This window comes from Pollicipes pollicipes, unplaced genomic scaffold, assembly GCF_011947565.3.
Source record: "Pollicipes pollicipes isolate AB1234 unplaced genomic scaffold, Ppol_2.1 Scaffold_5724;HRSCAF=6776_pilon_pilon_pilon, whole genome shotgun sequence".
In the NCBI taxonomy this organism is placed as follows: domain Eukaryota; kingdom Metazoa; phylum Arthropoda; class Thecostraca; order Pollicipedomorpha; family Pollicipedidae; genus Pollicipes; species Pollicipes pollicipes.
The window spans coordinates 9,546,306-9,609,231 of NW_023596746.1; the positions used below are offsets into that span (position 1 = coordinate 9,546,306).

A 62,926-nucleotide genomic window follows, 5' to 3' on the forward strand; every position below is an offset into this window, starting at 1 on the left:
CAAGGCGGGCTTCAGGCTGTAACGCAGCATGCGCGACAGGCATGCCGAAACGGCTGATGTTGTCCGCTGATCATTGTCGGACGATTACCGCTGTCAGTTTTGTCGCGTGGTGTCAGTCCTCAGGTCTTCGTAACTGTTTCATTGAATGTTCACTTCATGGTGGAGGTCGGCATGTCTCAAAGGTTCTTCCGAACATAGCGCCTAGGAGAATCGCCATGTTTTGGGTTGCTAATATTCGACCTTTTGTTTGTCTTAACTCCCTGATAACACGTTGGGCAGAATTTTCCAGAGAGCGCACCTTGTTGCAGCCTATATAACTTGGAAAATCGCTGAAAAATGCCAAAACACTCAGACAGAACATAAAACTAGAGAGAAGTTCACAAGGCAGGAATTGTGCAATTAAATTGTGCAAGATACAGGCAGACGGAATGCTCCCATAAACGTGGTACGAACGCGGAGATCTTAAGTTTGATGAGCTCGCTCAATTGCACTCAACAGAAGGTGGCCTCGCAGCGTGCACTTGTTTCTTTTGTCTGTGGAGCACTTATTAGACACCTTTTTTTATAGATCTGATATTTAATGCACTGCACGCACATACGTAGACCCCAGAGGGCTGGAGGACCAAATTCACCTGTGGAGGGGGATGCCAACTTGATTTGGGGGGGGGGGAAGCAAAAGCCTAGTTGAAAGAACACAAATCAACACCCGTGCTCGTAACTATCGGTATACTTTCAAGTGGAAAGGGCTGCTCAAGACAGCAAAGCTACCTTGGTGGGCTGCATAGATGATGCATTCATTACGTATACGCGAATTACTTCCGCTGCAAAAGTTTATACACGACATTAACCCTACACGACATGGCGCATGCTTCCTAAGCTTATACAACCATTACTTACACACGGCATTACTTCTGCTGTAAATACTTATGTGCGACATTAGTGCTGCAGCAAACACTTGTGATCAGGTCTCCACCGTAGAACTAATGACTGGTTTATGTTTTCCGTCGTGCATCTTGTCGTGTAGGACTTATGCCGTGCATGAGTTTTTACAGCAGAAGTAATATCGCGTATGAATGAGGACTGTGTAAGTCTTTGTTGCATAAGTAATGACGAGTATAATTTTTTGCATTACACGCCTTGTCATGTAGCACCTATGCCATGTTAAGTCCGTGCAGTCGAAGTAAGTACTGCCATGTCGATGTCGGAGGACATTTTGCCGAGGCACCAATGCCGTGACAGTTATTCATGGTTTTCTTGCATTTTTATTCGTAGGTTTTGAGTGTTTTCTTTCTATAGGGTAATAAACTGCACCGAATGATATTCAACGTGGCTATTTTTGTTCAAAACCTGATGCAAATGTGGAGCACTCCCCTTAAGGAAATTCAAGATTACCTCTGTGACGTCAGCACTGCTACAGTTGAGTTAAAGCATAACTCTGTCACGTGCTCAAAACTACCCGGATGGAAATTACTATAGTTTGAAGCATTTGGTGACTCAGCTTGCGCGTACAAGACGCAAACGTTCCGACATGTGTTTTCCACAGGCTCACGCTGCCAGTGTTGGCGAGTACAGGCCAATGCTAAGCTTTGAGTGTCGCCTGACTGGGATGATCTGTTGTAATTTTGCTTCCATTTGGGCGGTTTTGTCACAAAATAGTTCGTTAAAGTGCCTCACTCTTGTTGCCGATCACATCCGATAAATCACAACTTTATCACCCCTGGGCTTGACTTGGCACATGTTATGCCTGTTTTCTATTTTAAATACTCCATATGTATTCTGAAGCTTTCCTTGCGCTCGACGCACTTGGAGCGTCACGTCACGTCATGTCTTGAATGACGTGACGTCGTGACGTCACGAGATGGCGCCAAGATCACGAGATGGCGTTGTGTCCAAGGCGTATGCATCTTTCTCCTTAATAGCTTTTGCGTCTGTTTCTAGATGACCATTTAGTCCTCGTATTTTTGTCTCAATGAATACCAGTTAACGCACATTACTCAATCGATATTTCATGAAGCTCCAGTATGGCATCTTTGTCGTTCCACAGTTGGTGCCGATATTTCGAAGTCTACCTTGCAACTCAGGCCGACGTCGGTCTGTGGTCTAGCAGGCTTTCAATACGCTGAAACATGTCACATTATATCATATGTAATCATAATAGGTATGCAACATGAGCGCCGTCCTAAGCCTCACAAACGAACCAATACAAATCACCCCGCACACAGCACCGCTGTTCGCCGCCCCATATTGCGCTCGGCCTAATCTGGGTGACAGACAGTACTCGTTGATAGCAGCGTATCAGTCTGCACTGAAGCAGGCTCACGATAAGGCACGGTGGCCGACAATATCGCGCCAGAGAGCACGCGGCCCCGCCGCCCTTCGCCGCCGCCGCGTCCGGGGCGGGTCCAACCGCCCCACCTGCCGCCTGGTGGCGCTCAGTCGAAGCTGCCGCAGATGGGGCCGAACCGGACCTGCTCGTAGGCTGTGCAGATGGCGTCGCGGAGCCGGTACGTCTCGGCGGCGTTAATGGTCTCGGCCACCACCTTAACCTCGACACTGTAAATGTCGTTGCGGATCCAGGCGCGCTCGTGCAGCATGTCCTTGATGCTGACTCCGAGCTTGGCGAGGAGGCGCGTCAGCTCGGCGATGCCGCCGGGGCGGTCGCTGACGGTGACGGTGAACTTGCAGAGGCGACCCTCTGCGGCGAGGCCGCGCTCCAGGCAGCGGCCCAGGATGGTGGTGTCGATGTTGCCGCCGCACAGCGGCACGACCACGCGCCGGCCGCGCAATTCTGGCAGCGCGCCCGAGAGGATGGCGGCCAGGCCGCACGCGCCGGCGCCCTCCACCACCGCTTTCTCCACCTCGACCAAGCGCAGGATGCTGATGGCGATCTGCTCCTCGGACACGCGCACCATCTTGTCGATGAGCGGCGCCGCCGTGGCGTAGGCGTTGACGCCGACCGTGGGCACAGCCAGCCCGTCGGCCAGCGTCGACTGGCACTTGGTGTGGACAGGTCGGCCGTGCTCCAGCGCCGCTGAGAAGGTGGCGCATTTTTCCGACTCGACGCCCACCACCAGGATCTTGGGGTTGAGCGACTTGACAGCCATGGCGACGCCGGCGATCAGGCCCCCGCCGCCGACCGGCACCACGATGGCGTCCACGTCCTTCACCTGCTCCATCACCTCCAAGCCCATGGTGCCCTGCCCGGCCAGGATGTTGGGGTGGTCGTAGCCGTTGATGTAGAGCAGGTCGGTCTCCTTGGCCATCGTCATTGCGATCTCCTTGGACTGGGCGAGGTCATCGCCGCACACGATGACGTTGGCGCCGTAGTCGCGGCACGACTGCACCTTCATGATTGGCGCGATGATCTGCAGCGGAACACAAGGCCCTCTGACAACCTCGTCATGGTCAGCAGGCGACGACGGCCCAGCCAGCGACATGGCAACCAGACAGTTGGACAGATGAGGACGGACAATCAGAGGGTTAGTTACGTGGTGACGGGAGCGACGTCGGTCACCCACACGACTCCTAAAAACTCTGCCGTAAGTCTGATACCTCCAGGACAAGCATGTATACCTGAGCGGGTTAGATGCTGACCTAGGTTATTCTGGAAAGAACTTGAGGTAAGTTCATTTCTGCGTCGTGTGCCGTGCTACGCAAAAGTGAAAACCAAGATTCATCACAAGCTAGTGAGACCTTGAAATAGCGTGCACACATACCTGCCACCCGCTTTTTATTAACAAATTAAACTACTGCCTACCTCACAAATTAAGCTTTTACCTACTACCTTACAAGTGCACTTGCAATGCTTTTCTGAATTAAAAACGTGCGTACTTATAAACAGATGGATATCACAAAACAACTAACATGGCGTGATGCATTCTAAATGATGCAGCAACGGCCTTCAGCATCGAGTCAGCTCCACTAGCGTCTGCAGTTGCCGCCTGAGACGTTGGAGCACAGGCGGACGCGCTTACCGTCTGTTGTCGCCGCCTGAGACGGCGGAGCATAGGCGGACGCGCTTGCCGTCTGCTGTCGCCGCCTGAGACGGCGGGGCATAGGCGGACGCGCTTACCGTCTGTTGTCGCCGCCTGAGACGGCGGGGCATAGGCGGACGCGCTTACCGTCTGTTGTCGCCGCCTGAGACGGCGGGGCATAGGCGGACGCGCTCACCGGCATGACAACGGTGACCGCGACGCCCAGCTCCCGGCCGTGGTAGCAGAGCGCCAGCGCGTGGTTGCCGGCCGAGGCGGCGATGACGCCCCGCTTCCGCTGCTCCTCCGTCAGCATCATGAGCGTGTAGCGTGCGCCGCGCTCCTTGAAACTGCCAGTGTACTGCATGTAGTCCTTCTTGAAGAACAGCTGCATGTTGCACTCCTCGGAGATGTGCGAGCGCGTGCACGGCGTGACCATGATGCCCGACTTGATCTTGTAGGCGGCTTCGCAGATGTCCTGGAAGTGGACCACGCGCGGCTGCGCCGGGTCGCACCAACGATCGAACATCACGTCTTCGCTTACGCGCATGCTGGGCACGCGGCGGCGCAGCAGCTCGGGCGAGCTGTCCGAGCCGGACACGTACGGCGCGTCGGACACGGGCAGCTGCAGCTGCGCCATCTCGGCCGTGGCCACGAAGAACTGGTCGGCGGCCGGCTCCGAAGTCGCCGGGGTCGCCGCGGTGGCCGATGTCACGGCCGCGGTCTCGGCCTCGGCCATCGGGTGTCACTTGGGTCGCCGGCCGGGCTGGCGGTCTGGAGTGCCGCACTGGCGCGCCGGACGAGGACGGAACGCTGGCGCCGGAGCGTGGCAGACCCTGCGGCGGCGCGGCGGCCACCGACGTCCACCCGTCCTGCTCGGCAGCTCGCCCAGTGTCACAGCGGCCGTCAGACGCAGCTATTCGGGCCTGCCGCCGCCAGAGCACGCCGTCGACTGCTGGCACGGGCGTGCGCTCTTCGGAACTCGATCCCTGACGCAACGGCGCTCCTCCTGTCGCGCCGCCGCCAGATAGCGCTGTCCTCGACTGAAGAGCATCTGGCGTGTACTGGTGCACACCAGCTCCGCCTCCGACCGTGGTCCCAACCGCGTACCCCCCCCCCCCCCCCCCCTGCGTCGGCGAGCGCAGACGTGGGTGTGCGCCAGACCGCTGCTCTTCGCCCCTGAGCCCTTACAGACGTTCGATCCCGGGGTGCAGTCGTAATTTGGCACATGGCCGGGGACGCATCCTGGCCTGACCTGACCACGCCTGACTGGGGGACACATCTGGAGCAGGGCGGAGTGCGGTTTGTGCTCCATGGTCCTGTGCTTGCACTGAACCGATTTTCTTCTTCGCTCACTATTTGTTTTCGTAAGTCTTCAGTCTGGCTTCGTGTAGCTCCCTGAACTTTGTCATGTGTCGGCGAGTCAGTTGGCCGGCTCCGATGGCGCTGTCACTGAAGGCGCAGCTGTCACCGCGTCCCGCGGCCGGGGCGGCTACCCGTTCACTTTTGCAGGCTTCCCGGAGGCAATCGTTCACCGGAGGTGTCGTGGTGGCCCGCCGCACGTGGGTGGAGCTCCCTTCACTTCAGGGGGACCCAAGTTCCGACAGTGTCCGTGTGACCCGCCGCACGTGGCTGGAGCTGCCTTCACTTCAGGGGCGCCCAAGCCCCGACAGCGACACTCAACTTTAACGAGGGACGTTTGGGTGCTGCATGACAATCCCCTGCATCCCTGCAAATCCCCCTCAGCCCCTGCATCCCGCGGCTGCTCTGCTGGTTGCCTCACTACCGAGTAGCGTGACATGCGGTGATCGTCGGCCGGCTTTTCTAAACAGAGGCGGTCTTGGATTAGAGCCAGATCGCCCGACGCTGTTTAGGGCGCTGCCAGTTCCAAGGCGACATCCGCCATCGCATCACGTGCGTCAGGGGTCACGTGACGAACGATCCGCCGCAACCTTGAACTGTGGCCACAGTGATCGGGCACCACGTGACGTGCCACCCATCAGTTCTGCCACGGGGGGACAGACGCGGATGGCAAAGACTAAACGACTTACTGCGCCGCAGAATGGTGCTGTGGCCGACTCTACATGAGCAGAATCGACTTCAACTAAAAATGACTGAGGCCGAATAATTATCGGAATCAAGCTTACTTTTCATTAGTTTTCCAATGTTCTTTGAATCAACGGTTGGTTCGATCAAATCAACAGAGGTGATCCGGAATCCTTTATTACTAGAGGGCAATGATGACTTGAGAGCAGTCAAATCAACGCTATTCAAACCTATTGGAACGCCCTGTGGTTTTTCTGATAAATCCGGCCGTGAAAGGTCACATGGTGCGGCCGCCTGGATGTTCCGGAGATGTCCACATTTTCAGTTCCTGTTAGGTGAGCGAAATCACATGTCTGCAAAGCGGCTGCGTGATGCCGTCATTCACAGCTGAAGCACAGCAAACGAACAATATACCATGCAAACTTTCCAGCTGTAACTTAAAACATCCTGAATAGCGTGATATTTCCAATAAATACGATTCAACATCAGCCGTGGTCATGCAGTAAGCTAAAGAAATGTTGAATCATCAATTGGTAAGGCATGTGAGTTAGAGACCAGTTGGTAAAACATCTGGACATGATTTCCTCAAGTTCGAGGCTCGCTTTCCTGACATGGCTCACATTTTCAGCGCCTGATAGATGCACAATGTTATCTGCGTGCAAAGCGGCCTCATAATTGGGTCCTTCGCGGCTTAAGTGTAGAAAAACACCACACGGCTACGTAACGCGATCCTTCGCAACTTGAGTGCAGAAAACACAACATGTGTGCACCATGCGGTCCTTCGCAGCTGAGGATAGAAAACCACACGGTTGCGCGATGCGGTAGTTAACTGCAGGAGGATGAAGAAAAAACAAAACGTCACTTGAACTTCCAGGCTGTAAATTCAAACGTTCATAAAAAGAACACCGCTTGTGTGATAATTGTTAACAGCTAGTAAGTAGCAAGGTCATATGAACGCTGATAATAGAAGACAACCCTCCGAAACTGACCGTGCCCTATGCAAACAGTTCAATAAGAGTTAAACGTTAGAAGGCTTCAACAATACGATAATTATTTGTCACGCCCGCCGCCTTTCCTGTGGCGCACGACGGCGGCCGCGGTGCTCGTCTTTGGAGCGCACGAGCTGCTTGAACCGAAGCAGACATTGGGCGCATGGAGACCTGACTTGCGTTTAATCTCAGAGCAGCAGTCGGACTGCCGCAGTGAGCTCACAACGCGGCCCTTCTCAGGGCTCTGTATGCTCCGCGAATATAGGATTAGAACCGGTCTGCTCTGCCCAGAAAGTTCTGTAGCTTGTGTCGCTCTAACACCGCTCACGTTGAGCCGTTTTGAGAGCTCTAGCATTGTTTGTCTAGCCTGGGTGAGCTTGCTGGGAGCTTTGTCGGATCCGTCTTTTTCTCTGCGATCACGATTGGGGCCGCCAGTGAATTTGGCCTTGGAAGACGAATACCTGCCTCCTCTCTCCGGGGTGCCATGGTGTGGTGTGACGGAATTCCTTAGACTCTTAACGAGAGCCGACAAAGAGGCTTAAAACCTAACGCGCCCTTTATGCGTAGATTTGTAAGACTTCCATGTGTATTGGATTCATGTAGTGTGTGCGTAAATAGTTTCATGTTCTTGCATTATTTATTATTAGTGGAAATTTATATGTATTGGCATAAAATAATGATATGGATAAGCCATGCTGCAATGCTGTTTATCAGCCCACGGTCGTCAGTCATTCAAACTTATTTTTCTTATTTTGAGGGCCATCGCTGCTTTTGAATGAAAGCAACAAGAATCGAACCCGTCCTGGTCCTGAATCTGGTCAAAGACAAATGATTTACATCAGGCTCGGTACATGCAAATTTTGGGTTACCCGTGATTTGATCATAAATCTGAAACGCACCAGGTGCAGGTCTGCTTCCCCAGGCATCATGCTCTTTAAGTTCATGTTTCGTCCCAGTAGACCGCAGTTTATGTGGACCTTTCATTTGTTTGGTGCTACGGCTTGTGTCCTACACGCTGACAATCATGAATTACTCCTGGAAGCATGTGACGTGTTTGAACGGAATACTGATGCTCGATTAGTGCATAACTTGGGATATATCAGTTTGAATCTTATCGTAACAATAGGAAACCATCATTTTACCAGGAGGGACTGGCTAAGCGACGTAGTCAAGGAAGCGTTGCTGCAGCTGTCAAAACTCAATACAAATTAGCCAATGCTCGCTTGATAATGTCCTTTAACCAGTATCTTAAGGCGTATTGAAGTTTGACTGTTGTCAGTATAAGAATAAGAAGCTCATAATGCCGCAAAAACCAGGAGCCCAAGGCCTTCCTTGTTTACGGGAAGCATAACGAAGCATACGCTTTCTTTCATAACGGACATGTTGTTTAGGCTTTGCTCACAATGTCCCTTGTCATAGCTGACGACTTGTTTTACTGAACGGGTGATATTACGCAAAACAGACGGATGCTCATTCTGATTCATCTTTGATTTCATCTGATTTAAGCAGGGTGTACTGCGCATTGTTCTTAACTGATTTTCCAAGGCTCGTTGTATCGACTTGAAACATCAGTTCGTAATCTTTATTTTAATGGTACATTTAACTCTGAAGGCAATTAGAATGCTTTCAAATTTGCCAATCAATTTTACACGCTATCCTGTCATCGTGTCTTGACAATGTGATGTCACATCATCCTACAAACAATTCATTATTAATTGATTGACTGCATCCATCCCTTTAGTTGCATCTATTTACTATATTTTTTGGTACATTGTATTGGTCATGTATGCATGCAAGAAATTCGGTTGGCGCCTGGCCAGCCGCCACGAGACTGGAAGCCGTCGGAGTTTAAACACATGAGCGTGTGCTGGTTGTGTTGCACGCGGTGACGCCGCTGGACTTCGGACTAGGAGGGGGTGTGTCGCCGGTGACGCGACTCAAGGCTACGTCTGGACCCGGACTGTGTAAACAGTGCGCCCCAATGGGCTCACAGCAAAGCAAACGCAGCAGGCTCCGCCTTTGCGACGGGTTCGCAGATTCCAGCCCTGCATGAAAGCCAGAGGCCGATCATCTGAAACATCTGCAACCTTTGCATTGAGTTTAATGGGGCCACCTCTCGCCCCAAAATTGGCGCGGGTGGTCATTTGAACCTTCTAACAGCGGTCTAAGAGGACTAAGACCTCTAAGAAACCAAAGGAAGCTAGAGCCACGAAGAAGCTGAGTACTTTTTAAGTCTCCCGCCGTTATCACGCTGTTATTTTTAGAACACAGGATGCCACGACAATGTCAAAAACGGCGTTGAGTAGCTTCTGGAAACATTTATCAGATGCACACTATTAGACATCGACAGGTATGACCTGCGATATATTACGTTACGTCAAAGGGGCCAAGGCTTTTGTTGCATTGGCTGAGCTGGCTTCATCAGTTGCTAAACAAGCCACATTGATGTAAAAAAACGGCTGAAGAAAGGCCCTCAAAGGCAACTGAAATGGGCACTAGTGATGTAGTGGTTAAGCTGTGCGTCGGGGAAACCGGACGTGCGTAGTCCAATCACCTTCGATCTCCGCCCTTCCTGCCAGTATGAGAAGCGGACGGTATGGTATAGGCTCAACAGCTGAGTGCATCACAAAGCCCCAGTGACGTATTGATTTTCATTGAACGTGCTCGCATTTGCGTCCTGACTGCTAGTGAATTTCAAGTGCAGTCCATTCCCAAAGTACGAAAACTAGGGGCGAGCTGCTGCGCATGGTAGCTCTCGCAAAGTTTGCATCTCAGCCCCTGTATGCCAGAAAGAAGATACGCAAACCACGGAGCCTGTTCACATTAATCCGCTGTCAGCTGCGTCACGACCCATGATGAAGTCGTCAAACAAAGTGATTTTATTCATTCACTTGTGCCCTGATCCCTCTGTTTGTTACACCTGTAACTGCCTGATTACATCATCGAGTGTGTTAATGGATGTTTGTTTTGTGACAGTCAAATGATGCCTCATACTTAGCTAGGCGCTTCAACGGTAAAAACTGGGTCGAAAAAGTCTCGTTGGGTTGGGCTGTCATGACTTGAGTCGGGGCTTGCCTCTGCGTTTAAAGACCTGTGTGTCCTTTGGCAAGCAATATTGGTGTTAATGCCTTCGATTGAAGGGCTTGTTCCACATTTGTGTAGTGTTTCGAGCCAAAATAGACGTTTTGAAGATAGATCGGTGCAGTTCTTAGCCCTGCCCTTCTTAAGACCAAAAACCGTCTGGTTTCTGAGCTACAAGCCCTCCCTAAAAGAGAAAAAAAATGAGATAGGAAAGCACACCCCTGTATCCCAGGCAAATGGCTCCCGTTGGAAGCGGAGATTGCTGTCTACCAGTCACATCTAGTAACCATTATCAGTCGATGCCTCAGCACCCGGCCAACACCGACTGCTCGTGCGTGCTGCTGTTCCGCGTGCCGGCGTTGGGGCAGGGTTGGCCGGGCGCCAGGAGCCGATCGCTCCGGCGCCAGGCAGACAGCGCGCCGGTGGCCTCGGCTAAAGCCGCCGCTGCGTGCCCAGAGCGGCTTCGGTAGCTGATGGAACCGGCTTCCGTCCCGTGGCAGATATTCGGTCGGCATTCACTCCCGACAGCATGCAAACATTTGATGGGAGGAGAGGGGCCCTCCCCTTATTACTCACACACATCCATGCATTTACATAAGCGCATATCGGGAACAAGCCGTGCCTGGGCGTGCTCTCGAGCGCTGGCATCTACAGGCATACGCGTTCGCTTTGCGTCTTTTATAGCTTTTCATAACATCACAGCTTGGTGCTGCGATGTTAGTTAAGGACGAATAAGTGGTACTTTATGTGCGACAAAGTATCATTTTACGTGGGGCAAAGTGCGGCTTCATCCAGTCGCTGTAGATGGTTCGACTCTTGTGGCAGCGGGTTGGTTCCGTGTCCTGACCTTAATTTGACGTTCCAGGTCAGCATTTTGGTCAACAATGCCGGCATGGTCATCGGAAATCGCCTGCTGGAGATTCCAGACAAGCTGATCGAGAAGACGTTTGAGGTCAACACGCTCGCTCACTTCTGGGTATGTACGTGATGTCCCACTGACGGTCCCACGTAATCCCACTGACGGTCCCACCTAGTCCCACTGGCAGTCTCATTTAGTCCCACTGACGGTCCCACTTAGTCCCACTGACGGCCTTACTTAGTCCCACTGGCAGTCACACTTAGTCCCACTGACGATCCCACTTAGTCCCACTGACGGTCCCACTTAGTCCCACTGACAATCACCGGCCACGAAACTGCTCTGTTGCGTGAGGCCAGCTTGGCCAGTACTGAGCTGTCTCGTGTCGCCCCAGCCGAGATTGTGCCGTTTTGAAGCAGCTGAGATTACTGTCTCTTATCAGCCGAGCAGAGACGCTGCTATGGCGTGTTGAAGCAGCCGGGCCTCTGGAGCCCCGTGCTAGCTCGGCGTGGGTTCCGATGTGTAGTGTAACACTAGTGCTGAAGCAGCCGGGCCTCTGCAGCCCGTGCTAGCCCGGCCTGGGTTCCCATATGCGTAGTGCTACACTAGTGCTGAAGCAGCCGGGCCTCTGCCGTCCCGCGCTAGCTCGGCTTGGGTTCCGATATGTAGTGTTACACTAGTGCTGAAGCAGCCGGGCCTCTGCAGCCCTGTGCTAGCTCGGCCTGGGTTCCCATATATGTAGTGCTACACTAGTGCTGAAGCAGCCGGGCCTCTGCAGCCCCGTGTTAGCTTAGCCTAGACTCCAACATGTGGTGTTACACTAGCTGAGACTGCTGCTGATATGTGCTGGACCAGCTAGGCAGCGACTTTGTGTTCGCCGTGCCGTGTTCGACCATGTCGTGTTGTCCTGTTGAATACTTGCTTCTTGTGTATGAGGTCGCTGATCATAAAACCAAGAATCTGGCGGGACTCGGCCGTGCCGGGTCAAATCAGCCTTGCTCTGCTATGTCGCATGAGACAAGCTGAGCCGGGCTGTTTGACGTTTGCCCAGCGTCCCTCTGCGGCGTCACGTTTAGACCAGCCGGCGCTGAGCGGTGTGGCGTCGGGCCAGCGAGGACTGCGGTGTCGGGTTAGCCCAGAGGGATTCTGCTGTGTTGTATCGCCCCAGCTCGGCCGTGCCGTGTTAGATGAGCGAGGACTGCTGGGTTGTGGTAACCAAGCGGCACGGCTGCGTTGGGTTTGGCTAACGGGGCTGTGCTGGGTCAAATGAGACCAGTTGGAATCTGCCGTGTAGTCGTGTTCCAGGTGAGACCCTGCTGTCGCGTGCGGGTCCGGCCGGGACTCAGCGGGGTGATGCTAGTCCAACCGGCATCGGGCTTAATTATGCCTTTTTTCACATCAGCTCGCTGATTTTCGTTCATGTGCGCCAGATAAAATGAGCAGCGTGCCTGAAGCATCTTCCTTTTGTGCGTCCATAGGACACTCGTAGGTTTCTGCATTTTTCACGTTAACGCACGTGTTCGTTTTTACAGAGAAACGAACGAACTAATGTCGGACAAATTTAATCCCCGTAAGATATTTTGGACACGCAGCCCAGCCGGCAATGAACGGCCTGGTGTTTGCACTGCAGTATTCCCGCGGTCCCCAGCCGGCGCGGCCGGCCTAGAGACCACCGGTGCCGTTCCCCCCCCCCTCGCTCCCCCACGGCATGGCGCTGTGTGGACGTAACGCCGACGCGCCGGACCGTCACGTTGCGTCACTTTCGTTAGCTTTCCGCCAGCGCCGTCCGTCGGACTGGCGAAAGTGGCGATGACTTGGCAGTTTCGGCGGCGAGGAGCGCTGCCAGACACCGGGGCACACTCGGAACGAGTCGGGGAACATTCCGATGATCTCGCCATTCCGTGCGTGGGACGGGGTGGGGTGCGGGTGGGGAGGGACGCTTGCTGACCCGGTATTGGCAGGGGTCACTTAGGGTGGACAGGGCAAATTATATCATTTGTTTGCTTACATGTATACTATTTTGTTGTCTTTCGGCTCGTCCAAACCGTTCTCGGCACAGCAAGATGCCAATGAGGACTGAAAAGGAACGATACGTTGTCGAAAAGGTACGTTCCCAGCACGTGCTGGGGATGTTTATGTGTTAATACCTTCATCAGAGTTTTTTTTCAAAAGAATGCTAGGCCGATGTCAATCCCTGTTCCCCGTTTTACGACAAGAGTGAACAGAAAGCGTTGCACCGGCCGACTCGATGACGTAATCCTACCGGTCGCCGGACGGCCCGCCAGCGCTCGGTGACGTCACATAGCCTGAGGCGCGTTTCAATGCCGCCGTGCCTTTGAATGGGTATTTCTGAAATCAGTAAAACCTTGACAACTAATAACTTGCATTTCAAACACACACGCACGCATGCACACCCGTATGCTCGCCCGTCCGCACGCACGCACGCACGCACGCACGCACGCACGCACACACGCACGCACGCACGCACGCACGCACGCACGCACGCACGCGCACACACAAATTTATATATATATATATATATATATATATATATATAAGTAAGAGACGGTAAAAACTTGGTGGCAAGGACAAGAGTAGCTATCATTTGTGTAATTTGTCAGCGTTTCGGTCATCACGTCGTAGCAGTCATCGTCATCGAGTTATCGTTCTTCATTGTTGCAGCAATTTTCGCGACCTTAGGATTTTAGAACCACGTCTTAGCCACCAAAAGAAGTCACCGTTAAATACCACGGGGTCTGTATATCTTCTGCGAATTACGAAGTTGCTTTTTTCATGCGAAGTGTAAAAGATCTTTCGTCGCGTGATGGTGTAGTTTCCAAGCTGTCCTGTTTGTCCTTTGAGAAATTGTGCTTAGTTGCGGTAACTATGACCGTTGTCATGCCTCGCGCGGTCTGTCAAATGCACTCGTATTTTATGATAACTTTCTGCTATTGTGTCATGATAATGGTGCACAATGTATCGAAACGATGTCTTAGGCGGGCATTTATATATATATATATATATATATATATATATATATATATATATATATATATATATATATATCATGTATCATATTATATCGGCTGACGTCTTGCACATTATAGGATTCATTATCATTTTACACGATTTCCATATGACTGAAAAAAGGCTAGCGGTTGTTTTTTGTGTTGAAAGCAAAAGAACCCGTAGATCAACCATGGGTTGCCCTTTTTATTTCGAGACATAAGAATCCCGTCGCCCCGCCGCTGATCCCCGGCGTGGGGACCACCGCCCGCTGCTGGTCCCCGGCGTGTGGACGACCGCCCGCTGCTGATCCCCGGCGTGTGGACGACCGCCCGCTGCTGATCCCTGGCGTGCGGACCACCGCCTGCTGCTGATCCCCGGCGTGCGGACCACCGCTCGCTGCTGACCCCCGGCGCGGCGCCCACCGGCCACAAGCCGCGCGGCGCGAGCGCCCGTCACAAGCGGCGCCCACCGAGCACGAGCGACCTGCCTCAGACGCAGGCCGACTGACGCCGGCGCCCTCTTGTGCAGACTTGCAAGGCGTTCCTGCCGGACATGATCGCCTCCAAGAAGGGCCACGTGGTGAACATCGCTAGCCTGGCTGGCATGCAGGGCATGAGCCGCCTCACCGACTACTGCGCCTCCAAGTTCGCCGCCGTCGGCTTCCACGAGTCGCTCACCGTTGAGCTGAAGGTGATCTCCCCGCCCCCTGTGGAATGAACTGGCTTCACAACGCTGCGGTAAAAGCCCAACTGCGCATGGTGATCTCCCCGCCCCCTGTGGAATGAACTGGCTTGACAACGCTGCGGCAAAAGCCCAACTGCGCATGGGGAGTGGGGCGTCCCCATGCATCCATAGTAGGCGAAGTGTTACATTTTCACAGGGTTAGACAGATGAATCTAAGGCCAAATTATGCAGTGATGCTTAGCACCTGCACTAGGACTCTGGACGTCGCTACTCGCGGGCAAAGCTTCGTCGAACAACTTGTAGAGCTATTTGAAATTTAGATATTCTTCAGAGCATTAAGATGCGTGCAAACTTGTACCGCATCCGTGGGGCTTACACTAGACCACAATGGTACCGTATGCTTCCTTGTTACCACGATTCCAGAATAACTGAATGTGCAAAGCGCAGAAACCGCGCCACTCCAGTTTTTCTCCATGCGTCATGAACTGTCTTCTGTATTTGACAGAGGCGCTACACCCACAGATGCATTCTAACATTTTAAGTGATTCGAAATCGGTATCCACTCTTAAAGCAAATGGGCACATGCGTCCCTTTATTCGTCGCCTCGCAGTGCGATGACTGCCGGCGGCGCACAGGTCGTCTGGATCAGACCGGGGAGGTCCTTTATCGTCAGTTGTGTTCAGCGGCGGGTCTGTGTCAATGCATGCATGCTTTATTTAAAGCTTTCCAATAGCTGAAGATGCTATCTGGATGACTGCTTGTGTAGCGTTGCAGCCAGTGTTGTTGTGCCGTATTTGGAAGCCAACGTAATTGTGTTGCTCGATTCACGTGCTCTTTCACGGCGGGCCTTTGCGCAACCTACGGCCGTCAAACGTCTTCGGTGTATCTGTTTATGACCTCTGCTTCTGTGGAATCACTGCGAGTTTGTAAAGGACTCACTGTTATCAGAAACAATCGAAATGAATCCTGTCAGGTACACGGGGACGGTGAGATTACACTGTCTCTGTGTAACCCGGCCAAGCACACTTAAACCCCTGAGAGATTGGGCAGCTTATTATTAATCCCGTATCACGTGCCGTGGTGTAACTGAGCATCAGCAACACGGCAGCAGCTGATAAAACGGTATCAACGTGAAGTGTGCGCCGCGGACGCTGAGATACCGGACTCGCTGTCTCTTGCTTTGCATTACAACAGACAGCTCCCAAATGAGTCCCTGTTCGTCCGAGGGGAAACATGGTTCTTTCTTAAGTCTTCGTTGTCGGTGTGTTCCTTCCTGTTGCTTCAGTGGCATCGCCCAATGCATTTCAGGTGGGAGGCCACGACGATGTGCATACCACTGTCATCTGCCCGTTCTTCATCAACACGGGAATGTTTGATGGCGCCAAGTCAACGTAAGTGTGTGCCAGGGACTGAAGATCTCGCACAGCCCGCCACTGAGGCTGGAGATGTTACACAGCCCGCCACTGAGGCTGGGGATATCAGACAGCCTGTCACTGAGACTGAAGATGTCACACAGCCCGCCACTAAGACTAGGGATGTTACACAGCCCGCCACTGAGACTGGGAATGTCACGCAGCCCGCCACTGAGACTGAAGATATTACACAGCCCGGTGTAGGGACTGGGGATGTCACACAGCCCGGTGTAAGGGACTGGAGATGTCACACAGAAATTCTATTGATAAAAAATAAAGAATTGCTCTATCGCGCCCTTGGTGTCCGCAGTGATGATCACTGTGTCGCTCTTGTCTCATAGTGTTTAGATGGTGATTGCTGTCTCGTTCTTGTCTAGTGGTCAGATGGTAATCGTTGTGTCGTTCTCCTCTGGTGTACGATTATCACTTATTAGTGGGATTCCGGTTATGATCGTTTGGCGTCTGAATGCACTCCTGCTCCCTTCTGGCCGGTGATCACTGCTGCTCCCTCCCGGAGAATGGCTGATAATTACTGCTCGTCCCTCCGGTGGATAGCCGATGATCAATAGCCGATGATCCAGAATGGCTGATGATCACTGTTGCTCTCGCAGAGAATGGCTGATGATCACTGCCCCTCCGGAGAATGGCTGATGATCACTGCTGCTCTCCCAGAGAATGGCTGATGATCACTGCTGCTCCCTTCCGGAGAATGGCTGATAATCACTGCTGCTCCCTTCCGGAGAATGGCTGATGATCACGGCTGCTCTCCCGGAGAATGGCCGATGATCAATGCTGCTCCCCCGGGGAATGGCTGATAACCACTGCTGCTCCATTCCGGAGAATGGCTGATGATCACTGCTGCTCCCGCAGAGAATGGCTGGTGATCACTGCCCCTGCGGAGAATATCCAATGATCACTGCTGCTCCCTTCCGGAAAATGCCTGATGGTCACTGCTGCTCTCCCAGAGAATGGCTGATGAATACTGCCCCCCCCCCCCCCCCGGAGAATGGCTGATAATCACTACCGCTCCCTCCCGGAGAATGGCTGATGATCACTGCTGCTCCCTCCGGAGAATTGCCGATGATCACTACAACTCCCGTATGATGCACAATTGGGGACGGTCGCTGCTCACGCCCTGGCAGATGGCGCTTTCTCACTTCCGGGGGGCATGCGAGTGATGATATCCTGACTTCATGACCAGGTGAGCGGGCAGTCGTCCCCCTTCCCTCCAACCCTTTGCGACACGTAACAACACTCCTACGACGGCGCAGGAAAAAAACCGAGGTAACCATCCGTCAACTCGACAGAGGTGCCGCCGCCACTGGCCTTGACAGCGGCGGCTATTCCGCTTCAGTGTGATCCCGTTCCTGGAGCCGGAGTATGTGGCGGATCAGATCGAGACTGCCATCTTGCTGAACAAGGAGCACGTCATCATCCCGGGCTACCTGACGCCGCTGTTCTTCTTCAAGCTGTGAGTGTGCGCTGACCGGCGCGCCGCCGCCGCCGGCCCCACCGCCGCTCATTTCCATGCCGTTCATGGCCGGTTCGCAAATGTTAGCGGGACAGACATGCCTGTGGGCTGACCAAACCCCCGGGGTTAGCAGGACAGACATGCCTGTTGGCCGACCAAACCCCGAGGTTAGCAGGACAGACATGCCTGTTGGCTGACCAAACCCCCGGGGTTAGCAGGACAGACATGCCTGTTGGCTGACCAAACCCCTGGGGTTAGCAGGACAGACATGCCTGTTGGCTGACCAAACCCCCGGGGTTAGCAGGACAGACATGCCTGTTGGCTGACCAAACCCCCGGGGTGTACCAGGAAAAAGGTACGCACTTGGTGCATACGCGATCCCTTGTCCGGGCTGTGACGATTATGTTGTGCTGTTTTACGATTTGCTGCGAACGCCAACGCCAGGAACGGCCATACTCAATCTTCTTAGCACCCCCACGCCGGAGTATAGGGATGCGCTCACACTGAACGAGGCTGGGGGTGCACCCCAAATGTCAGGGGTGTACGAACAACCAGTGCACCCGCCTGGCCGCGAGCCTGTGTACAAAGGTGGAGGTGCACTAACTCGAGATATAAAGTTGACGCTGAAGTCAATCGTGCAGTTTTTTTGTGGGGGTGAACGGTTACATTACACTGACATTCATGGCGCTCTGGGCTCAGCACATGTTTATATATATATATATATATATATATATATATATATATATATATATATATGTATGTATGTTTACTGTGGCTTGTATTCTGCCTTCTTATCTCTTCTGACCAGTATGACAATGTCAGTACACAACTAGCCAGAGGGACCGGTATGGTGGGGGCTTGTGCCACTAGCCAGCGCCAGAACAACCTATTCACATTCGTGTCCGGTGGGAGCAACACTATCTTTCGAGACAAGCTCGTGATACTTCGATGGTGGGCTCTTAGGGTATAGAGCCCTCTTCACGTAAGCTGGATCTAAAGAGATCGGTACAAATTATGTGAAATAGATCATACGTTAGAAGCTGCCTGGTGCTCAGCTTGTGTTGTGCCACATGTGCGCAGCTATGCCCCCGTTTCAAGCTGGCAATGAAAATCAAGTTCATATGGATAACCTATTGCGACAGGTGGCAACTGGCCGAAACAGGAGCATAAGTGGAGAGAGGCTGTAGTGTTGTGACGCTGCATGCCACTTAAAAACGATCAGCTTGAAATTATATTGTTTTCTGAAACGCGGTTGAGCCTTTTTTTAACCAGCACTACCTGGTACGAATTGTGATCACTGAGCTTGGAGTCGATTATTTGGTGCCTGCAAAATGTCGGGCTAGATTTCTGTGAATAAGTATACAAACCGGAAGCATTACAACCGCAACGCTCGCAAAACTGATTGGTTTCCGAGCATTATTTGCCCCATGATAGCAGTTTATTAGTGCGCAGGATTATTGCACGCTGAGCGATATCTCGCGCATTTTTGTTTCAAAGTTGCGGGATTCGGCAGGATATTGTTTTATTTGCAACCTCAGTTGTGCGAACTCCTGTATGTAGATATTGGGAAGGGTAAACAGCAAACTGAAGAGCCTCTGTGAATGCTAGTGTCTCCGTGGTGTATACGAAGACGTCGTCACTGTCGCATGATCCCGGTCAGCATATTGATCGGACGGCAGCGGCTCGAGTGACCGGGGTCGGTGGAGGAGTAGAACAGAGTCCCGTGTGCGGCAGTCAGCTGCGTCAGCTTGGCGTTTAAGCAGTCGGTTTCCGACAACTGGAAAGCCCGAGGCCTGTCTGACCCTCTTGGTGCTGTAACCGCCCTCTGCCCGGCACCGAATTACTGCCATAACTGCCAAACACGTTTCCGGGAACTACTCGTCTTAAGCTTAACGCGCGATAGATTGCTCGGAGCCCACACATCAGATGTGTGCAGTTTCGTGACCTTAGGCCGCATCGGCAATGCAGAAATAAACACCACTAGGAGTACAAATGCCTCAATCTTCTGTCAAATATCACAGAATGAACTCCGGGGTCGATCGGGTCAAATCCGGCTTCATAAGATGGAGGTGGACTAGCGCACCCTGCAGATGCAGATTCTCGATCTCAGATCGAGCTATCGCCGATTTACGCTCTTCAATCAATGCCAGTGTATGTCAAATGCGAAGACTGCTGCCAAACATTATGCCGGGAACTGCGAGGCCGATCGAGCAAAATCTTGTGTCACTAGCAAGGGAACGGCACTGATCAGCGCGCCATGTATGCATACATGGCGTGCTGATCAGTCCGTGTATGTATACATGTCCCTAGATCAAGCCTTCCCAGGGTATACACCGCGCAATCGCATCGCTTATTAAACACGGAAATCTATTTTCAAAAACCATGAAAGCAACTGCTGTACCGATTGAGCTGAATGTTGGATGTTGCTAATGATGCATACCAGCGCATTCTGCAGTGGAATGACATGACTTGATCTGAAGATCGTGACATTGCAGTAACATGGTGTGCTGTTAGGCTCGTCCCATCTGATGCCAGTTTAGTGTGGCGCCGGTCTTGCCTACTGCTAGTCTAGTTCTGTCCAGCGCTAATATGCTGCTCTGTCCGAGGCTGTCGGCGCAGTATTTCGTAAGATGGTGTCTGACAACAGAGTGGTGAGCATAGCTTTCTTATAGGCAATTGCGGTTGGATTGACACGGCGTAAGGTCATACAGTTTGATGTACATAGTGTTAAAATGTCCAAACATCCGTTTTATTCTTAGGCGAAGCCAGAGGGCTCCATCATGTATATCCGAACAGCCGTAGTTGGGTGTCAAGACTTGCGGATAACCGAGTGAGTACGTACGGTACACAGCTAAAACAATGGATTAAAGGAAGTGTTTCACTCTTGTTTGGGTTTTAAACTGGAACAGCCATCTTGATCATGCGGTGCAATTCACAGCCCTGCCCTGCTTATGACCTCTCTAGTTTCTGAGCTACACGCGGGCAAAGATGTGCTGACTTTTTTGGGAGACTATTTCAAGGTTACCCAGGCATCCATGATGCCATAATAACGCCATTCAAATCCTTGCCCTCCCATAAGCTATGCGGCGATCAAGGTCAACATAAATATCACTGTCGAGTGGTTCAAATATGGCGTTAGTGAGCACGATTTCCAAGATAACGGCGGATTGGCTGTCAATCAGTGATGTGCTAGGTACCATGACGTATTTAAACAATGACGTATTGAGGAGCATATTTACTCAAAAGGGAAATGTTTTGTCTAGACCAGTACTTTCTGCTTAAAAGTGTACTTATACTTATAAGTGAGTTTATTTTATCATTCTGATGCTTGCTTCAATGTCTTCAAATGCGAAATATTCCTTAAGATGCACCAGGGCAAACCCACATCGATAGCCCAATGATATGCAAGGTATTGTACATTTTAGCGTCAGTGGGGCCTGGGATCAAGTCTTATTTCCGTCAGGCTGTCCGCAGTGGTTGGGTACTATTAATAAGATTGGCACTCGCTGGTAAAAAATAAGCCCCTCCCGTCGGGAATCGTGGCACTAACGCCCGTCACAAATTCAGGCTGTGTCCTGACCTTATGGGTGATTAGCTCAGTTTGATCAAGGCAATGGTTAAAGAGAATGCTCCACACTTCCAGTAAGCATTAGATATGATTAAATAGGCTCGCTTTTTGCTATTGGTGTATTTCAAGTGTAAAAGACCGCTCTAAGCAATACAATTTCTCGATTTAATTAATATGCTCTTTATTACATAATTGTTTGATTGCGTTAAGGAACATTCGGTTATTGCGCGAATCTTACGATTTTGGATATCAGGTCCTATTCCCGTAATAACTGGGAAGACTGATAACTTCTTGTATTACGTAGCGCAAAACGTAATTCGTGTTAGACTCTTGCATAGCTTGTACAGCATTGCTTGATAGCCGATTGACACCCATAATGTCTGGAAATCGTCCTCACGAGCATTATATATGAACTGCTCGACAATTATATTATTTTTGGCCTTGAACACGGCATGGTCAGTGTGGTCGCAGGATTTTGATGATATTTCTATGGCGTCATAAATGCTTGAATGACCTTGAAATAATGCGCACGAAATAGTCTGCACAACTTCGCGGACATGTAGCCCAGAAACCGGAGGGTTGTAGGTCGCAAGAAGGACAAGGCTGTGAACTGCACCGAACGATCTTCAAAATGGCCATTTCAGCTCAACACCCGACACAAATGAGGAACACCCCATTCAGTAAGATCCTGTTTGGCGGTGTGCCGCTGCAGCAGGTAGGTGTGGCTGTGCTGAGCGTGACCCGAGGCGGTCGCGCTGGCGCTGGGCCGGCCGTGTCAGACCGGCTGTCGACTGGCGCGCGTGTGACGGACGCCGTCGCTGCGCCAGGCTCTTGCCCAGTAACGCCTACTGGTGGCTCGGCCGCAGCTTTAGAGTTGAGCGCAGCATGGACGCCTTTACCGGTCGCCAGAAGACAGCTTAGTGCGGTCCACAGTAAGAGTGCATGCGGCCGGCTAGTGTGTGCTGGCAGAATCGCTCGTGCCGTCTGCCTCTCGTGCTCAGTCGCGACCCAGCACCCTGCTGAACTAACTGTGAGGTGCGCTTCCAGGGCAGGCTTTTGTTTGGCCTCAGGGTGTGTGTGGAGGACAGTGTTGGCTAGTTTTTGTTAGACCGAGCTGATGAAACCAGCGGGACAGTGTGGCGAGAGGCTGCTCCAGCTGCCCACTCACCGTCCTCTGCATGTGTTTGTGAGCACGCGCGTGCCTGTGTTGAAGTATGCATGCCGGACAAAACATGGGGTCTCTGTGAACCGCTCAAAGGCGGGTATATCCATGCCGTCCGAGTGCACCCTGCATCGCCGCCAGAGGTTGCATCCGTCCCGTCGGCTTTCAATGTACGTCTGTCCAGGCGACTGTGCATCCTGCCAGCAGCACGCAGTGGTCTGGTCTGGCCATGCCGTGGTCTGCCGCTGGTTTGATTACGTCGCACTCTTTCGCTGGTCTGGTCATGCTGGGGTCTGCCGCTGGTCTGGTCATGCCGGGGTCTGCGGCGTGTTCGGTCATGCCGGAGTCTGCCGCGTGTCCGGTCATGCCATGGTCTGCTGCTGGTTTGTTCAAGCCGTGGTCTGTCGCTGGTCTGGTCATGCCGGGGCCTGTCGATGGTCCTCGATGGTCCTTGCGGATGGGGCCTGTCAACTAGTCTGCGTAGGTCCGGTCGGAATGGAGCCTGTTGGCGCAGAACACGTGAAGCTCACCCCCGTCTACATCCGGCCCGCGCTGCCTGCGTCCAAGAGTATGACGTTGCTGGTGATTTCGACAGACGCATGCGTGTCTCTTTATGCATTGGTCGATATCATTGGTGGTAATAACACATTTTGTTGCACATATGAAATAAGCTGACCTGTTGTCACGAGCTTGCTCGTGATCAAGGTCTTTGCTGCGACGACTGCATAGCTTTATATAAATGCGCTTAGCCAGCAATATGATCAGCTTGTATATGTTAACATGAACAGTCACAAAACAAAACACAATATGTGCTTCAAACAGTATTCGCTAAACGAAACAGATTATCAGAACCGTTGAGGCACGCCATGGACGCTCACCTTTTTCACTAGCCTTCATGAGACGGCAGTACCAGCAGTGTAGTGACCTGTCGACCGAGCCGCACGTAGACCCGCACTGGTGTGGTCAGCACTGTCGTGACTCGCGTACCGTCGTGTCGACAGGGTACTGGGCTACAACACCCTGTTCGAGATCGCCTACGCCCTGAAGCTGACGGACGTCATGGAGGGCTTCCAGGGGCGCAAGTGGTCCCCACCGGTCCCGCTCATGAATGGCGCCGGCAGCAGGACGTCTCACAACGGTTCGGCCAGCCCTCCGCCGTCCGAGCACAAGTAGTGCGGCGACCGTGCCTGCAGACCGTGCTGCCACAGTCCCCGGCGGTGACCGTGCTGCCACAGTCCCCGGCGGTGACCGTGCTGCCACAGTCCCCGGCGGTGACCGTGCTGCCGCAGTCCCCGGCGGTGACCGAGCCGCCACAGTCCCCGGCGGTGACCGTGCTGCTACAGTCTCCGGCGGTGACCGTGCCGCCACAGTCCCTGACGGTGACCGCGGCGCCACAGTCCCCGGTCCCCGGCGGTGACCGAGCCGCCACAGTCCCTGGCGGTGACCGTGCCGCCACAGTCCCCGGCGGTGACCGTGCCGCCACAGTCTCCGACGGTGACCGTGCCGCCACAGTCCCCGGCGGTGACGTGCCGCCACAGTCCCCGGCGGTGACCGTGCTGCCACAGTCCGGCGGTGACCGAGCCGCCACAGTTCCGACGGTGACCGTGCCGCCACAGTCCCGCGGTGACGTGCGCCACAGTTCCCAGCGGTGACCGTGACGAGATCGGTACCGGCGTTGCGCGTGACAACGGTGGGAGAGGGGGTCATCAGAGTCACCGAAGGGGTGTCTCGCGGCCGCCGAGCGGTGCCTGAGTGATGTGATACGTTACCAATGGGGAGGGGGAGGGAAGGGACTCGCATAATATGGCGTATCGCGGCAGGCCAATAGCGCGGTCTTAATCCACGTGTCGTAGCCGGAGTTTGTGAGCTGGAGTTGCAAATCGAAATGGAAGTTGAACAGTTTCCGATGCATAATGGGGCATAATCCGAGCTGACCAGCAATACGTCTTCCCCGTAAGGTTATTACAGATGTGCTAAGCACGTCTCATCTTCGAAGATTTCCACGTCCATGTACGTGCGCTTTGACGCCTTTCCACCGGAGCACGCCCTGGGGCCTGTTCAACACACGCGCAGTTCCAGGACAAGCCTTTGGCTTCTATCGTCATGCATGTCTGCGGTCTGTCTGTGTTACAGGAGTGGCTATGTATACGATCACGGCTGGCTGCGCTCGGGAAAGGAAATAGTCGCGGGGGCTATGCCTGATTTATGTAACGTTCACCCCCATTGAGAGCCCGCCAAACATTGTCTGCCGCATCACTGCCACATGATGAAACAGAGGCAGTGCTTCACCGTAAGCGGCGTCTGCGCATGAATAGCCATGTCTGATACCTGATTGTACGTTCGTGCTTACGTTCGGAATTCACCGTATACTATGGTGTGGGTCGGTGGGTGATCGTTCGTTGCCTGATTACATGCTGGTAGTAATGTGGAGGCGAATAGCCCGAGCGTCGCCACAAAGTATCAACAAACAGGTACCTCTGGAGTCCAGCCGAAATGTATCGGTTTGCAGATGAGCTGATATCATGTCCCAGTGCCTAGCCAGCCACGGCAGTGTATCCCCGTACGGCTGCGATGTGTGACCATGCGGGCGCAGCGGCCAGCGGCCCAAGCAGCCAATCAACCTGTACTCGTGTGTCCCAGGCACGGGCCGCTTCAGCTGACCGCCGGGCTCGTGCGTGAGGGTCATGTGAAGCACGTGCCTGATGCCAAGCGGGTATCTGGACCCATGAGACCAACTGCTAAGGCTATTTGTGTATATTATAAAAGCAATCATCTGTGTGGTGTGAGCTGCCAGCCTGCGGATGTCGACGATAGATGGCATTCTGCACCAGAACGCCGGGCCGGAGTTCACGCACTCCGTATTCCGCAACTCACGCACTCACGCACTCCGGAACTCCTCGCTGCATTCATGTGGACATGGTCAGTGTATACGTTCAGGCAATGATCGGAATACTTGTGGATGACTGATGCTAATGTGATTCGTACCTACGAAGTACAGGACATGAAGCAGCTGCCCATGTGATTCCACAACCCTGTCGGTAGGTTTGCAAGCGGGCAGCGACGTGGAGAGGTGACAGTCTGCCGGTAGGACTTCTCCCACCTGAACTGTGTCTGAACAGTACACGATACGCCGACAAAACCACGTTGTCGTGATCTCAACTCAGTGGACGTTGAAGACAGCTTTTTACAGCAAATGCGTGGTATGGAGTTGTAGGGAACTGGGTCTGCGCCTGCTCACAACACTTTTTATTCAATGTGCGTAGAACGAGCAAGATGCATCCAATGGGCGTGATTTGACAACAACAAAAAATCTGAGCACGTGACATGTCTAATTCTGTGCATCATCTTTGCCAAAACATATTCACGACGGCTGTACTGCAATGTGGCCCTCACCTCTCATTGGGCCCGTGTTGAGACCAAAGTCGCCGGTTTCCTGCATCACCACAAACTGAACAAAAAGGGGAGGGTATCAAATGAATCGGAAACGTGCCAACATATTCCGTACAATTAAACTGCAACCGAGTTTGGGGGAGCCCACGCAAGGTTTCTCAGTCTAAAGGTTATACGAACCCGGCAACCAGTGCGTAATCGCGTTAGACAAGATTTTCTACTGGATGCGGCGTCTTATCGGCTAGATTACTGGGCTAATGTAGCTCTCCTCCATATCATGACCTCCTGCGAAAAACCGATGTCAGGAAATCCAAGAAAGTAGCTTATGCTGCGCGTCATGGGGGCTTTACGGCGCGCTCAGCCACTGGGGCCATATGGCGTCACCTGCCCGTCGCCCTGTTAAAAGGGCGGGCACCGCAGGGGAGCGAACCCCATACTTCTGGTTTCCCAAAGTTACCCGGCGTAAAACGCAAGCGTGTCAACCACCACACTATTGGTACCTAAACGTAGTTTTTGCTGTGAGATCTTCACTGGCTTTCGCTATTCAGATATGTAAGGAATTTAAACAGCAGTAGTTTAGTAAAGGTTTCTGGTGTAGCACAACCTGCTAGCAGTGCTGAATTCGATTCCTGTGCAAAATCGATTGCCATTGTCATGGTTACCAGTTTGCACAAACTTGTGGCACGGCGCAAGTTAGCGGAATAAGGAGCAAGGCGTATAGAAGAACATGTAACCTTGTCCTACAAACAGGCGGAAGGGCCCATCCCTAGCAACGATTAAGCAACGCAGTCCAGTTTGCAGTTTTCTAAGTATTACTCAAGGCACCAGTGTCAGCATGTTGTGTCGGAGGCCATCGTTGTTTTTTTTAGCATATGTTTATGATGAAGGGCTCCGTCGATGTAACAGTGTCGGCGTGCCGCACACGTTGCGCGGAGCCGTTAGTTGCCGGCCGCCGCCCGTGCCGGCCGTGGATCGCCGTGCAGCGCTCCTAATAAACCGCCGCTTAGCAGAGCCCGGAGCCGCTAGGGACACGTTTTTGACGTGCGGATACGCGCAACAGATGCCCCAGAGGCTTGCGAGAACTTTGGCGTAATTGTACCACATACCGGAGAGGTACCTTCAGTAAACCTTAGGAGAGGTTCACAAGCCTCCCCCCCCCCCCCTATATTTAAGATGGGTTACGTCTTAAGTTATGAAAAGTTAAGTTTAAAACACTACGTGATAACCAATTATCTCCAAGAATCATACACGTGAATTCTTCGGGCAGCAGCGTGGTAAACGCGTCCCATTTCAACTGACATTTTGTTGCCGCCCACCGGTTTCCGGACAGAAAGTCAACTTGCAGCTTGGTAGATACTTTTTGTTGACATCGATATGACGACTTCCATATTGTCGACATGTAAAAACACCGACGAGCCAAAAATCGAACTGGCTAAATGGCGGACTGCAAAACAGCGGCATGCCAAAGTTGCGAAAGGCCAAATGACGAACTGGAAAAAAATGGCGGCAAAGGCAAAGTCGATGAGCCAGGGTCGAATTTGTGGACTACTTACCGGCGACGCGTACAAAAGATAACACGCCAACTTAGAGGACGTGTAAATGGTGAGCAACTTACAGAGAATGACCCGTATTTGAAGTTGTTGAGGCAGCCTTCCCACAAGATGGAAAACCTCACTTGTAACTGTTGGTATGTTTCTAAACGTCAAGTGCTGTTCTAGGCAAAGCATGTCTATTTCGTAATTATGCTCCTCAATACGTCATCGTGTGGTAATGTCACGGAACGATTTTGTGGCATGAAGATCGCTGTCAGACTTGCAGTGTCAGAGTTGCTACCGTATTTTACGGACTATTTGCGGATTTTACGGACTATTCTCATGCGTCTTCTAAGCTTGTTTCAATTCGCCAACAGGTGGTTTCTGAACAGATGCGTGTGAAATTGGCCGAACATCTTCATGCCCTTATGTTTTGGCGCTTTCTCCTGTTGTTCTCTTATACTTTTTCGGGTTCTCTTATGCTTCTCCGGCATGTCTTTTGCTCGCATTTACATTCACGACTATGCTGATTTTCTCGAGTTACTCAGTCCCAGGCTCATTTCTGCCGTGAATAATAGAACTGCCCAAATGTTTGCATTAGGTATGACAAAACGCGCTTCGTATTCGAAACTTGCATTAAGCACTTCAAGCTGGTCGAAAGCCGACTGCTATCCGTTGATGTAAGGTTCCTTGCTGACGTGCTTCAGTTGCGAAAAAATCAGTGGTCATATTTGCTTTGCCCTTGAACACGACATTGCCATTTGGGAGGCGAAAACTGCTTGGCGTTTCTATCGCACCATGCATGTCTGGATGACTTCAGAATGAGTGGCGTAAAAAAGTCTGCACAAGCTCATTTGCGCCTAGCAGGTTTTAAGAAGGGCATAACTGTGAACTGTACGTAATGGTCGTAAAAGTGACTACCTCAGTTGAAAATTCCATACAAATTAGGACTAGTCTCTTTGGTTGTCTTGTTGAATAAATGGCGACATGGGAAAATATCACCATGCCAAAATGACGAGAGCCTAAATGGTGAGATGAAAAAGCGACAAGTATTTTGAAAACTAAACCAGCACCTGTCTTATGTGGAAGGCGCGATGTCGGCAAACATTCCGTAGCGACGTGGAACAAAACAGATCTATACAGGGGTGTACTTTCCTATTAAGTTGTGGGCGGGCTTCAGTCCCTCTTCCCCCCCCCCCCGCTCTCTCTCCCTGACATCGGCACCAGCCTCAACAACTTTGAGAGAAAATTGGGACAATACCAGGCGAACCTCGTTTGTTGGCAAATTTTGGTCGCAGGCTTCATAACTGTGCACGGTCCTCCACAGCACATTTTCTGAAACCCCGCCCAGGTTCGGTTCCTGTTCGTTTATGGTGTTTGCGTCCAGCACGACCCTCCGTGCCCAAAAAAGGCCCCCGTTTCTTTCCGTCTGCCGCAAGAGGCCCATTAGCTGCCGCGTGAAGCTGACGCCTGACATCCGTAACCGCCTACCTGAGCGAAGAGCCTGCTTTTCTTACCACGCTTTTTGTGATATCATGGCTTATCACCGCCTCGCTAACTGGAAAAGCAGATTAGTTAGAATGCATCGAGACATCTGCAGCGCTTGCTTTTGTTTGCTTTGTGCGGCAGCGAAAGTTCTACGCGATGACAAAGCAGAAGAAGGTGACAAACACCCCGCACAAAATCAGATGTGACTTAAACGCTATGGAGAAATGAAGTTTTGGGTAAGTGCCCGCGCTAAGCAGTAACTGCTTGCGAGCCCTGGGTGTCCACCCGATTATCAGATTGGAAAAGTCCATCTAAAATAAATGTGGTTAATTTCAGTTCATTGATTATTTATATATATATATATATATATATATATATATATATATATATATATATATATATATGTATATATATATATATATGTATATCTATATATTATATACTACTGGTTCCGCCGAGGTCGTGGGGCTGCGGGTGACGGCCTGGCCTGCGCCATCCGCACGGCACTGCTGTCGGTGGGCCTGTCAAACCCGGCCAACACCGAGGTGCTGCTGATCCGGCAGCAGGGTGCATCGGTGACTCTGGACGTGTGTTACCACCCTCTCGACGACGACGTTGCAATTGACAGAATAGCTGTTAGCCTGTCAGCAGTGCAAACGCTGAACTACGGAACGGTTTTCGTTGGAGATTTCAACCTCACTGAAATAAGTGAACCACCGGCGGCCAGTGTGTCGTTCCCGACCTGCGGAGAGCGTCGAACAATGCCTCCAGATTCGTCGACACCTGCGGCTAGCTGGATCTGAGACAGTAGGTCTGCCAAACCACTAGAGGAGAAAGCATTATGGACCAAGTACTGTCCCAACGCATGCCTTCACAGGTCAATGTACAACGGGTCTTCTGAACTCCCCTCAGTTTGCCGGTAAGCGGCATTCAACTATCAGAGGGCTGACTTCAACGTTCTGCGCCGGAGTCTCTCGCTGATCCCGTTGGAGCTGCTGGACGTCGTCGCAGTTGACCAAGCAACGAACACCTCCATACTACTTCAGTCCGCCATTGCCCATCGCGCCCCCACGGTAACCCTCCGGTGCCGACTGCCGCCTGGCTCGATGGTGCGGTGCGAGCTGCTCACCGGCTGAGAAAGGCAGTTCTCCGACGACTGCAGAGAAGCTGCGGGCTAACGATCGCGGCTGAGTTTGCGAACAGTAGACGTGATGTTAAGTCCGTGTCCAACTCCAAGTCCACTCAATATTTACATTAACTCACCGAAGGCTTCAAGACTAAGCCTTAGCGGCACTGGTCATTTTTAAAACGTGCCACGAAGTCATGCACATCCAGCCTGTCTAACCCTTCCAGCCTGTCTAACTCTAAGCAGACACTCGTTTCGGATGTCGTAGCTCGCGTTAAATGTGGCTCGTGGCTCGCACTGCCGCGTTAAATCACGCTTTTGCTTTGAAATTGCTAATTTTTTGTGTGCGAAACCCTTCGGTTGCACCACGCTACCCAGTCGAGTCACTGAAGCAGCTGAGAGCGTTCGAGGCATCCGTGCAATCCACGATAACAACGGTAGGCCCCAACAAGGCGTGTGGGACCGACAATATCAGTGTCCACATAATTACCGAGTGCGCGGACGAGTTGCTTGCCTCGCTGATCAAGATTTGTAAACTCTTGGCGACTTTTTGGCGTCCTTCCGGGGAGATGAAGGCAGGGAAACATAGCACCAATTTTCAAGAAAGGGACACAAAAGGGGCCGTCAAATTATAGAAGCATGCCCCTGCTTCCTCCTCTCGGGGAGATACTGGGACAGTTCGCTCGTGATGAGCCGTCCAGCCATGCCTTGCCTGCGTTGTTCCCTCATCGGCATGGTGTTAAGCCTAGGCGTTTGTGCGGCACTGACTTATGTGTTTATTTTAAGTTGCCTTGGAGGGTCATGTCGGACGGATACCAGACGGGTACCATTTACACTGATTTTTCGGCTGTTTTTCAGAACGTCAGCATGATCCATGAGCTCCTAATCTGCAAGCTTAAACATTCACGCCGTTTGAGGGAATCGGCACTCCAATGGTTTGTCTCGTATCTGTTCGTCAGACGACAGTGTATCTAAGCGTATTAGGCGCTTACACGTATTGCTCTAATTATCTAGTTAACGATATCAAAGTCTATTATCTAGTTAACGACATCAAGGTCTACTATCTCGTTAACGATATCAAGACGCTTTGCTAAGGTCTCTGATAAAGTTCTGCTGACCTTCAATGACATTTAGTTTGCCTACTTTGTGCCTTATGAATGTGCGCAGTACATCATCCTTCAGTTCATGTAAGCTGACTTCTACATTAAACACTGGAGGGTTCAGGAAAGTTCTTGTCGATATCTGGAAATATAACGACAGGATTCGGGATGTGACCCCAATGCGACTGATCTTCGTTGCTGTTTTCTGCATCTGGTCCCACCGAGGTCACGAGGTGCGTTCGCCGGTCCTGATGGTGCTGCTGCGCTGTCTGTTGAAGCTGGTCGACCTTGATCCGGTGCAGTCGCATTACCAGTTGTGTTGCTACCACCACACAATTTTGAGATGAAGTGTTTCCACCGTTTGCCATATGCAAAACGCTCAACTCCTGCCTCCACGTGAAGTAAAATGTACATAGATGCTGACTGCGCCTGTACAAAGTTCACACCTTTGATTGCAAGAAGTTCTGCGGCATTAGAGTCTATGGGACGATAAATTATTCACTCTCTTCTGATTTGTTCGATGTAACCAAAGACCTAATGTGCAGGGCCCCCAAACGAATGAATGTGCCCGAGCAGGTCAAGAGATGGGGCCCGATAAGGACGTAGAGCCCCCCCCCCCCCAAATAAAGGTACCAAAAACTGAATGTGGAGCGCCCCCGAACGATCGAGAGTGCCCGAGATGAGATTCATAGATGGGACGCCCGACAAGAGCTTAGAGCCCTCCGCAAGTAACAGGGAATGGGAGAGCCTTAAGTCAACGCCGAGGGCCCATGCACATACCGCGAGTAGGTCGGTAGGTTAACCAAAACCAACGCCGGACAACTTAATCGAACGAATTTCTCAAGAGATTCACGAGTACATAGCCCGGACGTCTAATTTTAGTCTCTTAATTTTATATATATATATATATATATATATATATATATATATATATATTACGCTCTCCACGTTCGTGCGCGCGTGCGTGCGTGTGTGCGCGTGTGTTACATGCCGTGCGTCCGCTCCATGGTCCCTGACTCTGATCAGCCCTGATGTCCTGGTGACATCTGATGATGATACCTTACCCAAGATGCGAGCCCTGCAGACAGTAAGATAGCTTTGCAAAAGGCATTAAGGACTGAACGGTGAAACTTGACGGAGCTTGCCCAGAAATATGCCAACAACAGCAGTATCTCCTCGGATTTGGTCCACTTTTTTCCCAGTTGAGGAGGGAGGGTTGCAGCCCGACTTGGAGGTGGGGAGAGGGACGCCTCCATCTGAGAAGAAAACTTCACTTCTATCAACAGACCTTAACCTGATATTACCCGATCGGCCAGCCAACCGCAAAGAACTTGCACGTGATGGCGTTACCTGGCCCCGATCGGTCAGCCAACACTGGACACCTTAACCTGATGGCGTTCCTGACCCCACCCGGTCAGCCAGCACTAGAGACCTTAACCTGATGACGTTACCTGGCCCCGCTCAGTCAACTAACAGTAGATACCTTAACCCGATGGCGTTACATGGCCCCGATCGGTCATCCAGCACTAGACCTTAACCTGCTTGCGTTACATGACCCCGACCAACACTGGAGGCCTTAAACTGATGGCGTTACCTGGCCCCGCTCGGTCAGACAGCACTAGATACCTTAACCTGGTGGCGTCACATGGCCCCGCTCCGTCGCAACGCGAGCCCTGAAGACCTTGCACCTGATGGCTTTACCTGATCCCAGTCTGTTAGCGCGAGCCCTGGTGACTCGGCTGGCCTTACACCCGACAGTTCTACCGGACCCCGATCATCCACTGGGCTCCGATAGCACGGATGACCTTATACTAAACGTTACTGGCTCCAGATCATCCAGCGCGAGCCATGGTGGCGAGGATAATCCCAGTTGTCAACGCGGCGCGCCGGAGCTCCAGCAAACTTCGAGCGCGCCAGAAATCATTTTAACGCAACACAAAATTACGTCCACGTGTATTTCATACAGATATGCAGCGGATCAATAGTAGCGCATCGTTTCGTTTCGCGCAGTGATGCGATCGTTTTGGCAGGGCCGGCGGCCGGGCGGCCCACCCCGACCACGCTGGCGCGGCACCAAACGCTGTCAAATGGAAGGAAGGAGCGCCGCGCTCCAGACACTGTCCGCCGCCGAGGATCCGGGCATTCAGTCGCGCCCTGCGACACAGCGCATTTTTAACAGGAAAATAGGTGTGCTTCTATTAACGTGTCATCAATAAAATCCGGCACCAACCCACGCTGTAACACCCGCTATCTCCCACTCCCAACATTCGACCTCAACGTCAATGACATCAACTTACGACAGACAGGCTTTCGCGCGAAAGGAAAACGAGTTCAAGAAAACCGCAACCTCACCCGTCCGAAAGTATCTATATACAGCAGCACCACTGGCAGTGCCCCAAACACCAGATTCCGACCCATTGCGACGCATCGCGCACACGACACACCACCCCCCGGCGTCGCCCTGGGCCTGCCGCCCCGACACCCGCGCCGGTCAAACACTGAGCGCACGGGGCCACCGGCCGCTACTTCCTCTGTCGCAGCTGTTTCTTGGTGTTCTGGTCCACCTCCGGTAGCTCAGACATGTCCTCTTCGTCGCGTTTCTTGCCTACAAGGACAAAGCTCGATGTCAGGCCGAATCACGCTGGAAAAAGAGATAGGACAGACATGCAGAGACCCGACAGTCAAACAAAAGGCCGGCATCGTCCCACCGGAGCCCGACATCTAGCGGTCTGGCCAAGCACCAATGCTACCTGAACATAACGCCAGGGTGTATGCCATACCAAAGCCCACGACGAACGACGAGCGATGTGACAGACAAGATGCATACACAACACAGGAGGTTAGTGACTAGATAACGCAACGCCTGCACTACCGTGACTGGTACCAACCGTGCAAGCGGCACGCACAGCCCGGCACTACCCCTGTTAGCGTCCCATGCAAGGCTCTAACGAAGCGGACGGGGATGGCGGCAGTGGCGCACGGCACGGGGTGCAGTGGGCGGACGGACGTCCCCTAGCGGGCGACCCCCACCGCCGCCAGCGGCCGGCCACGGGCGGCGCGCGGCTCGGCCGGGAGTCAATCACCCCGGCACGGCGCGCAGCCGCGCGTGCAGCAGCGCACAGCGCAGGAGGCGAGACACAACTGCCAATCGCGTCCGAGCCTTTCCTGATGCCGTGCGCGTCACAGCGTGGCATCGGGAGACCCCGATCTCAACAGTGAGGGCTTAAGCATGACACGAACATAACCCATCGCCGTCCCGGAAGCCGCGACAGGAAACGAGAACGAATGACTGGGCAGCCGGCCCACTCAGAGCCAGCGCGGTCAAGGCAGCATAGGGACAGCGCAAATGTAAGGCAATGGACGCTAATCTGCAGTCACAGACAACGGTCACTCACTCTTCTTCTCCTTGGGCTTCTTGTCCTTCTTGGCGGCGGTCACCTTCTTCAAGACGGGCTTGGCGGGCGCCTGCTCGCGCCTGCGCCTCAGGTGGTAGGTGATGAAGTGCCACATCATCCAGGCTTGCAGCAGGCAGATGGCAGCGAGACAGTTGACCCTGGGGCACCGACAACGCATGTTTTACCTGCCGATACCTCGCTCTCACTCTATCTCTCTCTCCGGAATAACATTTCGCAGCTGCAGGGCTACAGCCAGTGAAAACTCGTGTGGTTTCTTCAATTTCAGCATGTACAGATTACACAGCTGACACTGGAGCCAGCTCCAGGGACTGCACATAGCCCACCCTGATATTGGGTCCTAGAACTAGAAGTATCATACACCTGAAGTGAACCCAATCACCACAGACAGCATACAACTGCGCGCTTATAACGCATTCCCCAGCCACAGGCATCCTACCATAAGCAGCTGATCGAAGCAGTCCTGTACAGTATCGCATGGCATCAGACTAGAACTAATGATCAGCAGAAACATACCTGGGAATCACAGCGTCACCAGATGCCCACATCGAAGCCCAGACAGGGAGCACAGGTACAGGGGGAGGGGAACTACAGCTGGGACCTGGGCTGCTCCAGCCCGGGGCAGCCGTCCGTCACACCACCACTCTCACCTGACCAGGTAGGTGTTGAAGTTGCCCGTGGCCAGGTCCAGGCCTGGCTTGTCGCTGAGCGCCAGGCCGTACCAGAAGGTCAGCACCGCCACCACGATGGTGGACAGGCGAGCCAGCGTGAAGAGCACGTTGAACAGGACGAACCCTGGCCGGCCCAGAACAGTGGGCTTCACACACGGCACCGACCCACGCGGAGTGCCAAACGGCGGAGATAGCACGGCGCAGCCAGACCCAGCAAAGGTCAGGCAGCTGGGCCAGATCCAGCAAAGGCCAGGCAGCTGGGCCAGATCCAGCAAAGGCCGGGCAGCTGGGCCAGGTTCACAAGTTACATGGCGCAGCCAGATCCAGCACAGGCCAGGCAGCTGAGCAAGGTTCACAAGTTACAGCCATGTAACAAGGCACAGCCATGTAACTTGACCATTACAGGGTCAGGCCACAGACAGGTCACAAAACAGAGCCACTCCCTGAAGAGATCACACAGTACAGGCATACTCCATGGAGGTCAGCCAGACCCCATAGATGTCAAACAGTGGAGTCAGACTCCACAGGAGTCACACATGACAGCCCGACCCCAGATTTCACACAGCACCGCGGGCCGCACTTGGGCCGGCCGCCAGCGGGCGCCGCTCACCGTTGGCGGCCAGTTCGGTCTTGTCGGCGAAGTGGAGCAGCCGCGACGCGTGCACCACCGCCTCCACCGTGTAGTGTATTACCAGCAGCACCAGGGCCACCCGCGTCATACTGCGGCGCAGGGCGAAAGTCAGACTGAGGGGCGATCAGATCAGACTGAGGCTGGGCGATCAGTCCGAGACAGGGCGATCAGACTGAGACTGGGATCAGACTGAGGTGCAGGACATACTGGTCAAAGTATCCTACAGTCAGCTGATCCGCGTTACACAGGGTAACACGGGGTACAGGTGAACGGTGCAGCCTGAGGCGAAGGGCGGCCGGCGTGCCGCACAAGGGGAAGGGGAGGGCGACAGACCGACGTCAGAGACGCCGCACTGAGGCTCAGTTATCGGTCAGGTCGATCAGCAGGATGACAACCAGCGGACGTTCTTCTTTCTGCAGAAGCCGCGTAAGGTACGGACAGACACATAATACACACATTTCACGTCAGCTGCGCTGTCGATTGGCGCCGCAATATCACACAATGACAGTCATACGGCAAATAGGGAATGCGTGCCACCAGCAGAAGAATACCCACTTGGTGACGTAGGCTGCTGTGATGAAGATCAGGTAAAGAGTGGCATACTGGATGCGGTTAGCCCAGTCCTCCTTCCGGACCTGCAACGCCAGGACGGGCTGTGTTAGTACGTGATCGATCCAGTATATGGAGGATATGCCGCCTATCGTACTGCAGGCCTACGGAAGGATGCCAGCGAGGCATCAGCATCACCGCTGAAATCATTGTTCTGACTATCGTCCTCGGCTGGTGTTGGCATGAAGATCCGCTGCAGTTTCAAATCATGTACAGCGTTGCACACAGCCTGACCCATGTCATATCACCTCAACCCAAGAGCAGAGCCAACAGAACAGCAAACAAACGTCACGTGTCAAGTCCCGATGGGACATTAGCTGTAGACAACGCACGGAACTCTAACGATTTGCCATCGACAGCCACGGGACCACATCGTGCAGACCGTTTCCAGGTCACCTTCTGGAAATACAGCTCCGGGAAGGTGTGCAGCCAGTAGGAGATCTGCGTGACGAAGAAGAACTTGTACATAAACATCATCTGCGTGTGACTGTCTGGGTAGTCTTCCCACAGCGAGGTGATGTTAGTCAGAATCTTCTCCCTGAAACGGCGTCAGATAATGATGCAATCAGCTGATGCAACGGGTACGGTGAAAGCGTAGCACGGCACAACCATTGTTGTATGACCTATCCAAACGTGTTTTCAGTACACTGTGGTGAGCAGGATATGAACACCAGTGCAGGGAGCGGACCGAAATTCCCTATAACTCTTTGTGGTCATGGCAAGCCTTTGGGGTCACAAAGGTCATGACTGGTATGGGTGGAAAAGATATAGTCTGTTATCTGAGCACAGTTCCTTGCATGCGAGACATCTGGTGGTTGCCCATGTGGCCTGGCGATACTTTAAAATGGCATACAAAAGCAACGAAACTAAGCCGAATATTGATGCACTAATTTTCAACTGGCATAACTTTGTGTGACCCAGGCATCACATGTCAAATGTTCTTAACACCATGTGTAGCGTTTCTCAACGTCACGACACGAGTGATATGATGGTTCTGCATTACATAATTACCCCACTCATGAATATACTACCAGACGTCAGGCTTTTGGTGCTTATGCTTGAGAAGTACACTAGCTCAATTATTTTCCATCTACATCAAGGCATGCTTGTAAATACCACAACACGAGCTACACCACACATTCAGCCAGTGCGCTGACCTGTAGATGATGTGTCCGCCCCAGGCTACCGAGACCAGATAGAACACCAGTAGCTGTCCAGATTCGGTGAAGCGGCTGTGCCTGGTCTTGCTCAAATGCAACCTCTTGTTGATTTTCTGAAAACGTCAGCATGAAACATAAGCCTTTTTTAACACAGCCACGAACTGCCGCAATGCAATTATTTACAAAACAATGCAGCAATACTACACAAAGGTTTAAAATAACAAGACTATCTCCGAGGCGTGAGACCATGCTTGGTCCATCGGAGGGGGGACGTAGAGGCCACGTGGTTAGCGCCTTCGGCTCCCATGAGGGACCCTGGGTTCGAACCCCGGTCGCGTCATGGCCGCCGCTGAGCGCTCATATCGCCGCAGGAGTCGCTGGCGCTCCAAAGCAGGGTGCGTGACGACGTGCGTCAAATTACATTCAAACCACCGCTAGCGACGCACATCGCCTGTAAAACATTCATAGCCATCTAGATGCCAGGTGCTGAATGGATGAGAAGATCACATTGTCTGGAAAGCTACTCACATCGATGATGAATTCCTGGACAATGGCGTGTATGACTATGCAGATGAGGAAGTAGAAGAAGATGACGCACAGATCCTGGATACCATTTGTGTACAAGAAGATGGGTGGTTCGTTTTCGTTCTCAATTGTGACGTTGTGCTGGAGAGCAATGAATTTGGTGGCAAATGGAGATGTGGCCTGCAATAAACAAGAGCATGTTAGCTATAATACCAGCATCACGGGTGAACACGTTAGCTACAACGCCGGCATCACAGGTAAACACGCTAGCTATAACACCCGCATCAACGGTGAACACGTTAGCTATAACACAGGCATCACAGGTGAGCGCGACATAATGCGAAGGAAACAGTCGCCCAAATTTAATGGTAATGTTAGAAGAAGTCGGATGACTTCTAGTATGCCACTTCTGGTACAACAAACCGAGACTATGTCAATAGCAATGACAGACTGCACTGTGGAACCACACGACGGTAGGCGACGACGACAGCTATCAGACGGATCGAACTTGCTTCAGCCACACAAGATGGTCATGGATAAACCCACTTCCAAGTCAAGCATTAAGCCGTTGCTCATTTTGACATTAGTTCATATTCACCGTTCTTCATAACGCAAACAGAAGGAGGGGGATGGGTTCGTGGTGGATCCGGAGGAAGGGGGAGGGGGAGGCACGGGTTCATGTGCCCTTTTCTAAGCTATGATTTTTCATTATTAAAGTTTATGGGCCTCGATGGATCCAATAAACCCCGTAGCGGAAATAAATGGCCGAGCGGACGGTTTTTTAATAATACAACGAAAAACAACGCACGTCTTTGGGCCTGCAGGCAGCCGAATGGGCCACAAGTAGAATGACCCTAGCACAGACAAAAAATAACTTTTTGTTGATTGAGGGCTGGCACTCAGGGGTTTTACGGTTCGTCTCGTCGTCCAGGAGCCCTAAGCTGGTGCCATGGAGTCTGCTTGCCGTGGCAATTCGATCGCTCAGGAACATCCTACGTTTTCATAAACATACTCCGATTCGTTTGCATGGGTGGTTTTGGATTCCGAGCACCTGCTAAGCGTAACATGTTGCATGTACCCTGAACCCATCGCCCAAGACGTGCCGCCTACTTCAACGCGTAACTTTGCACGCGCCCTTTCGCCAGACAGGAATCTGAAGGGTTTACGTGCCGCATAACGTTGCGGCACGGCCGCCCCGGGCCTGGGTTGACCCTCGTTGGCCAGTAGCCAGCTGACCTTTCCCTTTCAGTTGGGTCAAACAATGGGCCCACTATTGGACACGTACCCAGTGCCGTTGGATCAGTGTCTAGCAATGCTAACCAAAAGGAGCACTCTCGATCACCAGTGGCCTTCCACGGATTATTCCCATTCACACAAAAAGTTCTGCACCAGTGCCGTGGCCCCATACGCCAACCTGCCAGGGAACTCTCGGTTGCTCAGGGATCCTTCACGTTCGTCTCGGATCCATTCGCCTTACTCGGAGGGCCCTGCACATTTACTGGGGGCCATATCAGGTAACCCTACGAAGTGCTCGATGCTCACAGGTCCATTTCATTGGTCAACTGCCCTTTCCGCTTGCTCCCCTTTGCGGAGAACCCTACATTCTTGTCGGGCCGTTTCCGTTAACCTGTCTCGGCACTCTTGATCGCACGAGGGTCCGCCACGTTGGTCTTGGGCACTTCATGTTTACTCGGAGTTCCTCCGCTGTTGCCGGTGACCCTATGCGTTCATCTGCCACTCTCGATCGCTGCTTCCACAGTAGTCCTGAATTCTTCCCGTTTGCTTGGAGGGACCTGCACTCCGGCCGGTGTACAATATGGTCACCCGCGTGGGCACTCCCGATCGTTCAGATGCCCACCACATTGGTCATGAGTTCTTCTTCTTTGCTCAGCAAAGAAGAGGAACCAACACTGTTACAAGACTGAAACAAGAACCTGTGCAGCCTTCACTGAAGAGGCTCCACGGTTGATGGGAGCCTCTGTTGATCTGCCACAGCAACTCCGATCGCCCAAGTCCTGTCTCTATTGGTCTACGGTTTTCCAATTTCGTCGGACCGGCGTTCATTGTATTTCCCAAGCTCAAATATAGCGTCCTGGCTTAATGAATCTGTGTGCACAAGTGTGAGATCTACACAAGCTCAAGGGGACCATCCCACCTTTTTGTATTTTCACTTGTTACATGAGATGTGTACACTGATCAGTAAAGCCAGTTTTCTCAAAATCTTTCCAATTACCTCACAGTTTTGATTTGAAGTAGCATACCATGTGGGAGAAATCTCATTTGACCCCCAGCCCACCGTGGGGAAAGAAATATATTGCACTTGCATAGCTTTTTCGACATGTGTACTCTGTAATCTTCACAATACACCAATGTGCCAAAATATTTGTGCAATAAATGTTTTGGAAGTATGAAACACTGTTCAGACAAAAAGGTATACAAACATGAAGCTATTATCCTATAAATTCAATGACACATTACACTATGGCTTTGATTTCTCCCCAATAGTATTTCCCACAGGAGCTCTTTCTGAGGTGCACTGTGGCTGTGGGAATTGGAACATCACATGATCCATGCTACCCATGGAATCAAACCTCTACCAACCCAATTCTCCATAACAGGCTCTTGCCTGTTGGGCCAATCACAAATGTTTCTTTAATTCTTGCTAGTAAATGTGCAAATGTTATTCACATGTTTTCAAGCACCCTTGTCTTACACATTCCTTGATTTTGTAACCAAAATTTTTTCACATGACTATTAATCCTGTAGAAGGCCCATGTGCCTCCTTGCCTCTGGGGCAAGGAGGCACATGACCCTAATGCCCCCTTGAGGTATTATTTAAAACTGTAGAACCACAAAACTGCCAACCAAGGCACCTATCAGAATAAAGCTGTCTATGTAAGACACCTCCTTTGGACCATGTAACAGCAATGATAATAATAAAGCAGTAAAATCATCTTATCTCATCTTTCAAAATAAAATAACTGCTCTGTCTAACATGCAGCAGCATTCACAGTACAAGCAAATAGCAAAAGATGGTGCTGACTGCTGATTGGTAGACAAGTCAGCTTGTCACTGGGTGGAGCCCTCTCTTCCATTAGTTAGGTCTAATCCCCAAGAAAAATGCTAGGTTGGGACAAATCCCAGGAAAACATAGAACTCAATAGTTGGGCTGGTCTCAATATGTTCATGTCATCATTTGTTACTGGAATTTCTCCTGAGCAGAGGTGCTGTGCTCAAACTCATATTGTGTCATTACATGAGTTCAAATAATTTTGGATGGACTGATTAGAACAGTGCCAATTACTCCATGAATAGTGTGCATGAACATTGTTCTACTAGCTAATATGCAACATCTTGGAAAAATAAGGTATTGCATGCTAAGCAGGGCAGTGTGCAGATGGTCAAGTGTCATGTGTCATTATCCTTGTAAATGAAAATGGTGGGTATATACTGTAAGCATTACCCCCTTAAATAAACTGCTCTGTATCAAATCCAGACATGATTAACAAGATACTCCCAAACTCTTCTGCATTTCATGTGGCACACTTGTATTTTGAGGCATGCATGGTTTGGCATAGCAGACATTGTGGGTACATTTACACCTTGATACCCCATTTCATAACAAATCAGCTACATAACATGCAAAACACAATGGTAAAACCTCACCCTATTATAATTTATATGCAGCAGCAGAACATGGGCTGACTCAAAAAAGCTGAGCTCTTAACCTATAACTTTAAGTAAAACAATCAGACACCAGTGCAGCCAGGTATCAGCTTGAGAACATCATCACTGAGGTTTAATCTGACATTAGGTGCCAAGAGCAGAACACATCTGTGCTGATGTACTGACAACAGAGTTTGCTGTGCTGTGCCAACAATGACCAGCAGTTTGTTAATAATGCTGATAACCAGTAGCAATAAATAAACACAGAGGAAAAGAATAAGTTCAAACGATATGGAACACACTCTCTGATAACTCAGTCACAGCAAACTGTCACCATTTACAGAGCTTGACCACATGTAAGTAGGTAGGAAGTATCCAACTAAAATTCCCAAAGTTGAGTGAAATTAATCTGCATTAACGACCAGCGACTCTGGCCTGCTTTCAAAACGGTCAAATGGTAAAGCATATATCGATATATCCCACTGCAAAAGCATTCACCAAGACCAAACATATGGAAACGAACAGGCAAGCATTACCTTGCTGCTCACGCGAGACGAATGCCGGAACTCACCTGAAACATCAGCCCGAGAATGAAGACCATGGCAATACAGGATATAATGTCTTCATGGTTCTGAGTCACAAACTCGTGACTAAAAATCGGTGGATTTTTTGTTGATTTTGTTCTACTTTTGAGCCCCATGTCGGCGACCAAACGTGCACCACGCGACCGGGTCACAGATCTGCATCAGCCACAATCTGTCTGCCAAGCGCCGAACAACTTTCCCTTCAGTGTGCCATATTCTGGGCGGAAAGAAGTCCGGATTTGATAGCAAAACCAACTATCATTGTTTTGTTTTATCATCTACCCTTCTATGTGATCTTTGATTTATATCATATAATGAAAAATGCACAAAACATAAACGTACGCGCGCCTTGATGTTTACACTAAGAACACACCATTTTTTAAATGTTTGCTCCATAGTTGTTGAATACATGTTCTTAAGTGCAATTGATGACAATATATCCGTATTGATTCATACTGTTGAAGCTTCATTTTGGAAGCTTCCAAATTTGCTGTCTATTCCATTCAAAACTAATGTTTCGCAAAAGCCCAATACCGCCCAAAACCTCTGAAAAATTAGACAAAGTTGGTAGCAGTGTAACTCATGGACGCCAAGTTGTCGTCGAGTGGCAACAGCTGGCGTATGCAGCTACTTGGGAGCCGTGCCGTTTTTTTCTTTTTTGGCGACCGACACTTGATGTTACACATTTGTATGTTTGTGTATATGCAGTTTGCTGATTGTGATGTGCCACCCTTGATAATATGAAACATGAGTCTATTGATGCGTGGAATTTTTTTAGAAAGCGTTGTAGGGGGAAAACGGGCCAGCCGGGCATAAAGAGATCCGGGCAAGCATCCGCGAACTTGGGCCGTCCGCATCCACAAAGCTGATGGCTCCGTGACGTGTATGAAGAAAGCTCCATATTCGTAGTCGCATCCATAGCTACATAAAAAAATGATTTGTCCGATTCGATATGATTCGATCGATACGACTTCGACTATTTTTTTTTCTCAAGTTCATACCACGAAGTGCTTGAGATGCCGAGTACGATGATGCTCCTCGGTCCCCGCGATATTCAAGACTATGACCCCCAGTGATCTGCCAAGTTCAAGGTAGTTCCCGGAGTTTTTCGGAGACATTGAGGACATCTTGAACGTAGGTTCTAGATAGGTGGAAATGAAGTCCAAAATTTGTGCTGACATTTCTAACTCATGCTGGTCTTAAAATGCTCAACATCCAGCCAAAGTCGATTACTGAGAAACTATGCAACATGGCTTTGAACACGCGCGCTCGCAGCGCAAACCAACCTCGACGTCCGGCATTGCAGTCTCCATAGGCTGCGTAGTGATTACGGGCTAAGTGATCCTGCCAGTCCCGACACTAAGCGGTCGTCAACCAGCAGACGAAAAAGATGACCCACTCGAAATAAGTATGTTTGAACGCCTTAGGGCTTCAAAACGTACGTTCAACAAGTGGTCCGGGCGAATATTTCACCCGCGCACGATTTTTTGATTTATATGAACGGATCAGCCTGTACAAACCCTCGAAGGAATGCTGGAATCTGGTGGAGGAAATGGACAAAAAAGGTAGAATCTCTATGTTTCGCGCTCCTGTAACATTTAGTTTGAATAGGGGACACCCTGAACATTGTTTGAAAGAACGCCCGAGTTTCATCTTCGAATGGCTCGAATGTATTTTGAAAGACATTCGGAAGCAGTACTTCACGACGATCGTTCTCACGCGCACGGCACCCGCCGCTTGGCGTTATCTGCAGCGGCCATCGCCGTTCGGTTTTACGAAAGCGGCAACCCCGGCGCTGGCTGTCCTTGCCCCTGAGATTGCCAGCGTGCATGGCCTAAAACTGGCTTATGTTATTTGTTTCACCAGCAGTTCTGCAAAGGAATTAACGCTTTCAGACCACCATGAGTTGCCCTTTTATTTTCTGCTTAATTTCGATCTACTCCATTCAACGCTTCTGAGACCTCTCACATTTTCTGGGCATGGGGTCCCGCGGGAAGAGCTCTAGGGGCACATTATCATTACCGGTTCAGAGCTGAAGAGTTGTTCCGTCCCAGCACGGGGTGTATTCGGGCTGGCATTCTGGCGACACGGGGTCGCTGGTCGACGCGGAGGCCACTAGAGAGATACATCATGCCATATTGCAGTCTATGATCATCGGCGGGGTGGACTATAAGCAGCCCTGCAGGAGACCAAGGCTATTTAAAAAAAGAATGGAGCGTCTGGTGCTAGAGAGGCCTCGGATTTGGCGTGTCCGCGAAGGTGCGCTTTATTCAGTGATTTATTCAGCGACGAGTTTCGATTTACCTGCAAACACGTCGATCGGTCAACTATCGGACGATAACATGGAAAATGACATTTGCTTTGCCATAGCATGTGCCCTTGGAGATTAAAAGCAAGATCAAAGGACGCGGAACTCCATATCACTAAAAGCTACCATCTGATTTTAACTTTCCAAACATCTGAATATTTACCAGAGAAAAAAACATCGTCCATTAAGAAGTCCCGCCCTTTCCATGTTACCCTTTAAGATCGAACTACCCATCAAGATCAAACTACGCCTGAAATAACGGAAAATTTCATATCACCAAAAAGGTGCCAATTTTTCGGATTTCAACATTTCAAGCATCAGAATATTCGCCAACACATTTACTGTCGTCCGTCAAAAGTCCTACCTCCTTAAGGTCACCCTTCAAGGACAAGCTCAGGCCCAAATGACGGGCAACTCCACATCACTCAAAAATTACTGATGAATTTCAACTTTTCAAGCATCTTAATATTCAGAACGCATTAACTAGTGTTCGTCAGAAAGTTCTGACCTCTCAAGGTTACCCTTCAAGCTCAAAGTAAATCTCAAATGGCGGAGAACTCAATATTAACAAAACATTGTCGATCAATTTCGACTTCTCAACCACCATAATATTCACAAGTGCGTGAATTAGCGTCCGTCAAATAATCCATCCTTCAAGGTTAAACTAAGTCTCAGATAACGGAGGGCTCCATATCACCAGCAACTTCCGGCCAGTTTCAACTTTTCAGGCATCCGAATATTCACCAGCGTATAAGCTAGCTTCTGGCAACAAGTCCTGATGTCCCAAAGGTCGTCCTTGAAGGTCAAACTCAGCCTCAAATGACGGGGAACTCTATTTTACCATGAAACTAACGCCCTGTTTCTATTTTTTAAGCTTCAGAATGCGTCATGGTTTTATGGCGTCATGGAACGTTTACATAACATTAAGTGGCTGCCAAACTAGCCGTGCAAAATTGCCACCCTAGCACTCACTTGTAGTGCTTCAATTTCCCAACAGTCGCGCATTTTTGTCGACGACTTTACTTCCACCGAGTCAGAACCATTACCACCCATGTAAGGGTGCACGAATGAACTTCTGCAGACCGCCGGTCAACACAGCTCGCGCACGTTACGTCGCTTTGCCTGCAATGCCCGCGGACACCAGTCGAGCGATCGGCTAATGATTAAACTCTACAGCCAATGTGTGAGTTCTCATAGCTTCCTGGTGCTGGAAACACTCATGACACCAGCAGTATTTGAAGGTCACGAACATGCTGAGTTTAAGCTATTTACTTCAAAATGACTTACAGGCAGAACAGGGCTAACGACATCTTAAGTGCGTTTTTTTCTAGCGGGCCAATGCAAGGTACACATTGGCTCTTTTTCCGTCGACGGACCGAAAGTCACTTCCGATGGAAGGCGGGTGGGGGGGGGGGGGGGGGGGCAATAACTTCTGGCTTAAGGCCAGGCAGGAATTACGTTAGACTGGCTTATGCTATCCGGTGCGAAGCAAGGGGGGGGGGGGCATTTTGAAGTTACGTTGCGTTGATCTGGCTCATTTTTGCCGAATAAAATCGTAGCAAGCAGAGCAAACCGCAGCAGTACATAGATATATTTATTTCAACACTACACAACACGCATTCAATACGTTTGAACGACACGTGGGTCTCCTCACCGGGCCTTCTGCCAGACTCCTCGGGTGTCGCGAGTCCAGTGTTTGGTGTCCGTGGCAGCGGTAGCCCGGGTTCAGCTGACTTGTCGGTGACCTGTGCGATGGATGGATGGCGGGCCGCTTCGGAGCAGCAACGGGAGATCAGTCCCGGGCTCCGCTGTCCGACACGCCCTGTAGTGCCGTGTGATGTTTAGTCCTGGAACGTCTTTGCTAAGAGAAACAAAGACTCCTAGCCAATGGGGGAAAGCCCCGCATATTTTGCCAAATTACGCACGAAAACAACTTTATTCCAATGCAATTATCTCGTCCTGTACTGCGTAAAAATTCGAAGCGGAAAACGAGCAAGCCAAGATGCGGGTCACCGGGGGGAGAACGGAGGTTGAATGGAGGCCGATTAGCGTCGGTGAAATTAATGAGCAATTGCCTTCATCGTTGATATACCGGGCACGCGAGGGGGAAATGATTCATAGTAAGTGGAATGTCGCAACGATGACAACGGAGGAATGCGCCCGAAATGGTAGTAGTGGGTGATTTTGGTGTGGCCGATGCGAAATCTGGCAAGCAGCACTTTCTTTGGGGCCATTATCTTGATCGTTTGTCGGCCATTGGTTAAGTATGGGCTTGCTCGGGTGGATGCGCGATGAGCGCGTTGATCCCATTCTGATTGGAGAAAGAAACGAAAATGTAAATTGATAGCTGCGAGAATATCGGAAACGGTACAAGGAAGATGATTGCGTTCCGGTAGCATAGGACTTAAATTTGCTTCCTCGTCAGCGGTGTCGTTTCCATGAATATTTACCTGACCTGGTATCTATAAAAAATATTACGTGAATTTGTTGAGGATGGAAGCAGAGCGCTCGACGTACACCGTTTAGCGTTGGATGAGATGAATTAAAGAGTGACGAGAGCTTATGGCGACGAGTGAGAGTCGGTGCACATGACTGCCCTTTGCATGTTACCTTGCTTGATGTGGAGCAGGGCTGCCAGGATTGGTTTTAGCCCAGCCGTACACACAGTGTTATAATTTGACAGGCGCTTTGACTAATGGTAATCATGATGTATGAAGGCGGCCCCGTTGTGGTTATCGCGTCTGGAGCCGTCAGCATGTATAAAGGTCATACTGTTTGAACTCAGCAAAGACTCATGCGCTTCGGTTTCTGATACCTTTTGTTCTTTGTGTTTGAACAGAAAGATCACGTTAGGTGTAGGGTCGCCCCAAAAGGGCAGGGGGCTGGAGGCCAGGCTGCAGGAAATGTCAGTGAGATTAGGCGCTCGCTGTGCTCCAATAACGCTTTGCTGATGGTCGGGTACTGAAGTTCCACGCTGTTAAGTTTGAAGCTGGGGCGGAAGTGTGCGAGGATGTTGTATGTGGGGTTACCAACATGCGCCGTGGCGCGTGCATAAAATGTGAGAAGTTGCAATTTTTGCCGTTGTGATAGGAGGGGAGATTGGTACCTGCGAGCAGATTGCACCAGCCACTATATGGAGAGCAGCATTCTGAACGGTCTCCAGGGTTCCAATTTTTTAGAAGAAATATCACCAAAAAAGCCATTACAGTCCATCCGGGAGGTATAGGCGCATCAGGGATGTATAGAGGCGGAGGAGAGTGCGTCTGTCAGCGCCCCACTCCCGTCCTGCTACGCATTTTATCACGTTCAGTCGTGTGGCACAACGTTGCTTAAGGCACAAAATAAGCATTGCGATTTAGACGACGGTCTAATGTCAATCTGAAGTACTTAAAACTGTGAACTAGAGGAATTATTTCACTATTTGGGTTCAGCGAGGTAGCATGTTGAACACGATTTCGCCTAGGAAAGATAACGACAGCTGACTTTGCAAGGAAAAACTGCAGTCCCTATCTGGTGCGCCATGCATGGATATCATTCATAGATAATTGGATGTAATGTAGTGCATGATCGACATTAGCATACGTGCACCACACAGCCAGGTGGTAAGCATAGAGAATACTGAAACCGTAAAAATAGTATCAATGTCATTGAAAGTATCATTTATCATTACGAAGAAGAGAGTTTGGATAAGACACTGCCCTGAGGAAGACCGTGATCCTCTGCCGTTGGAGAAGAGTGTTTTCGCAACGCACAGAAAAGGTCCCCAGGAAAAGTCAGTCTGGAATTTTTTTGACATACTCGGCGAGCCGGCCGCGAACTCCGATTTCATGCAGGTTAATGGGGAGGGCACTTTTATTTACCCTACCGAAATCGGCATTTAAATCCACAAAGAGCGCTAACGTACTTGATTTACTAAAATCTGAGCTAAATTCAATCTACGTGCACCAGACTATCCGCCGCGGAACGACCGGGACAGAAGCCATTCTGAAAAGTCCAAGGGTGATCTGACTTTGGGAACACCCTGATACGTCCGTTGACCATTCGTTCAAATATCTTAGAAGTACAGCTAACAAGTGTGATGTGGTGGTAGCTCGCAGGGTCAGAGGGGAGTTTAGATGGCTTAAGTATAGGAATAAGTGTGCTAGAACGTCAGAAGGAAGGGAAGGACCCGTTAACACACATATCGTTGAAAGCCGACAGAAGATTGGTGAGTCCAAACCTGGTAAGATTTTCAAGGAAGGGACAGGCTAACTGGTCTGGACCGACGAAGGCGTTTCCAAACTTACTGATGGCATGATCTGCCTCATAAGGTGTGAAGAGCTCACGCAAACCAGCTCACGCAAACCATGGGTGTCACCTGCACTTCTTCTATCAATTACACGTAAAAGCAAGTTATTTGAACAGAAACTGAAGAACCCCAGTCCCCAAAATAATGCAACATACACTTCCTACTGTAACGTTCTGGCTACATCTCTTAGGCTAGCTAAAAAGAAATACTACAGTAATGAATTCAGTAAACATTCTGGGAACCCCAAGGAAACATGGAAAACATTACGCAATCTCATCAATTCAAAACAAAAAAGGATGCAGACCTAACCAGGATTATTGGGACTAATGATAAAATTATCACAGACGATCCGGATATCGCAGAATCATTTAACCTCTTCTTCAGTGAGACTGGACAACAGTTAAAAGACAGGATTCCTAAATCATCTTTCGACCCCCTCCAGCTCATCACAAATGTAGGAAATGAAATGGATCTGCCGCCCACTAATGAACAGGAATTAATTCTTCTCATCGAAGGGCTAAACAACGTCGGAGCTGGAGTCGACAATATTAATTCAAAAATATTCAAGTTATCTTTTAAGGTTATACTCAAAGCAATTCTCCATCTTTTTAACAGCTGTTTGTCCTCGGGGAAATTTCCAGGCATTTTCAAAAAGCCGTGATTAAACCCATCTTTAAAAGTGGGGACTCGCAACTTGTAAATAACTACAGACCTATCAGTATTTTGCCGTTTATGTCCAAAATTCTCGAAAAACTTATATATAATAGACTCGTCCTTCATCTAAACCAAAACCACCTAATTCACCAAATTCAGTTCGGATGTCGGAAGACCAAAAGTACTTTAATGCCAATTCTTCTTCTGCAGGAAACTATCACTAAGGCTTTTGAAAAGGGGGAATATGTGTTAGGTTTGTATTTAGATTTGAAAAAAGCCTTTGACACTGTAAACATCAACCTTCTTCTACGTAAACTTACTAAATATGGTATTTGACGAAAATCTCATGAAATCATTTCTTCATATTTGTCTGGCAGAACTCAATGTGTAAAAATAAGGAATAATCTATCAACAATCAGAAACGTAACAATGGGGGTACCCCAAGGATCCATTCTCGGCCCAATCCTCTTTTTAATGTACATAAATGACTTGCCTAAATTAGGCAGTAACATGATTTGTCTGTCTTACGCTGATGATACTGCGATTGTTTTCAAAAATAAAAGTATTGTCGAACTTCAAAACAATGTCAATACGCTTTTGCTTCTAATGACTTCTTGGTTTGCTGCTAATTTTCTCTCCCTGAACGTATCAAAAACATTCACACAGCATTACACAACCCTTTCTTCGTATTTCCGACTAAATGTGCAAATTAATAATCCACCTATTGAAGACAAAAAAAAATTAAATACCTTGGTGTAATCATTGACAAATCTCTTAAATTTACAAACCACACTAATTTTGTTGCAAGCATAGTACGTACAAATATTGGAATAATAGGTAGGGTTAGGTACTTTATTGATAAAACAACGTCACATCTACTCTATAACACTTTGATTCTTCCTTATCTAAGTTACTGCTGCTTGGTTTGGGCATAAATTATGTTTCTCAACTAGATCGGTTGGTAATTTTGCAAAAAAGGGCTGTGCGTCTTATAGAAAATGTGTATCCTCCACAAAGCTCAGAGCCAGTCTTTAAACGATACAAAAATTTGAAACTATCGGATATTGCTAAATCTCAAATGTTAATTGTGATACCCAAATTTTTAACTTCACAGCTCCCTGCATCATTCGATTTGATTTACAATATCTACGAATCCAATGACATGGATATGAGGCGAGCAAAACATTTAGACCAACCTTTCTCTTTTCGTAATTATAGACTATTTACAGCATCTTGCCTTGGCCCTAAGCTGTGGAACGACATTATGGTTTCATATTTTCCAAGAATAGCTGATATCCCTGTATCAAAAACCATCGTTACGAACATCATCCGCAAGCATTTCGTGAACACATATTAACGTAACCAACATATTTGAAGACATTGCCATCCTTGTGCTGTACATATCCAACGCACTTCATATTTGACCTCCTTCATGTTTCATAATCAGTTTCTGACATAAAGTCATGCACATATACCCAAATTCACGGCGCTGGCTCCGGGAGTTCTCCCAGCAACAAGCTCTGCTTAGCTGGGTGGACTCCCTGGACATCCAGCTCAAAACCCAGCACAAAAATGACCAGGTAATTGCCCCCTCCGACTTGTGCGACTGTATAGCCCTTACTAACACGGCGAATTGAGTGGTTGTAGATTATTGGGCGGTTATAGCGGGCTGTCAGTAGCTGACTTTGGCTAATGACTACTTTAAGCTTTTTCACCTATGATTTTTCCCTACCTATCACATAACACAATTCCTTCGGGTCTGCTCCACCTCTTCGCCTGTTTTTTTTACGTTTGTTTCATCTTCCTAGTTGGGAGTGCCGCGACTTGATTTTAAGTTTTCTGGTGTTAACATACGGTTTACTGCGTCGCTGGGATTGAGGGAGGGGCACTTCTGGTTACCTGTTCTTGGGTAACGGCGTAGAAAAAAGAAAAAAAAGAGTGCGTTGGATGTCTCGGTGTAAGCAGACGTGAAGTTGAGCATGAGTAGTGTGGCGTTGAATGTATTTGTGATATGTTGTAAATATTGTCTGGATGATGTTACACGGGCGAAGTATACGGTAAATCTTGTGGCGACTTCGAATAGGGTGCTGTTGTGTTGGTTGGTCGAGTGCGCAGCCCGGCAGGTCCGGTCAGTGTGGCCGAACCGTTGACACGTGCGGCGCTGCTGGGGAGGAGGGACCCAGGCCTTCACCGGGACCGTGAGGCATCCGCAGTGGGTGGCACGTGAGAGTTATAGCCCTTAAATCGCAGGCAAACCAGGGGATGTGGACCAGGCCGGGACGGCGGGAGGGCAGACGCATGACCTCGCACAGCCGCTGCCCGGTCAGTTCCTCCAACAGCTCCTAGTCCGACAGCTCGGGGAGCTCCGGGCTGTACATCACCGCCTGCATAGTGTTCAGGCAGTCTGCGGTGGCGACTGCGACCGTCGGCTCCAGAAAACTGCCTAATTTGAGCGGGGCCTCGGCCTGGCACAGCTAGTAGTGCACGCAGAAGGGGGGGGGGGGGGGGGCACAGACGGCAGGTGTCCCTCTTAGGTTCATGCCCCTTCGGAACCTATGATTTAGAATCCGAGTTGAGGGCCCGAACGACCGGTCGGAGGCCGTATTCAGGGGCCCGGCCCACAGGGCCGGCACTTAAATGCCAGCCAGAGGGCCCCTCGTGCTGATCAGATGCCCCTATGTCGATAATGGCTTATACATCGGTCAGACATCACCAGTAATACACAGTTGGCCACGGCGACATGGGACTGAGGGCCCATTTTACAAGGAGGGACAAAGCCGGAGCCAGCGATTTACACTGGTCGGGGCTCCAGCGTCTGTCAGGGCCTCACAGCGCCTAACGGCGGCACCGTGTCCGCAAGGGGCCCCGAGTCGGCCAGAGGCAGTATGCGAAGAGGCCCGGATAATGTAATAGTGTAAGATGTTATGTCCTAAAGCGTTCAAAGGTACTTCTCTCAGCAACGTCATCACTCTCGTCCGCGCGTTGGCCACAGATTTGGGGGCCTTCCGCTATCAAGGGGCGCCATCTATCTGTAACCGCTATCAGCATGTAGCCCCGTTACCAAGGCTCTGGCCGCGCGCCTGGACACGCTAAGCTTTTGTGAGCTCACATCCTGATCAGTAATCCGCCCCGTCAGTCCTCGCAGCAGCTGGCAGGTGGCAGCACTTCCTGGTGGCTGGAGGTGGTGGAGCCTGAAGTGTTGCGCGTGTACTGAACGCTGAAGGCGCTTACACTAATTACTATTTTAAAGTAAAGACAAGGAAGAAAAAATACAATGAAGGCCACCAGGGCAATGCGTGATAGAATTATAAAAAGAACACCACTACCACATTGTCCCACAACGGCAAAAATTAAGACAGAAACGGAGCAAGGCTTCGACACAACCGCCACGAATCGCACCGCAAACCGGAAGGATCAGGTCCTCAGACCTGAGCTCAAACCTCAGAGTCCTCAGCTCCTCTTGCACCAACGTGGAGATCACCGGCCGAGGGATCTCGAAGCATGGGATTTCATTCGATCAACGCAAGTCCCTTCTCACGGCCCGGGAACAATCCCTCCCAGAAGCAGGCCTTTCCACGGTCCATAAGCAATCCCTCCCAGGGTCAAGCCTTTTTCAATCGTATGTCCCAGGTACTCAGGTACTCCAGGTACAGGTACTCTTTTATTATGGATCCCTCTCCATGGCATAGGCGGAAGCGCTGTGTGTGACGCAGGAGGGGAACATATAGGAGGCATGTCTCCTACTTGTTCCAGACACGCATTGTTGTCCATTGGTGCTTTAGGGCGCATCGACTATAATGGTCATTTTGCGACCGTTTTGCAAAAGGCATTGTCTAGAAGCAAGACAAAAAATAGACGCCGCACCATTCTGCCAGCAACGACACTGCTTCCAAAATGTGCGATTAATTACTTCCGTCATACTACTCGCTCAATAACCAGTTTCATCAAGAGAGAAGAACGTACAAAACTGCCGCGGGGAGTAATTTCCCAGACTTTTAGTTCGAATCATGTTGCAATGAGCAAAAAATACCTACTTCAACGCCGATAAAATCATATTTTCTACGGGAATAACTGAGGACGAATTCTACTTCGCGCTTCAGCAAACATCCGCCGGGTTTAAAAACCGCGGCTGATTCGCCCGGGGAGTACAAGTTTACTTCGAAACTGAACTGAAACATAAAGATGCTCTGCAAAGTCCTAAAATGAGTGGTTGTGGCCATGGAGGAGCCGGAGCAAGCTCAAGGGCGGAGGCGTAGGACGTGGCACGACTGAATCAAGCTGCAATGAGAAATGGCCGAGTCACCCCGGTGAGTATATTCATGTTACTTGTGGCGCTGATGGTGGTGACTGTTCTTCGTCTTCTGTTCGACAAGACATACGTTTGAAGCCGCCTGACCTTACCGGCATCGTTGGCACATGACAAGTGTTTTGGTTACATAGCATTACTTTTGCGTGGGGCAAGTTGATGTCAAAGGAATAATTATTTTCATTTCATCTACATAAGTACCGCGACAATTGAAGGGATGCGAGTTTAATCTACATTTGTCAAACGTGTAGCAGCTGGGTGCTCTTAAAACCAGTCCCTCAACTTCAAACACATGTTTGTTGTCTTTAGATCACTTGTCAATACTTATAATCTTCAAATGTTTCCAGAAGCTGTTTTCGGATCTTTTCGGACCTTTGGTGGCAGAGGTCACCTCAGGGGCTATCGGCCCAGATCTAGCCCACGATACCCGGCAAGACCGTGCACTGGCACCACGCGAGCAGTTGCTCACGGCGCTCCGGTTAGTGATGCTGCAAAATTAATCCTGCCACATGTGAGGGCATAATGATAATCATGTATAAGATATCTGTCATTTGCCTTAGCCGTAGATAGGCGTGACATGATGCGTGATGGACATAATATATTATGTGCATGACTGGTACCGTTGGCAACCATCAGTCACATACAGTGACTGGTCAATACGCCGTGTCTTCATGCTGCGTGCGGCACATGCATCGCAATGCGCTTGAAACATATGCTCGGAACGTGGAAATCCCACGCTATTTAAAAGCATGTGACGTAAAATAACCAACAAAACCTGTGCTTTGTTTGCTACGTCGCTAACCGCACAAGAAATGTTTGGAAAAAATGAAGTGAGAACTCTCAAGACAGTCTTTCGAGTCAAACCGTCATGTCAAAACATGCCAACACGTCATGTCATGTCAAACAGTCAGGTCAAACAAACTTTCGGCCCAAATTTCACAAGAAATTTCAGGCTCTTCGCATCCTCTGGGTTTTATCTGCTTGTGGCGGCCGGTCATGAGCTGTCGACGTTCACTGCATGCCACGTCAGCTACCGCATAAGCGCGGCAACACAGGCTCGTCTAGCTGGCGCCGTGGCGTGGCCAACCGGACAAAAGCTGCAGGGAGTCCTGACAAAAAGCTATCGCATGCAGGGCCCTCCGGCTGATGTGAGTAGCCTGCCAGTGAGACGTAATATCTGCACGACTGCCTCGAAACGCATCCCGTCCTGGATTGCCCTGATCGTCATGTGAACCCGTCGTTTACCACGCGCTCGACATAGTTGTACTCCTGACGGTTCTTGGCCCAAAGGCGCCGACCACTCCCGTTCTGTAGACGTTTATTGGCGCAAATCTCGCAAGAGTATCCGTCCAAACACATTTACATCGCACTCTCGCTCTCGATGCTCCACTTTCTTCTTCCAAGTTTAGCCCCGCTCCGAGCGCACCACGTCCGAAAGTAAAAGCGCTCTCACAAGTGCCGAAGACAGCGCCACGCGCTAGAACTCGTCCATGTCCTTCGGAGCATCCAGGTCCCGATAGCTGCTCAGCGGCCTGACGTGCCTGAAAACAGCGCACCGTCATCAGCAAACACGGCTTTCACGAACACGGCAGAAACCCGTCACCGCCCAGCGGCTGATGCGGGCTGCAACACCGCAACGACCGCTCACCGCGGATCGGGCCGTCCAATCGGCGCCCTGTCTCGACCAACAAGCGCGCGCCACGTACGAGCCAGCTCGCCCTGACAAAGTCTTTCGACACTGAACAGAAGTGCATAGGAAGGCGGATCGTGACCCGGCTAGAATTTCATCCGTTTCTGTTGGCCAAGCGCTGCGTGAGCCAGGACAGCAGAGCGGCACGTGATTCGTGAGCGAGACCTCTTTCAATGTGAAAAACCCGTCAGACGGCGCGCGGCGCGGCGGCGGTGGCGGCAGGCGCGCCGCCGCGCCGCGGCCGCCGGCGTCGCCGCTATACATACGTGGCCGCAGCAGCTGTGGGAATTACAACAAGTCAACGTCGGGCGGCGCGTCCAGGTCCTGGTAGTCGACGATCCTCCGCGGGTCCCTGTCGAGACACACACAGGTGGAGGGCATCAGGTGGGGCGCCGGGCCGGCCGCCCCCGGCCGCGCCACACACGCGCCCGGCAGCCGTCTTTGCAGACACGAGCGTGCGGGGCACATGCAGACCGGTCGCGAGTCACGCGGGCGGACGGGCCGGAGGGCGGCTGCCGGCCGGTGACGCGGGGGCAGCGTGCCGGCCGCCGGGGTCGAGGTGTCGGGCCGCGGGCTTCGGCCGCGCGTCGGTGCGTTTCTGACCCGCTGTCGCCGCCGGGCAGTGCGGCGTGTAGAGATCAGCGCGCCCGACAGTCCGGCCGCAGCAGCCGCAGCCGACACACGGCCCCTGTCCCTCCCGCCCTCGCCTACAGTCCACGCCGCCAGCATCGGGGCACGAGCGGCCCCAACGCCACAGCCGGCGCCCAACAGGCGTCCGTGAGTGATGATGATGATTTGGGCTTCAGGGCGCGCCGACTGCCATGGTCATTTGGCGCCCATTAGCGTCGGTGAAACAGCGTCCCGAAGCATAAGTGGGAACTTTAGCCGTTCGCTGCGGATTTTAATCTTTGAAAATGCGAAACTGGCCCTGAGACCAGATCCTAAACATTGAATGACCTGCTGGTGCAGTCCGTCGTCGCATTTTAATTTCGCATTTAGTTGCGACCGACGAAAATGAAAGCCGCGCACAAATTAACTCGAAGCAAACAACTCCAATCATTCTTATCCATGACTCGCAACAAGCTGTAGGGAGACTGACTATTACTCATAACGTCACGCGACGCACGACGTCGCATACCCTTCAGGAGCGACAAATTCTGCCCAGGCCATGTCAGCGCTCACGGCCGCAGCCAAAATTTGTACAGCCTAGCGTGGGAGTCCAATGCGCTGACCCAGTGGCTATAGTGTCCCCATGGAAATCGGCTGGCATCGCCTGCTATTTAAATGCGCATGCAACTGCTACGGCCATGCAAATTAATGCAACCAAAAGCTCTGGTGTTAGACTATTGCTTATTTCGCGTGGAAAAGATGACATAGCAAATGATAGCATGGAAAACGTCGGGGAACAAATCGAGATAAACATACGTTATGCGGCAATAGTACGACAGAAAGCCGCATGGCGGATCGTGCTTAAAAGGTCGCGTGGCATACGAATGGTTAGGAAAAAGGAGCTTATTCATATATATATATATATATATATATATATTATATATGATATATATATATACTAAATATGATTTAAAATAAAAAATAGAAAATATATGTTGTGCTGCGTGCGTGCGTGCGTGCGTGCGTGCGTGCGTGCGTGTGCGTGCGTGCGTGCGTGCGTGCGTGCGTGCGTGCGTGCGCGTGCGTGCGTGCGTGCGTGCGTGCGTGCGTGCGTGCGTGCGTGCGTGCGTGCGTGCGTGCGTGCGTGCGTGCGTGCGTGCGTGCGTGCGGCTGCGTGCGTGCGTGCGTGCGTGCGTGCGTGCGTGCGCGTGCGTGCGTGCGTTCGTGCGTGCGTGCGTGCGTGCGTGCGTGCGTGCGTGCGTGCGTGCGTGCGTGCGTGCGTGCTGCGTGCGTGCGTGCGTGCGTGCGTGCGTGCGTGCGTGCGTGCGTGCGTGCGTGCGTGCGTGCGTGCGTGCGTGCGTGCGGGCGTGCGTGCGTGCGTGCGTGCGTGTGGTGTGTGTGTGTGTGTGTGTGTGTGTGTGTGTGTGTGTGTGTTTGTGTGTGTGTGTTGTGTGTGTGTGTGTGTGTGTGTGCAACGGTGTAACGCGCACTTACACACGCGCGCAAAGATCAGATATGAAAGATCTTCAAGAATGGCGATCGCATTGCAAAACATCACAAACAACAGGCCGAATGTACAAAAATCATAAGTGGGTTATGGAAACATACAACAGCTAAATAAATGTGTATGATATAATTCAATACATGTGGTATTTTGTAATTTAAATGAATGTATAATATGATATAATAAGCATAAACATTCGTGCAAGATAAAGATGGTCAGCGATAAGTGTATATGATGAAGTAGCATCACAACACATGGTAAAGGTCTAAAGGAACCAGGACAATAAATGTGCAAGCACTGACACTAAGTGGAGCGAAAAGGGTTGCAAGTCTTCAAAGACTGCAGTGACAGCACTGGATGCTGTTATACATTCAGTTGGAGAGGTCACATTCACAGTCTCATTCAACCCTGTACCAATGCTACAAACTGAGAGGTTACGTACTTCACGTATTGATTTTATGAAGCTGCGAATAACGTGATGGATATTGGTATACAGACTGCTCCGGGGCAGATCGGTGGGTTTAATCCCACGAATCTGGTAGATTAATCCACATAGATGAGTCCACTAACTGGCGCCCCCCTAGTGTTATGCCGAATAACCGAATCTAAAAAACCCGGACGCATTTACGGAACTTCTCACCAAATTCCACTCGAAGAATATCTCAAAAGCGAATGTGTCGATCACCGAGGACATGCTTGGTTCCGCCTACATTTTCAACCGACGCCAAACCAATGCCAGGCACTAGTTCATTTCCGTTATTTTACTTGTAACGGAGCACGACACACGTCGTCACGCACCCTTCCATGGAGCACCAGCAGCTACATTGGCCATATTAGCGCCGCGGGGTCGCGACGAAACCGGGATTCGAACCGGGCGTACACGTGGGTGCCCAAGGCGATAACCCATCGGCCACTTCCCCATTACAACCTCAATTTCGTGCGATGATTTGACATACGGTCAGGTGTCATGTCCCGTACCGGAATACCAGGTCACCGTGGTTATGCTGGTGCGACAACCTATACCGCACAATACCGTGACATGACGTCCACAAACTAAATTTGTCCTTGGTGATGTGTTGTGCCGGAATGTGACGTAATAAATTTGTCCTTGGTGATGTGTTGTGCCGGAATGTGACGTAAGACTGAGCGATACGAAGAGTATAATACAGCTAATTTGGATATGATGCTGAAACGAATTCAAAAGCAGTTCAGGGGAGAGATTAAGTTCATTTTGAAGGGGGCGGGGTTAACTCCAAATTTGGTGTTAATAGCGCAAAAACGTAGCGAAGAAAGTGCAAAATTGTGTTTTATATTACATTAAGAGAGTCTATGACCCAAGCCGCAGTGACCTCAGCCCCCCCCCCCCCATTTTGGACTTGGTCCCACGCTCATGCACTACGTTCACCAGTGCGTTCAAAGTGGATTACACGAAAGCTTGCGGGTTCTGAGAGCATTGTCAGTAACATTGTCCATCGCTCATCTGAAAATGTGCATCTTTTTCGTTTGAACCTCCCACGTTCAATGTTGGAGAGAATAACCCACCAACACATAATTTTTTAGTCAAAAACGTAAAAACTTACCAAACCAATTCATTTAGTGCCTCTCTCCACTCTATCACTTTTCTCCTTAAACCGACACAATTCCACGTAACTTGGGTCTCGGCATACATCGTACGAGGCAAGAAGAAAACAGTGGTTTTATCATGACAATATCATAGATCACAGCGTCACAGTCGAATACCAAGAGCAAATTCAGTAATAACAGTCGATATGTGGAAATAATTAAGATTCAAACGCTGCTTGGAATAAGGACGTTCCACTAATTCAAGGAAAGGGGTCTTGTCTTTTATAAAGACTCATTAGTCTTAACAAACTAACAGAGCCCATAAGAAAGGTGTCTAAGGGAGCATGCCACAGCTTTTTGTTGCGGAGCCACAAATTACGCGCCTGCAAGGCCGTTGACATGCATTTTGAAACAAACGTTGCACTTCGCATTTGTCTGATAACAATTATCAAGCATTCCTTTGGATGTTTTAATATAAGTCAATGTACACGAGCGTTGGTGGAATGTTGGCGGTGTGTTCTGAGTGAAATGGGAAATTTTGCTCATGGTCATGTTTTTTATCCCATATGCTCAGCACAATTTTCACTGGGCATCTAGGAGTTCGCTGGGTCTGCTCTGACTTCAATACACCAAAGAAATGACACAGAGAGCTAAAGAAGAACCGACTGGCAGCCATCGCTACACGCCAACGGCGACTACTACAACTACAAGAAACAGCAAAATAGCAAGATGGCAAGAGACGCGGGCGCAAGGCGTAAGCGCCGCAGGCGTAGGACGTCTGGCGCGAGCTACATCGGCAGGCCACAAATTTGGCGCTCTGCAGGGTCGCCGCCACACGGCCCGCCGTGTGAGCTCTGCCGCATCGAGGGTGGCGGAAGGGGAGGGCGAGGGGCCCCGCCGCGCTGGCGACTGTGGGACCGCTCCCACCGTCACCACACCGCTGACGGGGCGCGGGAGCGGAGCGGAGGGGGGCCTCGTGTGACGGCGGCCGGCAGCGGATCCCGGTGGGCTGGGGGAGGAGCGGCGCGCCTCCCGCCCGGCCCGGCAGGCACCACACCGGACCCACGCCGCCGAAGCCGCCGCGGCTGGTCAGGACGTCGCCCCCCGGCGCCGGCACCGTCAGGACGTCCCGGGCGCGGTCGACCGTAGCCACCACAGCGTCACGTCACACGAGCACGCGGCACGGCCGGACGCGTGCCGGCCGCTGGCGCGCACTCACCGGCGTCCGTAGGGTCGCGGCGGGCGCGGGTAGGCGTCCCGCGGCGGCAGGTATGGCTCGCGGTAGTACGGGTCGCGCGGCGGCGGCGGCTGGTAGCTGCCATACATCGGGGGGCCGCTGGTAGCCGCCGTAGCCGCCGTACCCGCTGTCGGCGGAACAGCGCGCGTCAGCACACACACGCACACACATATCATCGCAACGTGACGTCTGCGGCGATGAGCCAATCAGGACCGGGCACCGTCGCTCTCGGCTGAGCGGAGCTCGGCGAGCCCATGGACGGCACGGGCGGCCACCGAGCGCCACAGGGCGCCGCTCTGGCCGCCGACACCGGACACGGCCGTCGGCGCCAGCTGTGCCCCCCGCCCCGCCCTGCCCCCGGAGATCCCGCACACAGCCATGGGCGCGCCATCGGCCCACCGCGCCAGCCCCCCGACCGCCGTCAGCCGCGGGCAGCGTCGGCGCCTCACGTACTGGTGCGGCGGCGGCGGCCCCGGCTGCGGGTACGGGCCCACGTGGAACTGCGCCGGCGGCTCCTCCTTCCGGCTGGGCCCGGCCCCGCCGCCGGCCTTGGCCGACGGATGGTCCGGCAGCTGCGGCCGCTTCGGGTCGCGCAGGTAGTTGTTGAAAAACTCCACCTGCGAGCGAGGAGCGGATGCTGAGACCGGGGGAGCGACACAGGGCGGACTGACAGTAGGAGACACTGACGCCGGAGTAAAACCAGAACACTCGCAGATCACAAGCTGGCGGTGAGATCGAGCGAACGACACCGGACAAAGTCACAAAGCACAGGACAGACCGGCAACGGGGAGAGACGGGGACCGACAGCAGACTGACACCAGGCGGACTGACAGGGCAGACCGGAAGTGGAAGGAACCGACAGCAGACTGACACCTGGCGGACTGACAGGGCAGACCGGAAGTGGAAGGAACCGACAGCAGACTGACACCTGGCGGACTGACAGGGTAGATTGGCAACGGAAGGCATCGACATCAGACTGACAGGGCAGATTGGCAGCGGAAGGAGCCGACAACAGACTGACAGGACATATTGGCAGCGGAAGGAACCGACAACAGAATGACACCTGGCGGACTGACAGGGCAGATCGGCAGCGGAAGGCACCGACATCAGACTGACACCAGGCGGACTGACAGGGCAGATTGGCAGCGGAAGGCACCGACATCACACAGACACCTGGCGGACTGACAGGGCGGATTGGCAGCGGGAGGAACCGGCTGCAGACTGAAACCAGGCGGAACTGCACAGGGCACCGGACGCTCCAATAACAGGGCAGATCGGCATCCCAGGTCTTTTTATCTTCATCGACTCTCTTCACTGGCCGATGTCACCACCATGTCGCCACTGTACGTCCACAATTTGGGACTTCGGGCATAACTGACCGCAACGTCAAATGTAATGAGCTCGGCTCGTTCAAGAATGATTGGTCCAGAACCAGCTGATACTCACCTCAGCGGGTGGATGGCACGGGGCCCAATCACCTCAGCAGTTGGAGGGCGCCGGGCCGCACTCACCTCAGCAGGTGGAGAGCGCCGAGCCGCACTCACCTCAGCAGGTGGAGGGAACCGGGCCACACTCACCTCGGCCGGTGGAGGGCACCTGACACATTTACCTCACAGGTCGGTGGTGCCGGCCGCTGTGGCTTAGGGCTCAACTGGCCGGTAGTTTGACGGAAGCGAATTTTTCGACGCGAAGCTACTGCTCGTGGCATTTAAACATGTTGCAGAAGCGTTAATTTCCTCATAGAGTTTTACATGTGCAGTTCAAGGCACGAAGTAAAGAAGAGAGAACATGATCCGAGTCAACTCTGTGACCTCATCAGCCGTGAGTTCCAGCTGCGGCTTCTCGGCGCCGATAAATGTTTGTACTAGAGGCCCATGCCGGTCACCGAGTCGAACCCTTCACCCCCCCCCCCCCCCCCCACCACACGACGCGGCAGCACGAGGAGGCATCTGGCCCACAAGGCAGACAAATTGCTCGCCAAAGTTCATCTAAAAACATTGCAGTGGACTGCATGTTCGGCCACGCCGTCCGACCAATGTTCAAGCATGGCTAGTTCGACGAGACTCATCCGGCGTAAATGGAAGATGCGGGACCGCAAGACCGTGCAAGCTAAATGCTCGCCAAACAGACGTATAACGCTGAGCCCACAAGTCACGTATATTACCTTCTTGTTGAAAGGAGGGTACGAAAAAACTGAAACGTGCGGCAAAATTATAAAAACCATGGCAACATGAATTGGTGAGCATATTTCTGGGTGCAATTTATGTTAAAATCGTACACCCAGTTGTGGCACGCCACTTAATTGGTGATGGTTCAGTTTGACGTCAAAAACGCTCTGATCATTTGAGGAAAAAAGCAAAAAAGAAGAAATGTTACGGGTCGGCCCAATGCATGGCCAGTCGTGGCATGCAATAGGCACGCTCATAACACCGCTCGCATAACACATATCACATAACACATAACATAACAAATGATCGCATAACACATGATCCTTGCACATTACATTCACATCCATACACATTAAACGCCATAGTTGTTCATGTCTGGAGCGGGTCAATACCACGCGGCTGTTTTTAGGTTTCATAATGTCTTCGCTGGATCACTGTCGGGTCGGCCGCACAACA

At 51.4% G+C, this 62,926-nt stretch overlaps 3 protein-coding genes and 1 long non-coding RNA gene across 6 annotated transcripts in view; 1 reads left to right on the plus strand and 3 right to left on the minus strand.

Moving 5' to 3' along the window:
• The window catches only part of LOC119103291 (epidermal retinol dehydrogenase 2), a 39,217-nt gene extending 15,686 nt beyond the window's left edge, over positions 1–23,531 (plus strand). Inside the window, exons 3-8 of one of the 2 annotated variants that reach the window (XM_037226757.1) lie at positions 10,952–11,062; positions 14,480–14,641; positions 15,944–16,026; positions 17,402–17,518; positions 21,914–22,018; positions 23,250–23,358. In XM_037226757.1, the coding sequence (XP_037082652.1) occupies positions 10,952–11,062; positions 14,480–14,641; positions 15,944–16,026; positions 17,402–17,518; positions 21,914–22,007 (567 nt within the window). In that variant the 3' untranslated portion in view covers positions 22,008–22,018; positions 23,250–23,358. Of the gene's footprint in view, positions 1–10,951; positions 11,063–14,479; positions 14,642–15,943; positions 16,027–17,401; positions 17,519–21,913; positions 22,019–23,249 lie in introns of both variants that reach the window. The other variant, XM_037226755.1, reaches the window with a different exon arrangement.
• On the minus strand, positions 2,129–5,016 carry LOC119103290 (L-threonine dehydratase catabolic TdcB-like). The gene is made up of 2 exons (XM_037226754.1): positions 4,170–5,016; positions 2,129–3,364 (listed from the first exon to the last, which is right to left on the minus strand). The coding sequence occupies exons 1-2, from the start codon at positions 4,707–4,709 to the stop codon at positions 2,432–2,434; spliced, it is 1,473 nt and encodes a 490-aa protein (XP_037082649.1). The 5' UTR covers positions 4,710–5,016; the 3' UTR covers positions 2,129–2,431.
• Positions 23,532–32,820: 9,289 nt separating the features above from the next.
• LOC119103403 (translocating chain-associated membrane protein 1) lies at positions 32,821–42,325 on the minus strand. Of its 2 annotated transcripts, none has more exons than XM_037226927.1 (9): positions 42,131–42,325; positions 37,897–38,073; positions 37,366–37,481; positions 36,605–36,746; positions 36,155–36,234; positions 35,579–35,688; positions 34,948–35,092; positions 34,280–34,437; positions 32,821–33,489 (listed from the first exon to the last, which is right to left on the minus strand). In XM_037226927.1, the coding sequence occupies exons 1-9, from the start codon at positions 42,257–42,259 to the stop codon at positions 33,407–33,409; spliced, it is 1,140 nt and encodes a 379-aa protein (XP_037082822.1). In that variant the 5' UTR covers positions 42,260–42,325; the 3' UTR covers positions 32,821–33,406. The 2 variants fall into 2 exon arrangements, with proteins under 2 accessions (XP_037082822.1, XP_037082823.1); XM_037226928.1 differs by having other exon boundaries at positions 32,821–33,525.
• Positions 42,326–55,000: 12,675 nt separating this feature from the next.
• LOC119103636 (uncharacterized) lies at positions 55,001–60,344 on the minus strand. Its single transcript, XR_005094791.1, has 3 exons — positions 60,285–60,344; positions 55,656–55,741; positions 55,001–55,240 (listed from the first exon to the last, which is right to left on the minus strand). It is a non-coding gene; the product is annotated as an uncharacterized LOC119103636 (long non-coding RNA).
• Between the last annotated feature and the right edge of the window lie 2,582 nt (positions 60,345–62,926).

Coding starts and splice junctions, on each gene's coding strand:
- LOC119103290 (XM_037226754.1), bottom strand. CDS start 4,709: ATGGCCGAGGCCGAGACCGCGGCCGTGACATCGGCCACCGCGGCGACC. Junction 3,365..4,169: donor CGGTCACCGTTGTCATGCCG/GTGAGCGCGTCC, acceptor GTTCCGCTGCAG/ATCATCGCGCCAATCATGAA.
- LOC119103403 (XM_037226927.1), bottom strand. CDS start 42,259: ATGGGGCTCAAAAGTAGAACAAAATCAACAAAAAATCCACCGATTTTT. Junction 37,482..37,896: donor TCCAGGAATTCATCATCGAT/GTGAGTAGCTTT, acceptor TGACGTTTTCAG/AAAATCAACAAGAGGTTGCA. Junction 36,747..37,365: donor GGCGGACACATCATCTACAG/GTCAGCGCACTG, acceptor ACGCCGTTTCAG/GGAGAAGATTCTGACTAACA.